Source organism: Phragmites australis, chromosome 8, assembly GCF_958298935.1.
Source record: "Phragmites australis chromosome 8, lpPhrAust1.1, whole genome shotgun sequence".
NCBI lineage: Eukaryota > Viridiplantae > Streptophyta > Magnoliopsida > Poales > Poaceae > Phragmites > Phragmites australis.
The window spans coordinates 5378362-5450450 of NC_084928.1; the positions used below are offsets into that span (position 1 = coordinate 5378362).

Below are 72089 nucleotides of genomic sequence, written 5' to 3' on the forward strand. Positions count from 1 at the left end.
CTGAGCTGAAAACGAATTTGCTCAAATGTGTGGTGGTCCCTATTAGCTGCTCTGATGAAGACATAGCAGTTCTCCAGGATTCACTTCCTTGTGGGCTAAGTTCATTCCTCATTCAGTATCTTGGTGTTCCTCTGTCAACAGGCAGACTACACAAGTCTCATCTCCAACCTTTAATGGACAAAGTTGCTTCTAAGCTTTTGGTGTGGCAAGCTAATCTTATCTCCAAACCGGGCATGGCTACCCTTGTCAAGACGATGCTTTCCTCCACTCCAATACACACTCTCGTCACCATCAAGGTCCAGCCATGGGTGATCAAGGAGATCGACAAACTAAGGAAGGCATTTCTTTGGGCAAATGACAATGCTATGTTTGGGGGTCGTAGCTCGGTTGCTTGGCCTGCTGTGTGTCGGCCGATCGAGTATGAAGGCCTAGGTATTCCGGACCTTCGTTTGGCCGGTGTGGCTCTGTGCTTAAGGTGGCTATGGTGGTAGCGAAGCTAGCCGTCTAAACCCTGGGCCGCTCTATCGATGAGACATGAGAAAGAGGTTATTGATTTTTTTTTTATGATTCCACTTCCTTTGTGGTTGGCAACGGCAAATCAACCATGTTATAGACTGATGCTTGGCTTGAGGGCCGATCAATCAAATTCATCACCCCACAGCTCTTTGGTTGTGTCACCCCTTCGGTTTACAAGAGCAGAATAGTTTATGATGCCATGAGCAATCAGAAATGGATCAAGGATATTACTGGACCCTTATCCATCCCGGCTATAGCCCGATATTTGCACTTATGGGAACAACTTGATTCTGTCAACCTGTGTGCTGATGAAGACCGAGTCATTTGGAAATGGTCTTCTTCCGGCATCTACTCTTCACGCTAAGCTTATCGTCTTATGTTTGAAGGGAGTATCCGCTTTGAAGGGGCCAATCTGATTTGGAGGTCTTGGGCACCTGCTAAAGTCAGGTTCTTTGCCTAGCTGATGCTTCGAGGTCAGCTCTGGACGGCTGTCAAAAGGCGCCGACATGGTCCCCAGGATGAAGACTTATGCACACATTGCTCTCAACTGCCAAAAATGATGGATCACCTTCTGCTGCACTGCAATTTCGCAAGACAGGCGTGGTGGCATGTGTTGGGGGTTCAGACGCCCCAGATAGACTCTTCAATCCTTCAATGGTGGCTTCACCTTCGTGAAAGGGTGGGCTCAATCTTCAGAAAAGGATTAGACTCGATGATTCTACTTAGCTGCTGGAGGATTTGGTTGTCGAGGAACAGCATCATATTCGACAATAACTGTATCTCCATCGACTCCTTGGTCTCCATAATTTGGGATGACGCTTATCGATGGTGTGAAGCAGGCGCAAGACAACTTAGCGTACTAATGGAACGGCTGCGCTCCTTCAGCACTGTTGCCTCATCAGCGCCCTATTAACATTTTGTTGTTTAAAGAATTTTGTAATCTTCTTTTAAATTTCTTGCGTATCTTGGCCCGATTAAGGTCGTTGTATCATAAAACATTGAATTCATATTCCATCTTAATACAATGATACACAGCTCTCCTGCATATTTCAGAAAAAAAAATGATGAATCTGCTCAAAGCGGATTTAAATACTAAAACAGTTTAAATCTTTTCTATGGGAATTCAAAAACCTTAGTCTGATTTCTATCAGGTAAAACACTCTATTTCACAACGTTGTTTTCTTCATCAGTGACCGAGTTCATGTGCCCAACTGTTTATACATGTTGAAACTTTTGTTGCTGAAGTTGACTAGGAACAAAAAAAATCTTGCCTATCTAGAACTTCCGACTAGGTTGGTGGCCAAGCGAATGGCTCGCCGTACAGGACCAATCTAGACACTAAAGCTACTCACTATAAACCTTTTTCATTGTCCATTTTGAAGTTATATTATTTGTGACACAAAAAACCAAATATTGATGTAATTATTAAATTCTAATTTTTTACCAGCGCAAGCAGCTAGGTTTCAACCAAAAGTGTGCTTAATGTTTGAACTATGTTTGACCTCTAAGACAGATGCATGATCTTGCAAAATTTCCATCTCCTGAAGGAGTTACCTGCCAGGCTGCCACCAAACTTCAAATTGGATCGAACCATAAAACAGCAGAAGGCCGTGGACCGCAGAGAAGGGGAGAAGCATGAAGCTTGCAGGGCGGAGGTGTTTCTGAATTCCCTAATACCTCCCAATCCTAGTTCTATAAAGTGGTCAACTGCAGTTGCTTCAGATGAACTTGCATAGATGACATAGTATGCTGTATGGAATTGTACATATCTATATATGCTCTTTGCTCAAGCGAGGTTTTTCTGAATTATTGAAACACATCTCTTGCTTCGCCCCTGCTGTTAAGGAACTTGCATCAAGCTTATTTCATAGGAAAAAAATAAACTATAACATGAATGATAATCTCAACCATGACAGAGCCTATTATTAAATTTTCACTCATGTTTGGCAAATAGCTCCATGACAATGACCTCCAATGACAAACCTGCTGCACGGGTTTACTCCTTTCTCATCATGCAGCAATGCACAGAAACGCAGCCAGTAGATTCTCCTGAAAATAGCTTGCATAAAAGTAGTGTGTTTTGCTTTGTAAAAAATAATATCATTTCAATGTAGCCAAATAGACTAACATAGTGTAGCCCCGCCGCCGAACCAAAGTGCATTTTTTCCCAATACCTATAAGCCAATTATTGGGTAGTAAAATAAAAGTAGGGGCTACGTAGACTATTCTGAGGTGGTATGCTAAATCCATGATCAACTGATGTAGCTAGTGTGACTAAAGCTGCAGCTATTGGCTTAACAGGTTCTAAACTCTCCCAGAGGAATTCATCTCTAACCAACCATCACTATCATGCTACTCCCCTTGAGATGAAACCTTTGCACTGCCACATTTCCCGAGGCTTCCTATTCCTACCATGTTAGAACAATCTGTGCGGAAACATACTAAAGCTGTACGACAATATTTCGCCGTGTATATTCGCAATCCCCGTATACGTACATGCATACACATAAAAAAGAAAGAAAGAAAAGGGGCCGCCGGGCTCATTTCTTTGTGGCCGGCCCGGGTCCTCTCCTTCCCCTTCTCCTCTGTCAGCCCAAGCCGGCCCAACCGGCTTTCCTCTTCTCCACCGCCCAAGCCGGCCCAGCCCGTCTCCCCCGGCCACCTTATCCTCTCCTCATCCTCATCCACTCGCCCCCATCTCCTTCCAGAGCACGCCACCGCCTGCTCTTTCTCCCCGTGTCGTCTTGCTCCTCGTGCTCGTTAGCTCGGCTGCGCCCGTGCCCAAGCCGCTCGCTCCCCTCTTTTGCTCTCCCTTCTCCCCTCCTCTTCTCTATTCTCGGGCCCTCACACTAGAGCACATGCATCGGCTATGCCGCCCTGGCGCCTGAGCCGCTCCACTCTCTCCCATGCCGCGCGCGCTCCTCTCCCCCTCTCATCTAGTCGGTGGACCACAGATGCACGTTCATCCTTATCCCCTCTAGATCATATCTTCTCCCTCCCCAAATCCAAACGATGGATCCGAATCCCCCGCGGTGGGAGCCCTCCGCCACCGCTATATAACCCGGACGGGTGCCCCGTGGGGAAGAGGAAGGCGGATCTGCAAGATAGATAGATAGATAGATAGATAGATAGATAGATAGATAGAGATAGAGAGAGAGAGAGAGAGGGAGAGAGAGGGAGAGAGAGGAAAGCTCTTCCCCCTTTCAATCCACCACTTCACCGTCATTTTGCCTCGCCGGAGCGCTATGGCTGCGTTCTTGCTAGTGGGTCACTGCAATAGCTACCCCCCTTTCTTCTTGATGCTACAAGGGTCGTCGGCCCTCGTGCTGTGCGTGTGGTGATGCCGACCGGCGCTTCGACACCACATCTGTACTCTACAGGTGGTCGGCTGGGCTTTGTGCCCATGTCCGTGCATAAGCAGGTGGTCGACCGGCGCTTTGGCACCGCGTCTATGCATAACAAGTGAAGCCGGCCGGCGTTTGTGTCGCATCCGTGTGTGCAGGTGTGTTGAATCCCAGACAGCCTCGTTGCCGCGACCGTGGAGATGGTGTCGTGCTGTGAGTTGGGGTGGCTGGTTGTTCTTTGTTCTTGTGGTGATTTGGCCGGTACCCTCGTGCCGCGGCCGAGGAGGTCGTGCTATGGTTTGGTTCGGCTTTGTTCTTGTGGTAATCCGACCGGTTTTTGTTGTGTTTGTTGCTGTTTTGACTCGCATGGTGTTGTGCTTGATCTGGAAGCCCGGTCGCCATCTTGCTCGTTGTCTGGTTTTGTCATGCGCCGTTGAACCTACTTGTGCCCGGGCGCCCTTGATGTCCCCTCTGTCATTTTCAGTTAGCGTGTGACTTTGCCGCCTTGGTGTTAGTGTCTCCTGACCCGTGGTTGTGTTGATTAAGTAATTTGCCGAGTGCACCGCCGGCCGGGTGAGCTACGCCGCCATTGGTTGGGTGAGCTGTGCCGCTAGTGTGCGCACGATGACCGTGGAGGCTCCGAGTGAGGTATCTCCTGGGTGTTTTGTTGTCATCCAGATGTCTTTTGCTGGCCCGCTATGCTGTTGTGGCTATGCCTTGGTTCTGGTTTGCTCGCTGTAGGAGTTGGTCTGATCCTGGTGATGTTGTCGAGCTGAAGTAGTGAAGTTTGGCCGTTTTAGGGGCTTCCATGGTTATCTTCCCTTGTCATGTAACTAGATGCTACCTGATGCCTTTATGCGATAAGCATGCATGTGTGTCTGGTCTTCCTGCTATTTTGGTGCTGAGTAGCAGTTGATTAATGTCCTGAGTGTTGATGTTATGGTTGTGGGTGACTTGAGGCCTGCTACTGCATGTTAAGTGATATTAACCCTCCCTTTATGATGGCTATGTGCTTTTGTGCTACTTCCTGTGATGGATGGCAAGGTTGGCATTTTGTTTTTGGCCGGCTGTTGGTGAGCTTGAGCCCCTGGTGCTGCCTCTTCTGTGATCAGGTGTTTGTGGTGCTACTGCTGCTATGTGGTATGGCGATGTGGCCATCATCCCCTATGCTAATCATGCTGTGAGCTCAGTCGTCTTTCGCTAGTTTGAAGTTCTGGAGCCCCTGTGAGCTTGTTTGAATGGTAGTGATGCCTTATGCTCCTGAGCTGATGATGATGTCTTTGTGATTATCTCTGTGGCTTGACTTTGCTCTATTGCCGGTCCTGCCCTGCTGATGTGACTACCATTTTGCCTGTATGGCTTTACCACCTTTGTGGTGGTAGCCTTTGTGGCTGGTTGCTGGCGAATTTGGCCGATGACGCTGATATGGTTGCCTATGAGATGCTGTTGTGGCCAGGAGGTCATAGATAGGAGTCTAGATGTTATGCAGTTCGTCGGGCTCCCATTAAGTTGTAGCTGGTGAACTGTTGTGCGCCTAGGCTCTCTCTCCCTCCACTTTTTTTATATTACGAGGTTGTTTAGCCGATAATGATCTGTGATGCATAAACAGTCCATAAAACTCATGCTAGAACATTATCCCGTCTTTCCTATTTTATTCCTAAAGCGATAACTTTGCTTTGTCCATGTTGCTTGTGACTACAACCTTGTAGATTCGGAGACGACCTGGCGACGACCAGTAAAGCAGCTTAATCAGAGGTTATCCGGGAAACTAGATGTAAATAACCGGCAGCCTTGCGAGGCCACGGGAACCAGGAAGACACGATCGCCAAGAAGTTTCATCAAATAGCGTGTGCGTTTATACGTACGTGTGAACAAATTGTAATAAATGAAACTATATTTTATGATTTTGATAATGAATGAATAAAGTTACGTGTTTCAATTATATTTTGTCTCTTGTTTTTTTCATATACGATAGTATATTGGCACGTCCGCAATATATATACAGTTATGCAATATAACAATTCGAACACACTTGACATGTTTCGAATCCGCGAAACAAAAGCATCCTGACTTGGTGCAAAACTAGTGTAAGAAACATTAAGATATATGAACCGCTACCTCTTCTAGCTCCTTGCTTCGTGGCTCCCCTATAAGTCAGGCTGGCTTCTCTGAGGTCCTTCTCCTCCATCTCTCTTCCCACACTCTTAAATAGGAAGATCAACGTGTGGACCTTTGTGACTCGGATATGTTGAAAGTACAGCCGTCCAGGACTTCAAGTCTGCAGTCATACACTACCGGAAACGATGTGTATGCCGAGTGCCTACGTGTATGCCGAGTGCATTATATCGGGCACTCGGCAAACAACCACCTACGTCGAGTGCCCGACTAATGCACTCGGCAAACAATTAAGCACTCGGTAAATACCTCAACAAACACTCGGCAAACAACAGCACTCGGCAAAATAGAGAAAAAACACTCGGCGAATTCGGGCACTCGGCAAACAACGCGCCACGTGTCCCTCCGTTCGGCGGCTGACGGCGAGTCGCCCCTTTGCCGAGTGTCAAACATAAATGTTTGCCGAGTGCCCGATATGAAGCACTCGGCAAAAGATTTTTTTTTCTTTGTTTTCTTTTTGGTTTCCTTTTGTTCTCTTTTCTTTCTCGTAATAACAACCAACCAAAGGCCGCCACACATCGATTTCGGTACTACTACAGTATGGTTTAAGGATGATATTGTTATGAACTTGGAGTTAGAATTCCGTCGTGCTTCAAGATTGAGATGCAGCAGATGTGGACTCCTGGGAGCGGCCCTTGGAATCAGTTGTGCTCTGAAGGAGAATGACAATTCTTCTTCCTTGCCTTAAAAAAGGAATTTCTCTGCTATATACTATCATTCCAGCTGTCATCCAGACAAAGAAAGAATTTTCAATGCTTACCAAGTGGAAGAAGCAAAAGCATATCAGCTTGACACACCAAGCTGCCCTTCTGATCTATGGGTTTTGCTTGGTTCATCGTTAAGAGCATCAGAGAAGGTAGCTGGTAGCATAGTGAGAAGTGGTGGAACAAAAAAGCGACTTCATTTGGCGATTCTTGGATGGATAACATGTTTGCTATGTTCCATCGAAATCTAACTTTATGGACAACTCTTTTTCATAAGAAATTATTTGATGGATATAAGTCAAATTTGATCTGCAAGTACATAAAATAACAAACAAAAATGGGTAGAAAAACATGAGACTTGCCATGGTGTCATGATATGATACGTAGAGGCTGTGGTAAAAATTTGAGAAGGTTTCGCAAAAGCTGTCACGTACGATGCTTAGAAACCGAAGCATCTCCGAGAAAAAATCGTGGTTTAGAGAGGGAACGGATCAGGTTTGAAAATGAAGTGACGGTTGAATCATCGTTTGACCTTGAAACTTTTTCTACACTCAACATACAATATAGCATATTCGATGTTAAAATTTGGCATTTTTCTGGGTCCGTTTGCTATTTCTAATTCATTAAGTGCATTTCTAGGCTTTTAATGGATATAAGTCAAATTTGATCTGCAAGTACATGAAATAATGAACAAAAATGGGTAGAAAAATCATATTCATGTTGTTGAGTCTATTTTTAGGCCTTACCAAAGAAATGAAAAGAAATTTGAAACATCTGGGCGGCAACACTCGACCAGCAACATGTGGCTTATTGGTTTTTTAATTCTAAAAAAAACAAACGAAGTCTGAAAAACATGAGACTTGCCATAGTGTCATGATATGATACGTAGAGGCTAAGATAAAAAATTGAGAAGGTTTCGCAAAAGTTGTCACGTACGATGCTTAGAAACCGAAGCATCTCCGAGGAAGAATTGTGGTTTCGAGAGGGAACGGATCAGGTTTGAAGCTGAAGTGACGTTTGAATCGTTGTTTGACCTTGAAACTTTTTCTACACTCAACATACAACATAGCATATTCGATGTTAAAATTTGGCATTTTTCTGGATCCGTTTGCTATTTTTAATTCATTAAGTGCATTTGTAGCCAAAAATAAAATTCAGGTGTTTGCCGAGTGTTCTTGCTTTCACACTCGGCAAACAAGTGCTTTGCCGAGTGTTCTTGCTTTCACACTCGGCAAACCTGGGCTTTGTCGAGTGTTCTAGATTTGAAACTCGGCAAAAAAACGACACTCGGCAATTTACCGAATATAGGGCGCGCGGGGACAGATCTAAAACTATCCCGCGCACCTCTCCCCTCCTGCCTTCTCCCCGGCCGCCACCGCCACCGCCGCCTCCCGCACCCCCCTCCGTCGCCGCCACCAGCGCCCCCTCCCCCTCCTCCCAACTCCCCCTCCGCCGCCGCCCGGATCCAGACGCCGCCCCGTGTCACCCGACGCCGCCTTGCCCCATGCCGGCCCGCTCCGACGCCGCCCCGCGCCGGCCCCCTCCGACGCCGCCTCACCCCACGCCGCCCCGCTCCGACGCCGCCCCGCGCTGCCCGACGCCGCCTCGCCCCGTGCCGGCCCGCTCCGACGCCGCCCCGTGCCGGCCAGCGCCGCCCCCCTCCGATGCCGCCTCGCCCCGCGCCGGCCCGCTCCGACGCCGCCCCGCGCTGCCCGACGCCGCCTCGCCCCACGCCGGCCAGCGCCGCCCCGCGCCGTCCCCCTCCGACGCCCGGGGTACAAGGTACCGCCACACGCCATGCGCCGTTGAAGCCATGTGCTCCTCCCTCCTCCGGCCACCCCCCTCCTCCGGACAGTATTGCCATGAGGACTTCATATGTGACTCATGTCATTGTGAGCACGTGTTGCTGGTAGCACATGAAGTAGATCATATGGAGTCCTCGTGGCAATACTATTCGGGGAATGGGTTATGAAAGTTGATTCATATTTCAGTCTGGGTTGTCCTCTAATTAGTCTTTAGATGATTGTATCATCCATATTTGTCATGCCTGTGTTGTTGTGTTGTTATGCCTGTGTTGTTATGCCAGTTTTGCTATTTATTACAAAGGAGGTGCCGCCGAAATTTTGAATTTTGGCTAATTTAGGCTTTAGGATGTGCATGTCGCGTAACCTATGCGTCTCCCGTTTGAAAGAGTTATGGTTATAAATATGCAAGTCTTTGCATATCTATAACCGTAACTGTTTCGAATTGTCCACGTTTTTTGGGCAGCCCGAGGATGTGTAGATTGGGTTCGTTTCCATGCTCTACTCCGATCCGAGACAGAGTTTCGGCAGCGTCTCCCTGTTGTTCTCCGGATACACATTCTCTTGGCTTGTTGCCGAGACGTGTATTTGGAGAACAGCGGGGAGGTGCTGCCGAAATTCTGTCTCGGATCGGAGTAGAGCATGGAAACGGCCCAATCTACACATCGTCGGGTGGGATTAGGACCTATCTTTACCTATTAGATAGTTTGATGCATGCCGATCTTTACATGCTTTGCATTGGAACGATGATGAGATTGCGATGACATCTGTAGGCCCAGCTGGATGAAGAAAGGAGGCTCCGGCACGAATTAGAGAGATCGTTCGAGGAGAGGATGGCGGCAGAACGATCCCAGTGGTATGCGATGATGACGCCCCTTTATGCTGCAATGGGCCAAACTCCGCCACCGATGCCAACCCCTTCTCGTCCACTTTCTCCACAGGCTCCACACACTCCTGCGAGTTAGTTTATAACCTTGTAATCACCATTATTGCCATTCCTACAACCATAGAGTGTTGTGCTAACTATCTCCTCCTTTGTGCAGTATCCATCAGAGGGATCGAATACGTCTGGAGCTGGAGGTTCGCACTTTGGTACTCCACCTCACTTTGGTTTGTTCTCCTCACTTTGAAAACTTACTTTTGTAACCCCATATCCATACTTACCATTTCTGTTTATTTTCAAATGCATACTTCTTAATTAGCGTTTCTGCTCCTTAATTGATGCAGGTTAAGGTGATAATCAAGTGTTGAGTCCGTTACGGTCTGCTACATTTTCTTTTTGTTTGGACTATGTTTTGCTATCTTGTCACGACAATTTGTCATGTTTGTGTCACTTGCGATAGTTAATGCGCTGTTTGTGGCATATGTGATGTTTATGCGACGGTTTATGTGATGTTTGTGTAATATGCGATGTTTATGTAATATGCGATGTTTATGTGAAGGTGGTAATCTGTGAAATATATATATATATTGTTTTGAATTGCAGCGACATATTTGAATCTGGTATGGATCAATTGTCGATCTGGTAAATAACAATTTGCCGAGTGTAACACTCGGCAAACACGGCTATGCCGGCAAACACGGCTATGCCGAGTGTTACACTCGGCAAACCGGACATGTGTCGCAAGGCTGTTCAATCTGGCATTTTGGATGCCAGTTTGCCGAGTGTGCTCCAATACACTCGGCAAAGAGTGCCACGTGTCGCCAAACTATGCTATCTGGGCGCTATTCTGTGCTCACTTTGCCGAGTGCCCTCCAATACACTCGGCAAACGTGCCGTGATTTGCCGAGTGTATTCGACGGACACTCGGTAAAGTCGGCAAACTGCCCAAAAAAAGAGACGATGTGCGAGCGCCACGTGTCCTCTTTTTGCCGAGTGTATCCCTTAGACACTCGGCAAAGAGAACGTTAAATCCCTGCCGCCATTAGGTCGCTTTTTTTTGCTGAGTGCGCAATATAAAACACTCGGCAAAAATCTGTTTGCCGGCACTATGTATGCCGACAGTGCTTTGCCGAGTGTTACACTCAGCAAACACGTTGCCGAGTGTTCTTATGCCTTTACCGTGTGCCCTAGGCACATGGCAAAGTCTCGAAATCCGGTAGTGATATAGTGCAGTGTTGTCTTGAGAAGCCACATTGTATTATTGTACTAAGAGAGCAGTGCCCACTGAACTAGCTCCAAGAGGGAGGTTTATTCGATTTCACAAATTAAAGTTGATAATATGTATTAACAAAGCCACCATGGTGATGCAAGTACTGTACTGTGCACCCATGCATAACTAAATTTGTTTAATTATTTGTAGTCCCAAATGGATTTGTGCGCTCAAGCATGTTCATATTTTGTTACTGGAGTTTAGGGACCCCGGGCCATTAGAACTTAGAAGCTGCTGCTTGCTGCACTCTCAAATTTGCTCCCCTCCAACTCGTAGTCTCCGAGCATCAAACTGTCTCGATGGAGCTGGAGCATGAGTGACGTTGCTGCTCTGCAGATCCTACAGAGGGAAATAAGGAGAGTAATCAAGCAAAACATCATCTTAGGGAACATCCTAATTCTTCGGCACATGCAATGAAATGTGAGCAAAGAAAAATCAGTGGTATCCAATTGTCTGAACAGAGGCATATGACAGAGCTTACTGTTTGAAAAGGCATCTCTTCTAGTTGAGCACACTCTTACAATTGAGCATACACTACCATCCAAGAGGTGTGCAGGAAAAGGCATCTGGAGCACCGTTGCATAGAATTTTTTCCTCCTACCCAACAAATTTTGCCAACGAAATCAAAACAAGACTATCGAAAAGCGCCGCCTATCACCTACTTGCCAGACATATAGCAAATTTAAGAGAGGTATTGAAAACAATACGAAACTACATTCACCTGCCCACTAGAGGAGAACATTGTCCCCACCCCGAAGCTCACTGTTGCAAGGCAAATCCTTCTTGCGATACAGTTGCTGCATTTCCAAATGCCTCCCAGTCCTACTCCTGCGATGTGCATTACTAACTAAACTGGCCATGCGGTACCATTTGCATTTTTTTACCAAAGAAACGTCAGATTAAGTTGCATATATGGTATGCTGTGTTGATATGTATCTTTCTCTCGGCACCTCCTTCCTCACGTCAAGTAAGTCTATTTCTTTAACATCTTGAAGTACTTCTCCTCTATCCTGCAATGCGCAGATAGTCCTCCTACCCTCGTTGCAGATGAATCAAGGAAGTTGGTTGCTCTGAATTCTTTTTCCTCTCTTCGTTCCTGCTACTTATATAGAAGAGGGACATCTTTTTTTTGAATTGGTGCAATGCAACAACTGTAAAGGCTGCCGCCAAGCCACTTAAGTGAGTTGGTCATTTATGAGCTACATTGCCACAATGCCTTCTGACGAACTCTTTTATGAATTATGGATTATTTCACTAAATATATTTAAAAATCATATTTAGACTTTTTCTTTAATTTCTTTACACTGCTACATTTAAAAAAATTTGACACTCATATTACTAGATTTTGTTAGGGAACAATATTACTACATTTTACTAGCTGGTCTAGCAGGTATAAAAGATATTTCTTATCCAACCAATTTATATTGTGTTTGGCCTCAGGATAACCTTGAACACAAAAACTTCTCCTAGTATGCACAATTATCCAAGGATCATAAGACATAAGAACAAAAAATTCTTGTTAATATAAAATCACCTAGTTTCCTAGAATTTCTTTTTTCTAAAAAGAATAGGTATAAATACATGGATTTACACATTTTTAGCCAAAAAAGAGATACACGAAGTAGTGATCTAGAGACGACTACTTGCTGTACATATAAAACCCTCCCTAACCTAACTAAGTTTGCCCGGCACCAACAACATAGTCATGTCACGAGGCGAATGGTGGAAGACGAATTGGTCCGCAACCAGCCATCACTATCATATTAGCATAATTAGCTCTAACATCCTGACATTTGATGTTTCATGACCTGAAAAAGAAAGAATCCCAACTTAGTGGTTAGTATACATGACGCGGAAGCAACCTTAGTTATGATCGTGTCTCCATCTCTTCTAGATACTTGCTGCCCTCAGTACAGTAGTGATTCGGTGTTTTGACAGTGCAACAACTGCAACAACCATGAAATGTAACTAGTGTTTCATGCCTGCAATCGGTCATCTCTCGATGCTGTGTTTTAAGTAGACCTTCAATTGATTCAGGTGTTGGTCTATAGCCGAGTCACCCAATGAATTAGACACAGTAAAAGAATGAGATGGGAACATGAAAATGAAATCTCACATAATTACACAGCACAGGATGCAGTTGCCTCCCAGCAAGAGGTGTGAGTGTCTTGTCTCTTGCTACATTTCCCAATGCCTTCTAATCCAACTACAAGAAACATGCACTGCCGTCTGCCATATTGTGGCATAGATGGCGAAGTATACTGACAAATATCTGTGTACCTACACTCTCTTCCTCCTCTGGGCTGTGCCATATATTGGTCATGAAATACTCTTCTCTCCTCCCACTTTTAAGAAGGGAAACCATGAATTGCACTGAACATTATTCACCAACTTTAACCAGTCATGAATGCTGCCACATATCTAAGCAGCATGAGCTAGTATCCAAGACACTGACATGTGGGTCCGAACTTCGAAGTCCACAACTTTAACCGGTAAAGGTCATGATCCATAGGATATGTTTACTTGGGCAACGTAGTTTCAACTTTTTCTCAGCCAACTCATGGAGATTCCAGTTTGCAAAGCTCATTCAGTTGCAGGCATGTTCACGGAAAGGTCACATCATATAATCCTCCCCTTCAATTTGATTCTGCAATGTTCCATCAGATGAAAATTTGGTTCTGTAATGTGACGAATACTAGACTCCATCAGAACATTCTTACAAAATATTCCCAACAATCCACTCACTTCGGTTATACACTGTCACTCATGAAGAAACAATACCTTCAGGACTGTCAATTTTGCTGAACGAGCACAAATGTGATGCAAGTCTTCATATGAACTAGTAATGTATAACTCAAATTATTTAATCTTTTAATGACCCTGGATTTGTGCGCTCATGCATGTTAAGATTTTAGTTGCAGAGGGTTCAGGGATCCGGGGTCCTTAGGGCCTGTACAACGTGTGTACGTGGACAAGCGCTTCTGGACAGCTACTGTAAAATCCTTCCACGGTGGAGGTCAGGGAGGGCTTTCGCGGGCGCTCGGGACAGCGTCGCCTCTTGACTATGCGTTCGACGCTTGGAGAGGTTTTTAGCATTCAAACTAGCACCACTGATTTGCCGAGATCGCAATATAGTCATCCATTCAAACTAGCACCGAGACTATGCGTTCGACACTTGGAGAGGTTTTTACCATGTGAATTTATTTAAGTGAATGGACATTGTATCGTGGTGTGTGTATATATATACATATATATATGAAGGACGGGAACGACGATCAGAGAGGATGAATAGGAACCTTTAAAAAAATTTCGATAAGAATAAGGTCTATAGTCAATTTGAACTTAACGCACCTCAAGAACGAATCATAACTAAGCGTAATACTATGCACAGCAAAAACAACACGAAAGTGCGCTCATAGTGAACAGCAAAAGTTCTCCGACCAGTACTGATAAACAATACTCTGATCAGTACTGATGAACAGTACCTCCGACCAGTACTGATGAACCGTACTCCAACCGGTACTAATGAACAGTAACTCGAATCAGTACTAATAGACAGTAACTCCGACCAGATGAATAGAGCTCGACTAGTGCACCGATCTACAAGAAAGTCTGAAAAAGATCTAGTTGCTGAAAACACTATTCACGGATATTCAGGATATGACTGAAAGTTCCGAACTGATAGTAGAACTGAAAAATAGCAGCATAGAACTTAAAATCTAAACTAGAAAATCAACCAAACATGGTCCAAATCTAGCGAAATATTAGCAAGAACTTCTCACATACATGGTGAATCTTTATCCAAAAGATCTTGTCAAAGAGATCAAGAATTCACCCAAGATTTCGTGGATTTGACCAAAATCAGACAAAGAGTGAAATTTTAGAGAAAAACAATTAAAAGGTACTCGTGTGAGGAAATTGTCTTGGAATCACTCTAGATGTTCTCGCACATGTCCTAGCAATCTTTTGCCCCAACAAAATCACTCGAAATCGCTACCAAAAGCGAAGAGTGAAAAATCAACCAAATCTTCAAGAATGAGATATTAAAAGAAGGGAGATCAATAGCATCACAAATATGCTAAATAATTGATAAATAGGAAAAAGGACATAGCAAGATTCATAGATACATGGCTTGGAAGCCGCCCTTTATCCTCCCACTTTTGATGAGATTAAGTTTAGAGCTATGAACCCTAACTTCTCTCTTTGAAACACTAACCAAGACTAAGAAATATCTTTAAAAAATTGGTCCTGGAGAGGTCAGTTTGCACCAGCCCTCTCCCATATATATAGACAAATGGATAATTTCACAAATGCCCCTAAAGACTAATACATAGATATTATCCCCGAAGGGAAAAATGGTCTAACTCTTTTGTTGTCCATCGGATGGACCCAACGCATTTACGACTCTACTTCATCTCCACACAAGCTTTGTGATGATACCACGCATCCTTCGACTCCACCTCCGTTTTTGAGGAGAATCCGGAACAACCACCTTGCATGCTTCTCCAAGCATGACTCCTCGATGTTGACGCATGTCCGACCTCCGCCATGACATTTGACGCCTTCTGAGGTACGAACTATGTTTGAAGTGGTCAACTTCGATTGAGGTGGTTTATGTCAAGAATGTTAATTCTTGAGGTTGTTTAATTTCAGCATTTTCTTTAACTTTTATTAAATGTTCTTATCAAATTTTGTCTTTATGCAAATTAGCCCATGTAAGCCTTATTATTGTGAATGCATTCATATTTTACCACAATTTACAGAGTATGAGACGTACTCACACTTGTTGTAATCATACTGCTTAGTCGAGGAAAATTCCAAAGATTACTCTAAGGATGGAGAATTCTAAGGTGGTGCTCTACATCGACTCCTATGGGAGATGTAGAATAAGTATATTGTGCTAATTGTAGAGTTTATTTGCTTTTTGACCCTCGAATGTCCTCTCTGTAAGAATGACTTTCCACGTAAAGTTATGACATTATTTTTTTTATATCTATGAATTCTATGTATATTGAGATTGATTCCTAGCTTAATGTATAGTATGGGTATTGGTCTATCCTTAGACTAGTCCTGACAGCGTAGAAGAAGTTGGTGTTGATGGACTCCTCCAACGTCGGTGGGGTGAGGCGCAGTAAAGGGATGGTGGTGGCAATGTTGGGTTGGCGGTCGAATCTGAGGCGTGGTGTTGGTGCTAGGCTAGCAGATGGGTGGTCAGGTACTTGGGTGGATAAGGAGACCGGGGAAGTGGGAACTAAGAGAGGGGATTAGGGTTTGGAGGATTAGGCCCGCTTGTTAGAGATAATATAAAGGTAAACGGGTGTCACGGGTACGAATATGCCTTACCCACCCGTATACCCATCAAGTAGTGTTTTTCGCCCACAAATGTACCCACAGGTACTAAATTCGAACCATACCCGACCCTATTAGGGTATATACCCACTGTTTGAGTTAAATTGTCATCCCTAGTCTTGGCACTATAGTTCTCACTACAGGTTTTATCTTGTCCAAACATGTTTACCATTAGAACTACCAAATTAAAGTAGGGCAAAGCTATCAGTGGTTTCTCCTTGCTCTGTCCTAAATAAACTACCAAATTATAAAGAGGAAGAGACTTTCTTTGTGCAATTGCTTGGAGCTTTGAAAAATTTCTACTACAAGACAGTTCCCTTAGTACCTCACATGGGCATGTAATGATTATACACTTATATGGTTGAGGGTAGTAGTGTGACTATCACAATTACACATCTTCTTATTTAATCTCTCTCATATTCTATGAGGTGTGGAACAACAAGATGTGTAATTGTGACAGTCCATGTGTTGTTGCTGTTATGACTTGCACTCCTGAGCTGAGACCCTTTTTTACTTTCAGTTTCTTTTCCTCCTTGCTTTAGGTACTTGCGCCAATGTTACCATCAAGGGGTCTTAGTGTAACCTATCTAAGGCAATACTTTGCTACATTAATGGCTGCTAATATAAGGTCACATATTGGCAAATAAATTATTTTGCTACTTTGTTGTTTTTGTCCATTTCCAGTGATAGATAGTGATTATGTTGTTGGCTTATAATGATGAGATAAAGGGTGGGCTAGGATAATGTGGCTGTTTTTCATCAATATCATCAATTTGTGCCTTCCTTTTTTAATCATTGGATTATGAATTCATTGGGATAATAAAAAAAAAGTGCACAGTGTTGATAGCAGGTTTTTTTTCTTGTGTCACTTCTAAGTCTACATATATATGATAGCTATGATGGTTTGTTCCCTAATATGATACCATAGGAAAATTTAAGCATAGTTTAGGGTCTAAAGTGATACATGCTTCTCTCTTTTCACATATTGGCAAATGGTGATGTTGGATAGCTAGATGTAATTTGTTTTTCTAGATATTGCATGTAGATACTATGATGCTTATTGTTTCTATCATCAAGTATATTAGAGAGATATATGTGTACCCCTGCTATTATCAAGCTAGTTTATCAGTTATTGTTCATGATTTATACTACCTCCATTCTTAAAAGGATGTCGTTTTAGCTTCCAACACGTAGAACAAGATGACATCAATTCTTCCACCTTTGACATATCTCCCTCTTGATTGCTCACACTTCCAACACTTCTAATTAATTAGCATCCATTTCACTACACTCATTCACTATCAACTCCAACTTCTAATTAATTAGAACCCAATCCACCACACTCATTAACTCTCAACTCTAACTTCCAATGGCTTTTAATAGGGGCTCTTTAGGGAAATGCCACCTCGTAAACCTAAAACATCATGTACTTAAGAATAAAACTAACTTCTTAAAACAACATCTATTTTAGAATGGAGGTAGTATAAGGATTAAATTAAACATAAAAGTGTAGAAGTTGGTTAAACTGGTTGGCATGCAGTTAACAGACTGTAGTCACTTTAGGTATGTGCCATGTTTGTTGAACTTTATAGGAGATTGGTATGCTCGACCTCTCTTGCTGCAAAGTAGGTGCACTTGCGGTGATGTTAGTTGAAACAAAAAAAATTGTGGCGAGTGATATGACTTACGAGCAATTTATAGTGCATTGTTCAAATTCTCACTTTGACCCACGTTCAAGAGGGAAAAAAAAAATCAAAATTTGAAAATTTGGAGATTATGCATGCAAGAACAGAACTGGACAAGGGTGCCAAAAGAGCTTCATTTTGGAGTTGTTAGGTGTAAGAAGATTCTGGATCACTGGATGTCATGTCCATATTTGAAATTTTGTTACAGCGCATCCTTCTCAAAGTAACTTTCGGCACCACTAACACCAAGTGTCGGTTGCACATCAAGCCATCTACGTGGACAAGAGTTTGATAGGTGTGTAGAAGCACCGAAAAATATGAGATATCATCTAAAGCCTTAAACATTTCCCGAATGGAGTAGTTTGCATTTACATGGACTTATCCAAATTAGTATTGCATGCCAGTACAATTACATGAAGAACTAGTCACTGAAATTTCTATCGGACGATAGTTGTCGAAGGTTTTTAGCCATATTTGGGACATCTGGTAAGCTAAATCTACCGATAGCCAGTTCAAGTTTTGGTCAAATTTGGAGTGTTTGCCAAATTTCAATCAAATTTCATTCAAAGATTCAAATTCACTGGCCAATAGATTTATGATAACCTCTGATAACTAGCCTTCTCGATGTATCAGCATAGTTTGGTTTTTTCTTTTAACCGACAGGGTTACACCCTGTTTGTTTCAGCTGTGGATTTTGAAAAACAGCTTGCATATTCTGAATTATAGAAAGTTGAATTGTAGAAAGTTGAGGATCCAAAAGCTTATGCTTGTTTGTTTACCTGGATTCTGGCTGGGTTGGATTGTTGTTTGTGCATGTCAAATGTCTGTAATGCCCTTAATTTTTTAGGTGCCATGTTTACCATTTTGTAACACATTTCTCATTCGATTGAATTTGTAGCATATTTCTAAAATACGAATAATGCATAACCAAATAGCAAAATATACATCATTCATACAAACTTGAATTTTCGTCCATACAAATATTCTCCCATAAATAATCTATTCTCTCATAGCAAACAAAACATTAGTAAGGTTATCACGGAAGGCATTCATATCTCCCTCTTCATCTCCTAATTCACCATTGCCACCACTCCCTTGAGATGAAGATGCTTTGGGTATTGACATGTAGTTTTTATATTGATCACACATGTTGAAATCTTCATCACTCATAGCACTATCTTGAATGAAGTTATGAAAAGTCATACATGCTAGTATTATTCTTGTTTGTTTTAGCATAGGATAACTTGGTAAGTCTAATAAAATTTATCACTTCATCTTCAAAACATCAAATGAACGCTCAATCACATTGCGAAGAGATGAATACAAATGGTTGAATACCTCCTTCTTGCAACTAGGACGTGGGCCTTATCGAAACTCTGGTAAATGGTACTTCGTCCTTTTGTATGGAGCTAGAAAACCCACTTGATTAGGATAGGCTGAATCAATAAGATAAAATTTTCCTAGGAAAACAACGTACAACATGAGAAATAGTTCGATATTGGAATAAGTGAGATAACATCAAGGGAATATGTAACTATACCATGTGGAGGAAATGGAAACTTAAAGCATCATTGAGCACCCTCATGTCATGAACCGACCCAGGCCATCCCGCAACAACGAAAGTGAACCACATGTCAAAGTCACATATGGCCAACACATTTTGAGTGGAATATCCATGGCATCCCACATGTTGAACCAACTTTGCCAAAGGCACAATGACAGGAATATGAATACCATCTATTGCACCTATATAGTTATTAAAATGTGGTGCAAAACGAGCACTTGAAGTCTTGGATGCACCGTCGTAAATTCTGGATCGCTTGGTTTGACAAGATCTTTTGAGAGGAGATATATAATATCTAACACTTTGTTGAATTTCCTACTAATTGTTTCTTTTGACCTCTCAAACTGGTTTGCAATTTGCTTAAATGACTAAAGAGCACCAATAGTCCATCAAAATATACCTAAAGCTTCAATAGAGCTCATCTTGCAAGTTGACTCCAAGCTATAAGAGTACACCAACAAGTTATGTAGCCTATCAAAAAGTGGTCTACTCATTCTAAACAAGTCAAAGCAAGATGATGGGACATTAAGGGTATTCATAACCCATTCATGACTGGATACAATAAGTTCTCTTCTCTTAGACTTGTTCAAAAAAGTGTTAGCATTGTACATACCAAATGCACATGATATTGCTTCATATTGTTCAAGCACATTAAGTTGGTTGCATGCAACCTCAAATGTTTCATCCTCATCATCACTTCCATATGTGTTCATCTACAAACAAACTAGCAATAGGTTACACATAATGTCAACCTCAAATGCTTCTAAGCTATGTTCTTGTAGCCTCTAGTAGTCATAACTCTAATAGACCTATTACCAGCTCTTATTTTCTCAACAAATATTTTATAGAACGCTATATTGTTGAAGGTATTTCAATCAGCTTTGTCAAACACATACATCTATTCGGTATAAAAATAATAGAGGTAATGGTTGCTGAGATTTTCCAATACCAAAATCTGAGATATATGTGTTCATGCTATCATAGATCTGTTGCCATAAATTAATTCCTAAATGAAAATAGCACTCGGCCTACTTCAATATATGAGAGCACAATAAGAATATTTTTGGTATCCACATTTTTCATAAAGCAGAGCTAAAACTTTTGTAATAACAAACAACACTAGGGATGGCATAGACACAAGAACACTTCTGAACTATTAGACAAAAAAATGAAACCTAAAATGAATCAACACTATAGGAGTACAGTATAGTCACATAGTCTTTAATTGAAGCATTCACCTCCATTCCTTGTTAATCAATTGAAGCATTCACCACCAGTGAGAAATACCAAACTTTTACCACTAATTCAGCTCAATTCCACCTAAAGAAGCTCAATTAACTGAAAAAGATCAAGCCTTTCATTGAATCATTGAGCTTACCGCACCTGGGAGAGTATCTACACCGATCGTCGTGCCTGGAAGGGGAGCAATGCCACGCGGGAGGGCTGAGGCTAGCTGACGCACCGGGGACATCAGGCCGTGCAAGAGCACCGGGGATCGTTGTTGCGCCTCATCGGAGAAGTAGGCCGCTGGCCACCTGCGAAGAAGCTTGCGCCATCACTGGGGAATGAGGACGGCGCCGCCCCTGGGTACTGTGCTACGATTTGCTCCGGTCGAGGGAGAGCTGATGTCGCTAGGGAAGTAGCTCGTTGCGCCGTCGCTAGGGAATGAGTTGCGCGCTGCCGCAGTGCCCTTTGCGCCGCAAGATGCTATGAGCGAGAGAGATGCTGGCAGGTCATCCCAGTAGGAGAGGGCAACGTTGAGCTCATCAGTGGCGTCGTAATCCTCCATTGCGGCAACACTAGGTTTGGCGCGTGGGAACTGGGAAGGCTAGAGCGAGATCTGTTCGAGAGGAGGGGGCTTCCAAGGGCGTGTGGGTACCGAGGTAAAGGAGGGGTAGTGGTGGGTAATTCCACCTTAAGTCTGACGGGCAATTTGCTCTTTTAGCAAATCAAACCTAGTGACATCTCATTGAAGAGGGGTGTGGGAGTATAAATTGGATCAGGCCGTCGGTTTCCCAGGGTTATCTTAGATTTTTTTCATTGAAGGAAAAAAACTCATCAAACGCAACATCTCATTCCTAACGTGACCTGCATCTGAGCTAGTGACGGCGCAGCGGACCAAAGAGCTGGACGACAGCACAACATGCTGATTAGCACAGCGGTGGCGTGAGTAGCCAGTAGTCTGCGGAAGCAAATTTTAAAGATCCTCGTAAGATCTCATCCACGTTATCCATCTCGTGATCCAATGATTAGGCTGAAAAGGAGAGAGGGAGTGGATATATGTTATTACAGAAGAGAGTCTTTCGTAGGACAGAGTCCTATAAAATTTATGCCCGGCAGCGTAGGAGTGGATGGGATAGATGCATGCAACCGATCTTTTTGCATGAGTATCATATTTATTTCTTTTTCCCGGATATGAGACATGGTACCGCGAGTCCCTTGGCTAATTTGCAACCTTGTCATTGCTGCCTGATCCTCTCCTCTCCATGCTTTTGTTGGTATGATGCCATAGTTGTTAACACTAATGCAACTACATCGTTCTCTCCAGATTTGTATAGGTGTTCACGTCGCCTCCGGTACTCACCAGAAAGCCGGATGTTGCGGCCAAAATTGGATTAGGGACGGAATAAATTGTTCGATTTCCCGTGCTTTACCTTCTATATGCATGCGAGATTTTACCATCTTGCCCCTTGGCGAATTCTATACTCCCTTCTTTTAACAGGTGGAGTAGATGAAAATCTTAGCCATTCTACGCCATTGGACTAAAATAAATCATTTGATCAGGGCATCCTAAAAGAGCTAGAAATTTCTGCACGATCTTTTCCTTCTTCCTCCCCTCAGTGTTCCTTTCCCTTCTACAATGTGTTAAAATATCCAAGTATCCCTCCTCTTCTCTACTTCCACTTTTATACAAGAGTGTGTAGCGTCTTTATAGGCAACAGCAACGTGGTCAGCATCAGCACTCAGTAACGTGGTCAGCATCAGCACTCAGTATAATGAGCCAATAGCGTCACTAGCTCAGCTGCATCCTGAAGCCTGGCGTGGTCCTACCAAATTCACTACTATAAAAATAATCATCATTATCGGTTAAAAAATACTATCAGTGACGATTTTTAAACTGATACTGATTACCCGGCACTAATAGTTTATAATTTTTAGTACCGATTTATGAACCGACATTGATAATAAGTATCAGTATCGGTCTATAGTTATCAATCGACACTAAAAAAAATTTCCTAGAAGCTTAATGTTGGTCTATGATTACAAGACGGTACTGAAAAGATTCTCGGCAGAAAAGAATAAATGAGTCGGCTCAGACTGCCGCAACCATCGCACCCCCTAGGCCCCGTGCCTGCTCCCCCTGCTCGGCTCGACCTTGATCTGCCATGCACAAAGTAGTCTGGCGTCGCGGCCACAGAACATGAAGTAGTCCATGGCGTCACAGCCGGCGCTGTAGTAGAGGCAACTGCCCTCGGCAAGTAGCAGCACAGAGTCGAACATGCAGTACACGCGAGAGGACGGATGGTGTACGGACAGCACCACTGTGCGGCCCTTGCGGGCTAGCGCCAAGAGTGTGGCTACGAGGCGCACAACGGCGGTTGAGTAGAGCCCCGATGTGGGCTCGTTGAGGATGATCAGGCTCGAGTTCACGAGCATCTCGTGTCTGATGCTTACCCACTTCCGCTCGTCGCTGGACACGCTGCGCACGAACGCTTTGCCCACGATGGTGTCAACGCATGCGGCGAAGCCCAGCTCGGCGATGACGACCTGCGCGGCCATCGCCTTGACCGCGGCCAGCGTGCAGGTGGCGAAGGGTAGGTACGGCGCGCGAGGCAGCCCGGCGTCCCACCCTCAACCACTGCGTTGGCTCTGGCGTGTTGACGAGCGGTGGCAAGGAAAGGGGAAAGGAGATGGAGCTCAGGCGTTGGGGCCAACAGGGGAGGGAGGTGGAGCATTAGGGTGGGCAGGAGGTCGGGCAGTGGGTGGGGGAGAGAGCTCAAGGTCCAACACCGAGAGATGGGAGATTTGGGGATGGAGCTCCAGTGCTGAGAGAGAAAGGCGAAGAAATAAGAGAGAGGTTGTTGTGGCGAAGAGATAAGATAGAGAACGAGTGGCTGAGAGAGAGAATGAGCCAGACATAAGCCCACGAGCCAAAACTAGGATTTATCAAAAATTCGGGTTCGTTCAAGATTCACTGCTGATTCATATTAATAACTGACAGTAAAAATAGTAGTGTTAGTTTGTTAAGAGTAGACACTGATACTAAGTATCAGTATCGATTTAATCTAACTTAATCATTAATCGAGCATAAAATGTTACGAATTGACATTAATACTTTATTAAAGTCGGCTCCAGCACTGAATACTCAACGTGGATGACCAATTCTATTATAGTGATAGGTAATCTAAGTATCCTGACGGCCTGGCGTGTGCAGCCTACGCACATGGCAGCCATAAACCCACAACCACGATTACATGATCAACCAACTGCTATGGAAATGGAATGTCGTGCTTTGTTTTAGATCGAATTGGCACTTAAGTTATTAATGGCCCATTCGAAATGACAATTAACGCCTACCTGGCTCTGAACTTGGGAAGTCCAGCACAAATTTGATGGGTAAAGAATGAGGTCAATGACAATAAAAAAAACCTCATTTCAAATAAGTAATTTCAAGAATGAGCTCACCGAAAAAGTTTCAACTGAAAATATCGATAGCTTAATATTTGAGTAATTAATAACAGCGATACTACTGACTTATCCAAGAACTAAGCACTGCATACAGTAATTATATGGGATAGCAACAACGTACTGCATGCAACATTCAAATGACTGAATGAGTCCGTCAAGGCTAGGAACAACAAGTGACTTTGAAGAATTTGGTGTCGCTATCTTTCTCGATGTCTCCCAGTCCCAGAGTCCTACAATATCCACTAGGTATTCATACTACGTCGTGCTGAGATATTGGTAGTATTTTATGATGCTTTAAACGACCGACTTATTCCGAGCTACAGAGTTGTAAGCCATTTAACGTGTTCATATCATTTTACTATCCTTTTACTATGGATTTCTTTTTCAGTTTTCACATTATTTTTCATGAAAATAGAAACTAACCTAACTGTGGTGATATTTACCCCAATTTACCTGGTACCCCATCTCATGGAGATCACAAATACAGTTCTGAAAAAAATGCAGATCACAAATATGTCAATATTGTTGATCAGAAGTTCGAAGCCATCTGGCTGATGGGTCATTACTCATTAGTGGAAGGCGAGTTTACCTGTAATTCATAAATGCCCGCCGGCCGCTAACTACCAACATTTTAACACATCCCCTTATATATACAGAGCATGAGGATCTTAAAAAAAAAGTCTCAACAAGTCATTAGGAGCCAATCAGCAACAGAAGGCTACAAGGCACATGAAGCCGTTCAGCTATATTAGATCTATTTAGACTAGCCACCCTCTCTATTATAACAACTCAAGAGATCAATAAAAATAGAGCTCTTTTACGGTGGTCCATACTACCTGTAGGTAGGAAGTAGTATAAATGTAATCTGACCGTCCAGATGATTGGATATTTTAGTAATTACGATAATAATTTTAATATTTACCCACCATGCCATCGAAGGGTATTGTAGTCTTTTTTCTTTTACCTGATGATGGAATAATTGGTTCGTTCAACCGATAATCGGATCACGCAGATCTCGCGAGAGAAGGCAGCGGCACGCAGACATCAGCGAGAGCGGCTACGGCTTCTGCGACGGCGCTCGCGAGAGAAGGTGGCGGCGCGGGAGAGGGCGGCTACGGCTTCTGCGTCGGCGCTCGCGAGAGAAGGTGGCGGCGCGGGAGAGGGCGGCTACGGCTTCTGCGGCGGCGCTCGCGAGAGAAGGTGGTGGCGCGGGAGAGGGCGGCGGCGCGCGCTTGCACGTCGTCGGCGAGGGCTGCTACAACATCTGCGCAGCGGGCGCGATAGAAGGTGGCGGCACGTGAAAGGGGCGGCGGCATCGTCTACCGCGACGTCTTCACCGATGGCTACCAAGTTGGGCTCACTTGCAGGTTTCTTTTTTTCCTTCCTTCCGTGCGGGTTTGATAAAAGGATTGGGGGTTTGCCGTTGAGCATTTTACCCCCTTTCTTAGTTTCGGATTGATCAAGGAGAAGTGGTTTTTTGGTATGGTCCTTTGATGAGGGATTTTGGAGGAGACCGATCCAACACTTGAGCTCGCGTGTGGAGAGATGATTTTTGTCGGCAGACGGCGGCCGGAGATTGAGCCGGTGGAGCGCCCCATAGTGGAGCCGTGGTGCGATTCCCCAGCGTTTCTTGCCCTAAAAATGAATGTTTTTCTTGCAATCTGTTGGGGTACAAGAGGAATCTTCCGCTGGAAGGAACCAGAGGAGGGTTTTGTTTGTCGAAGACTGATCAATCCTACGGTGTTGCCCGATCTCCAGCTTATTTGACATCAGGCTCCATTTGTTTCCCAGCGCTTGTTGCCATGAAAATGCAGGGCTTTTGCAATCTGTTGGTTTGTTTGTGGCGGAACAAAACTGAAAAGTGCAGTTCAGGTGGAGTGAGAAGTGGTAGATCGCAAAGCTCGTTTCTTTCTCTTTGGTGGGCACTGCCGGTGGCATTATTCTTTGCTTGCTCGATCGTAACGGGACATGATGTGGCAATGATTTAGGGAAGTAAGCAGCTCCAACGTAGCATGTCACTGGGGTCTGGATGTCCCTAGGTTAAATCTTTGGATGTTGAGATAAACAGCCGTTAGATAGTTGACGAGCTCATTCGTACCATTTATATATGAGCAAATGTAGAGAACATGGCACTAATTTTCAGTGACGGTTAACTGTCAAATTTGTCTTTTACTTGGCATTAAGATGTGGTGTTAACTTGGTTCAAAAAAAGAAAAGATGTGTTGAAACAGTTAGTGTCCTATGATTGTACCTAGCAGTTCACATTGAGTTTCAAATATACCAAAGGTTTCCTTATTAAAGTGTTAGGAGTAGATTGTTCCTGAGATCAGTAGTATTTTCTAACATTGATAATAGTGATTTGCATCGAGCTGGGATCTGTTTACTTCTTAAAATCTTGTGTTGAGCGACTAATAATCTGCTTGCATTTTTTACTAAATAACAGTGCGGCGTAATGGGTGGCAAAGAGCACGTTAGCCTGGAGGAAGTGGAAGAATATAGCATGGTGGTAAACAAAACTTTTAGCAGCGAGGAGGATGGCTATGAGTTTTATAATTCATATGCAAAAGTGAAAGGGTTTGGTGTTAGAAGGGGCAAGACGAGGAAGAAAGGAGTCAAGGTGATATGGAGGAGATTATTGTGCTCGTGTGAAGGATACAGGTCCACTGAACACTTTGAAAAGTCTGTTCAAGTAAGGGAGCCACGGGCGCTCACCCGTTGTGGATGCGAGGCTAGGCTTGACATTCAGCTAAATGAAGAGAGTGGCATGTGGTTCATTACGGATTTTAAGGATTCACATTCTCATGCACTTGCTAAGCCTGGTGAGGCTTTTGTGTTGCGGTCTCATCGGTGCCTAAGTGAAGCACAGAAAGCAGAGGACATTGAGCTGGGAATCGGCGGCCTTCGTACCTGTCAGATAATGGATGTCATGGAGAAGAACCACGGTGATGCGAAAGCTTCGTTGTCCATCCCATTCACTAGGATAACTGCGGACATATATGAGAAAAGGGCTGCTCGTATCTACACGCCGACAATGTTCAGGAAGGTTAGGGTGCAGATTAGGAAGCTACCTGAATGGGAGGTTAAAAAGGTGACGATGGTAGACGGAGTTGTGAGTTATCAAGTCGCATCCATAGGTAACAGTGAGAACCACTTTGATGTCAGTTGTACTTTTGATGGCTCAATGATGATGACAGCTAGGTGCCCTTGCCGGATGATAGAGTGCGAAGCCATTCCATGCCCACACATATTTGCTGTTATGCGTTCTGTGGGTCTGGACACCATTCCTACTTGTTGTGTTCAAAAAAGGTGGACTACAGCTCTTTTTCCCAATCAATATCCCCCATACCCATTGGTACTTGTGCATTATCAACGCCAGGCTACGTACCATTCAGATATTGGACTCATTGGGGCCTAGCAACAATGATCGACTGGAACTGAAACAAACGGTGAGTTACTACAACTTCTTCACCCATCCTTTGCCCTTGATGGAATTACGCCACTCCCCTCATACTTCGTATTTGCAACTGACCAGATCCGCGGTCTGGAGCATTATTTAGACATGGCAGCACATGATATGGGCCCGCAAGAAACTAAGTGGAAAGACTATAGGGTCACAACTTGGCCATGGTCAAAAGAAGTCAAGTCGGCAATCCAGAAAGACACGTACATTAGACAACCTCGCTTCATAAATTATAACATCCCGTTACTTACTAAAAGTCCCGCTAACTGTTTCGCAATGATATAGAGGCTCATGCGGGCTATTCACGCTCAAATTTATGGAATGCTGGACAGGATTTGCGCTACGCCCCAAATTTGCACAGGTATTCCTCTATGTTTAGTTTATTACCCATAATTTTCTAGCATGCCAAATGATTTCTCCTGAAAATTTATTCTTATCTAACCTTCACAGCAAGACATAGACCATTTCAGACTTAAGCTAGCGGTCATTTTGGTCAACTCTCACCTCAACAAGATCAAGGAAAGTTCTGGTTCTAGATCTAAGGAAGACGACGCTCGGCCTGACAACCTAGGAGAGGACCAACATGTTGACATTGATTCTGATGGAATTACACCTACTCTATAGCTTCATGTTGACATTGACTTTTACGTGCTTCTACAGTTTTTATTCAATCAGGTATTGTGATTAGCACTCAACCAAGTAGAATCACGAATTTCAACTAAGAAAAGACACGATGTTCAGCAAAAATAATTAATTGCAGATCAGTTTCAGATGAACTAGATGGACACAACTTGATTAATAGCATAAAAACCAAAGAAAAAGATGAACAACGGAAATTACATCGATTATTTCAAGCTTAGCACAAGGAGTGAATATAGTAATGTATTTGTTTCTTTAAATTAGTTCGGGATTTAGAATAGCCACCATGTAAGGAAGGATGTCAACCTAGTACAACTTGACGCAGACATTAACTCTACGTGCAATCATGTTATTAAAAATTCATAGAAACAATGCTAAAACTGAAAGCTAATATTGGCATTCGTCTTATGTACAAATCAAGATAGAAGATAACATACCACAAAACATTCCCATTTTGAACCATGCCACATGGGGTCTGCCTCTCTGCTTCCAATTATTATCCCAGTGCACCTGACAAAATGATTTCGAACGCACTATTATGAGAGAAATCACAATGACCTTATTGCACGGCAAACCCATTCACAAAAGATAAATATAACTATTGCACCATAGTAACCTTCTTTTATAAGCATCTTCACTTTCATATCTCATTCTGCATCCCATTCCAACTGAAAATGGTTGGTTCAAGCTTCTCATGAACTTCCAATAGGGTATAACGAGTTCATTTGACTTAACCTGTGAGTTCAAGTCATTTGTTAAATTCAGGAACTGGGATCACGACATGCTCCAACAAGAAGAGAGATGCATAGGAAAAAGTATATCTAAAATTATGTTCACACTTCTAACTATGAACACATTTAAATCCTCGCACACAAAAGAACTAAGAAGTAGAACAAAAGGAATCCATATTATTTGGCATTAATAACATCATTACTTATCAACATTTTGAAACATAAAAACCAAAAAACACCTTGAAATCTAAATGGCAACCTCAAATGAACACTGTGTCATCATTTCTGATGATCACGTGCCATAGTCAAACTTGCATGTATGGAGACACAAGATAATGTGCAGCTCATATACTAATGAAGAAACTCTCTTGCCGTACGTCGATAGATATGTCGGAACTTCCACTCCGTGCTGTGCAAATCTTCGGCAACGAGCTCCTGACACAGCCTCTGCAGGCTGTAGTTCTGAACGCGCCAAACCAATCAGAGTCAGTAACCAAGCAACCTACTAAATCCTAATCACCATGAGATGGGACCTCGTCAACGTTAATGGATGTACCAGCGCTGGGAAGCAGTCCTCGACGGCACGGCACCGCACGGAGAAGCCGCCGTGCGTGCTGGTGTCGGAGCCCGTCAGCGTCTTGCAGAACATGTGCGGTGTCCGCGAGTCGAGCACCTACTGTCGCGAATAGAGTTGCCGCCGCCGTGAATCGACCTGCCGCCGCCGCCGCCAGTAATCGAGCAGCCTCGAGCCGCCGCGCCGCCGCCGCCGCGGGTCGAGCCACCACAGCCGTGAATCAAGCCGCCGCCATCGTGAATCGAGGAACCTCACCGCCTCCGCCTCTCTGCCACCGGCTTCACCCGCTCCTGACGCCAGGCGGCTACTGGCGCCGCGCCTTCCCCCGCGAATCGAGATGCCATCGCCAGTCGTCATCACCGTAACTCACCGTGGATGGGCCGACCTCAAGCAACCCTAGTCGCCGTCGAATGGATGGGCCGGACTGGTACCATATAACATTCGGCCAGACTAAACATTGAACATATACATTTACACCATATAACTAACATGCCATTTCTTTTTTTCCAGAAATACCCTTATACTACGTATACTCTTCTAATATACTACTCATACTACCTTTAGACAATAAACAATACTCTAATTAATTTGAACCATCCGATCTAAAAAATAGATGACCCACGTCTCTGTGAGACCACCGTAAAATTGCTCTAGAAATAAACAAGACGTAGTATTATTATCCTGAGAGATGTCTGAAACTATCTAAAACCCATCTATGTATTCTTTTAATTCGTCTACTCGAGATATTCCCTATCTATTATGCAAATTTCTAAGATCGACGGTTCACTAATCGTTGAAAATAAGAGTATGCAATCCCGGTGTGAAGTTACATGACAACTTAGGTGGAAGAAAAAGCAGGCTCAACCGGCCGGTGGAGCATCCACAGGATAGTATGAATGAACATATATTTCCTAACGCTTCCCCAACTGAGATGTGATTTAAGATGGCGGCCTTGCAAATATATTGGGTTTTTTTGTTGTTGAACCTTTTGATAAAATTGATCGAAGTTTGATTGATGATGATTGTGGATCGATGATCGAGATATAATAACAAGATACACACATGTTTCATTTTAATGACTTTGGTCCAACCTTCGTTGATGAATTATCAAAGACAGTAACAGTCTGAATTTTACATTGCAACCTTAAAGATAACACTACGAATTGCAGTTTATTTGAGACAGCTTATGAATCTAGTAAGGAGCGACGATACTATTGACTTCAACTTCAGTCTTGTAATGCCATGCTGCAAAGTTCCACAACATTGTGCCTTTTAGCTGGCTGAACTTTAGGCGCAGTAGTTCCCAAAATGCAATATTTTGATACCAACTGATCACATGTAGATGAGATCCCCAAACGGAACATGGCCATGAAACAACATCCAAAGTGAATAGCGGAAGAGCGAACCATCTACAGCTGGAGAAGTTGGAGCGGTACGTGCTAGATGAGAGAGGTATTGATGCATTCCCCAACGTCGCCCATTCCTACCCCTGAAAGTGAAATGTGCTAAAACACTACCGTACATTAGTTGCCAGGCCTGATGACCTGAGAAACTTCTAAATAGCTTGCACAGATGCTATTGCACTATTGTTATATATCTTTATCTCAAGTGAGTTCATATATTTGAGATGTGCTTGCAGAATATCCTTTCTTTCCTCCAACATTAAGTAAGAAGAGTAATGTCATTGATTTGAGAAGATGCTAAAATCAAGCAAAGGCCGCAACAATGTGAATGGCAGACATGTTCTCAACTCGTACCTAAATGGCTGGTTAATAGTCAATGTGGATCTTCAGCATTTGATCTGAGTCGTTCTTCTCCAAATCCGACACCTCCTGCATGCAACCATCACACTTGTGTCTATGCAAATGTTTGTCGTAATCATTGGGAACTAACCTTTTTCGTTAGAGACAGAGAGAGCATATGTCATGTGATGCTAATTAATGGTGGGTTACAACGTTATGAGTGGCTTATTAGAGTTGTCTTCATCACTTTTCAGTTTTACCTTTGAAGAAAACCGGTTACATTGCTATGTTTGACTTCATGCTATTTGCTACGTGTTTAGAGCACGATAATGCTATTATTATGTAGTCATTTTGTCAGGCTTCGGTGTGGAGCTAGAGGGGCAATTAAACAGCTTTTGGGTGTCTTACAACCTTTATAACGACTTGTAATTTTGTGTGCACTCATACACATTTAAAATTTTGTTAGAGTTGATGTCATAGGTTCCAACCTTCTCAAGTAATTCCTTGGCACCACTAAGGACCAACCTTATCTACCTGACAGTCCTGCTACCGCTTAGCTAGGTGCTTACACACTTAATATGGAAATGGAGGTTTGCATAGTGGTATTGCCACAGTTACAGCTAGTAACCAAGTGCCTCCTATCCGACCATTTCCTTCTACCAAAATCCAAAATCATCCAAATGTGCATCAACTATATGCCAAGAAGGTGCAGCTGTGCGCATGAGAAAAGTATGAAATAACAGCAAGAAATTGCATGCCAAGTGATCTAAGGAAGAGGAGGCTACCAAAGTCCACTTGGAAATCCTAGAATAATTATAGCGAGGTCTCAAACTGACATGGTAGACAAGAGGGCAAATGAGATATTAATGTTGATGCAGAATCCCGTACACCCATCATGCCACCGATGTGCCTTCATTTCTGATACCTCCCAATCCTACTCCCACAGTGTGCTTCACTATGCAGTGGCCATTAGGCTACATTTATGCTCCCAAATAAACATGAGGTTAACTTGTGCAGTACTAATCTACTCTATGTTTATATGTACCCTTGTGCTCTCTTAAACTCCTTCCTCCCCATGAAATAAGCTGGTTTCTCTGAAATCTTGAAGTCTCTGATCTCTTCCCTCATATATAAAGAAGAGCGAGTGGCATCTTCAATTCAGTTGGTGCTACTACTGTGCAAAGGCTTATAGCCTTGTACTGAGCCAAGAGCTGCAGTAAACTTCAGACCAAGTTTGTCCTGAAGCTGTCCTACCATGTCGCTAAGCTAGTGGATTAACTGCCTGACGTGTGTTCTTTGATCTTTGAATTTCACTTTACATGCACTGGCAGTTTCTGTTAAACGATCATGTCTATGACAGCAACTTTCATAACAAAAACACAACCATAAGGTAACCAGGTTGAAACATATACCAGAAGAAAATATCAAGATCATTGAGTGAAGACTGAGGCAACAAAACATTGCATTGAATTCTGGAAGATAAATACCACAAATGGGCGTTTTATTTGAGGCAACAAATGCAGCTAGTAGCCTGGCAGATACCAGCAAAAGTGCTGCCCAAAACCTCACAAAAAAAAGTACCAAGTGCTTAGGGATCAAGTACACATCCATGAAAGACATGACTGACAAAATGCAAACTGCGGTGAACAATCGTAATGCAGTCGATAGTTCTCCCACCTGAGGTTCTTCCTTCCAACACTAATCGAAGGACAGTGGAACCGCACTCGCCTGGATTCAAGAAAGAGATGTATTAGTTAATCCGATTATTTAAGATTGCTGGAATGAACATCCATTGCTATACATATGCTCTTTAACAGAAACAACTTACCAGGCTACGGTATTTCAGAGCGTAGAACATCTCAAGGTAGCGGCGAGTTTCACGCCTCTCAAGGTTGCTCACATACTTCCAGAATCCGTATACACCAGTCAGGGTCATCAGCCTCTCAGAGTACAGCTTCCAGGTGTACCTGTCCAAAGCTTATAGTATCAGGATTTGCACGTAGCTAGTGATGAGCCACACAAATATCTGAGTGTTGGCATCATGGAATATTTGAGTGTTCACATCACTGAACAAGCATATATCATTCTATATAGTATCTGAATATGAGCACTAGACAAGCATATGATGCGGCTTTCAATTAAAACGAGAATTTCTTCAGTATATGTCCATTTATAAATGTTAGTATATTGCAGGAGAGAAAATTGTGTACTTCTCATAGATTCTCTGCAGGCCTCCTTGTGACATCTTCTCCCAGTAGGTTGGATCCTCCTTGCACTTCTCAAAGAAGTTGACCAAGATATCTGCAGCCTTGTCACTGTGGTAAGGATCAATGTGCAAACCAGACACCCCGTCCACAATGATTTCAGCAGGGCCACCATGGCATGTCGCAATTGTCGGCAAACCGCATGTCATGGACTCAATGACAGTCAGGCCAAATGCTTCATAGAATGCAGGCTACAAAAAAAAGAAATGGTGTGATACAAGAATTTAGTCCTGCACAAGCTATGTGGCTGTTCTTGTCTGAAAGTTGATTGCGCTATTGTTGGACGTTGGAACTTGGAAATCACTTAGATTAAGTGCGTATATATACCTGCACAAATGCTCCCTTTGTGTCACAAATGTAGCGGTACAACTCCCCATTGCGGACACGGTTCATCTGAGCCGAGATCCACCGGATATGGCCCTCCAAGTTGTACTCCTCAATGAGACTGTACATCTTCTTGAACTCTGCCTGCTCCTCCCTGTCCTTGGACTCCTTGCCATGGTCACCAGCAACAATCACAAGGTTTGCTAATTCCCTCAGGCGTGCATTCTTACCATACATCTCAACCAAGCCTGTCATGTTCTTCACACGGTCAAGACGAGCCATTGAGAAGATGATCGGCTTGTTCTTGTCCTTCAACACAAACCTGCAGAGCATTTGAAAGAAGCACTTAAACATCAGGTGTTCAGATGACAAGCTTAATTATTGTCAATGGGAATAACAGCTCTGCGTATCTTAATAGGTAGAAAGACCTAGGTCAGACATGCAGATGAGTGTTGAAATATTTCCAAGCTGATTGAGTACAATGAGACATGTCATCAGCTCAATACTCACTTGTGCTCAGAGTTTTCAACTTCGCTGTAAATTAGCTCCTCAATTTCAGGGTAGAAGGCAGTGAGTCTCTTGTCAGTTTCAGTGTACGGGTAGTAAACACTCATGTCTGCTCCAGGAGAGACAATGTTGAACTTGGGATCAAAAACATCAATGCCATGAACAACACGGTAGAGCCCAGGAAGGGTGAACGCAATGTGAGACTCATATTGCCCCACACTGTCCTTGCTGCAGAAACAACACAGCAAACATTAGATACTCTTTGTTTAGTTACTGCCACAACACAGGGATGGTCTACTGTTAACATACAAAATTTACCTTCCAGCGATTTCTTGGAATGTACTGGTGATGATGAAATCGGTGTGATTCATGGCAATAACATCAGCTGTGAACTGGCATGAGAAGTGATACTGGCTGTCAAATTTGTCCAAGTATATGTCTGAGTTGGGGTATTTGGTTTTCTCCAAGGCGTGGGCAATGGTACACTGCAAGTATATACAAAATGAAATCATAAGCATTTGGCTAACTTAAGAATTTTAATATACTCATGTACAACCAAACATACCTGAGTAACTCCTAACTTGTGCGCCAGCAGAGTGGCCACTAAGTTGCCATCACTGTAGTTGCCAATGATAAGGTCAGGCTTAGCCTGCATTTCTTTCATGATTTCACTGGCAACATCCTGTAACACAGAATGCATGACTTCAGTATTAATAGAACATGGGCTGTGTAGGACATTCAGTCAGATAATCCGTATACCTCAGTGTATGTCTCCAGGTATGGCCATACATCAAAACGCGAGATCCACTTGCGGAGAATACCATTCTCATTTCTAAATGGAACACGAATAATGTCTGTGTGCTCAGTTCCAATGACCTTCTCCAGCCGCTGGCCGCATGTAGTCCCAACAGCATCAGGCAACAGCCTGGTAACCTGCGACAAAATAAATCATGTAGGCACATTTACTCATTTACTCACAAGTCACAACACAATGAGAAGGGCTCAGAAGCTGGAACATAATCTCAAACGTACAATGAGGATCTTAGGGGTGATGTCAAGGCCTTGCTGCTTAATCCTCAGAAGCATCTCATTCTCCAAAGCTCGGACTTGATCCAAAATGTACACAACCTGCGAAACAATAGCATTGCAAATCAGAAACAAGAAAACCTAAAAGCTATACTAGCTAAAATGAAAATTATCATTAAGTTTCTGTACCTGACCACCGGTATCAGGGTATCCAAGCACATTGGATTGGGCAAAGTAGCCATGCGGAGACAGGATAACAACATTGAACATCGTCGGCATAGTTCCAAGGAACTTCTCCAAGTTGGCAGGATCAGGGGCCTCAAGAAGGTCAAGAAGCAAGTGGAGTGTGTCAAGTACACGCTTTGCAGTGTCACCCCAACCCTTCTCCAAGCCAAGCTCTTGGAACCTAATGCAGATCATGATGCACATTGTAAGCAGTTCATCCATTTGCCGTATTTCAACCAGCGCAAAATGGAAGGACAATTCATTTAGCAATCACCTGTGGTTGAACTCTGAGTAGGGCGTGTCTTTAGGAACACTCAGTAGATACTCCTCTGCCTTTCTGAGGGATGATTGGAGCCCACGAAGACTCTGAATTCTGTCGTTCAACATCATTGTCTGTAACAGAAAACAGCATTTACAAATGAGGGAGTTGGATCACATCATTTAGTGGCGTTTTCTTATAATGTCAAGTTCCTAAGGGATTAAGAAAATTGGTACAAGATGAATCCTGAGGTGTGCGCTTGGCAGATTCTGAACTTTGGAAGCTTACCGTGCCCTTGTAGTTATGGACTTTGAGGAAGTTCAGTAGGGGGTACAGGCTCTCCTTGTCCTGGAACAACTTGGAAGACAGGTGTCGGTTAAGGAACTGTACTCCGTTTCCAATGGACTTTGACATGGAAGGACGAGGGAAGGAGGCATTGAAGGGCTCAAAATCAAGCTCGAGCACAAAGTTACTGTTGGTGCTGGTGTAAAAAAGAAGGTACTGAATTAGTATATGGCTAAGTTTCTATAACTAGAATGTACCGATTAGTTTAGAACTACTAAGAATTCATCTTAGAACTTACTGTCCATCCACCAGCTGTTCCTTGAATGCCAAGTACTCAGAAACACTCATTTCCTCCACAGCCAACTCACTTACATTCACCCGTATGTAGTCCCAGACACCAGGCCTTGGCCTGATAGCAAGTGCAACCCAGGGGGGAAGCACAATCGCTTCCTACATGAGAGAAGTAAGGGATTTAGAATGACTAGATGATTTTCAATTGGCAAGCACTCAAGGAGGCATATTGGAAATGCTACCTGAGCAGCACGAAGAATGTCTTCAAAGGGTGCATACTTCTCCTTGTCACCATCAAACAGGGCATCAAACTCAGCAAGCAGTTGATGGCGCTGAAGCATTCCCTTGCCCTGGTTCACATACCTGTAAAGAGTAGTATTTCACAAATAAAACCAATGTTATATCTCATATCCATCTATAGCTGAAGGATGTAAATGGCACTGTCTCATTTGCAGGATTGTACAGGTTTCAGCTTAAGACAAACAATGTGCCAAATGATGTAATTTGAACCGCTCTGTCTTATCAACTAGACTGTACTATCATCATTATGAGTCTGAGGACGAAAATTGACATCCTTAGCACGCATGACAGTGTCAAAAAAAGAAACTATGTAAGAATGTGTCACATATTCTCGTATTTACATCTGGATGTGCTGAAAACTAATCAAAGACAAGGACAAAGTGAATACCAAATTAACAATTTTTTCAGTACCACAAATGAAATGCAAGTTAAACATATTTTGATATCCTCACCTGGAAAAGAGTGCAATCAGTTCATTGGGATGAGAGGAGAAGGTGGCACTAAGGCGCTCACGAAGACTGTGGAGGCGAGTTAGCTTGGCAGCCATGGCTCAATGATACTCAATACTGCAACGCGAGGTACACAGTTAAAACTTAGCAGCATTACTTGTACAAGAACAAGACATCAATACCTAACACTAAGCGTTACAAGACTATCTAAACAAGTAGATCGTGCTAAAGCATTCCACTACACCACAAACAAGTAATAAAATTTCGAAACATAAGTACGATGTAGCTATGTTATATGGATATATCACAGGTGAACCATTTAACAAGATATAGAGGTTGTTTGGCAGAGCTCCAAATTTGCTCCACGGATCCACAGTGGAGTAATCCATAAGTGGAGCTAGAGCTATCAGTGTAGGTGTTTGGCTAGCGAGTTGGCTCCAAATCTATGAACGAAGAGGTTTAGGGTGAATTGTCCATGCTACCCTGATTGCGAAGTTCATCCATTCCCCAACTCCACCACAAGCACACGATAGCCTCGGCAGAGGCCGAGACCTCGCCGCCGTCCACGCCCACCACCACGGCCTCCTGCCCCACCCCGCGCCTGCTGACCACCTCGCCGACCAAAGAGCTCCGGGCGGCGCGCGATTCATGAAGGCGCTCCTCGCGGACCTGTCCGCCCCCGACCTCGAGGTCGTCGCCACGGCCGGAAGGAACACGCTCCTCCACGCGGCCTCCACGGGAGGGCACGGCGGAGCTCGCATCGCTCCTCCTCCGCCGCGCCCCGGATAAAGCAGGCACTTATCCAACATCAAACGAAAGCAAATACTGATTCTGCTCCAACAACTCGTTCTCTGATAATGTTTTCGAAGAAAAAAGGAGCCAGATAGATTATATTAATTGGCTTGTTTAGTGTATTGATGCCATTTAGATCCTAAACTCACAAAGAAGAGGATTTTGGCTACCAAATAAGCACAAGCGACCGCAAATATCAATATCAGGAATCCCTCCAGTAGGAGATCAAAGAGAGGAATATGGCAAGATCGTAACTCCATGGATGAATTCAACAAAACAAAAACGACTTTTCGTAGTAAAAAATATACAAAACAAAGTTTTTTTTTTTCACGCTAATCATCCACCAGAAGGAACCAATATATTCGTCAGACAGCAAAAGAGGTGAACGGAGCAAGCAGTCAAAGCAAGATCTCAAGCAAAACCACAGAGCCAAGAACTTCTACTGTAGCCATGTGATTCCAAGTTTACAACAGCCTCAAGTCAAAATCTTTTTGGGGAAAAATGTTTCCGCTCATAAACCCACGGAAGGACAGCCGAAAGCTCTCTGCGCAATCTAAGAACGATTTAGATCAGAGAAAGCCGTGAAACCAAGAATATGTCAGCAAAACCCCGGCAAGATTCGGCCGAATACCCACACAAAGAATCACGAGAACGCAGGAAAACCGAAGAAATGGCGGAGCAAGGAGACGATCAAGGTGACCTCTCGCGGTCACAAAGCCAAGATTTTCTACCGCGGCCGGATTAGCTCAAAACCCCACCAGAATTAACACAGAGATTATCACAGGATTAGCACAGAGACAATCAAAAGAGCAAACATACCCAGTGATCAAAGAGAGCAGCCCAGGAGTGTTTCTCCGAGGCCGTGACGGGACAATAAATAGGCAGCTGCAAAAACCAAGAGAGCTGTGACTGTGGGTGAGAACACCGAAAAGTGGACGCGCATGCTTTAATATTGCTTCACAAAATCATCCGAATATACAGTAAAATAAGTCTCGTGAACAGCACCTTAATATTATTCTACTGCAGTACTTTACTGTGACTAAATACTGTATTAATTTTACTGTTTATAAAGTCATTGTAACAGTTAGTCTGATGCATCCATTCTAATCTAACTGTTAAAAAAAATCCAATATTACAATATTGTTCATCGAGGAGTCAGAGGATACAATTACCTCTGAAATGGTAGCTGGCTTGGGTAGCAAATACTATTTGGCAGCATGGATAATACCAAATTATTATGCAGATAATTTTTCAATTCTGACGGCGTCACTAATTACGTCATGGTGCGGCCAAGTATCCAATTAGCATCTGCTGGCCTACCCAATGGCACATTTGGAAAAAGTTTATTCCTTTTTACCTGCAGAATACTAGACTGCAGAGGTGACCTGTGCAGGTGCAGTGGATGCAAGGACTGGTTGGGAGAGAAAGGTGAGGAAGGAAAGAAAGGAATAAAAAAAAGTTCCTTTTTATTTTTCTTTTCCCATTTTTACCACCGGAAATCTCGCAATTGATTTGGTGCGGAACGGAAAGCTGGTGATTTCAACAACTAAGATCGGCTCACATTGCAACCATCAACAGATGCAGTGAGATTGTCCGGATAAAAAGGCAAAAAGATTTCTTCCCTTGCTAATGCCCAATTGCCGCCCTCCTTCAAGAAGCTTGGCCTTCGATTAAACATGGGTCTCTCAGAAGAAAGCAGAAAGCTCATGACCGGAAACAATGGAGAAATACCAAGAACATGCTGTCATCTCCCTCCCCAAGGCAATTCTTTAAAAAAACAAACATAATTATCCCTAAATATGACAACAAACTCCAGAGCTGCATCCAGTCAGCAGCACAAGGGACAAGCAGAAACAAGAAAGTTGCACAGATATTGTTTCAAGAACAGAAAGCATCGGTTCTTGCAAAATGCAGCTACGAGCCTAATGAGCCGCCGGGGCGGTTAGCTGCGAGGGACTGAGATTCGCGAACAGTTCAGATATGTTACTACAGTATTTAATATTAATAAGCAGTGAAATCGTGCTATTGTGAACAGTACGAATAGTACTCACGGAAAAGGAAAAGGAAAATGAAGCACACGTGTCACAGCATATTGGAATGCTTTGCTCCAACGCTACGCCATGTTTTGGGTGTGAAATTAAAGATCAAAGAAAGCAACCTTGCATCGCACCAGCCAAGAATGTGGTCACTGCGTGGCGTATATATAATGTAATATCTTGGGATTTAGTATCATCTAGATAGTTTATATAGCTTATGTCTAATCTATAAGATTTAATCTGTCTAAATATAGTATTTTCGGATTAATTCTTCTTACACAAGCCGATGATATAAGTGTAAAAAAATATGATGACTAGGTTAGAAATGGATTTTTGACGATGATGTTAAGATGGTATCAAAACATCAATTCTCACTACATGAGCGTATGAGTGTAGGCTCGTAAATATGTAGAGTGGATATGATACAGCTGTTGCACTGAGAACACTAACAAGGGTTGTTAACCCTTAAGAGAAGGGAGATACTAGTGTCTGAACATCCGATCCATTTGACACTCCAATAATCCGTTGCAACATCTAAAATAACATTTGCAATATCTGAAGTCAACGTTTGCAACATCGAAAAAATGCACCAAAATAGCTCGTTATATGCATCCGATTCTGAAGGAAAAAATTTCACCGTAACATCCCATCATGTTGCACGTAATATTTCATGCAAAATCTATGTGGTGTAGAATTGGATGTAACATACGAAAATAACTATAGTAATAATTTTTATAACGTCTGAAATATTAAATTTGCACATCTGAAACATTTAAGATGTGAAAAAATAAAAATTAACTCAAATACATAATTTTTTCGAGTCCGAATCTGTAAACAAGAGATTTCGAAATGTAACATATGAAATAACTATTACAATAAATTTTTGTAACCTATAAAATATTAAACTTGAACGTATGAAATATTAAAGACGGCCGCCCGAGTTACAGTATTATCATTAAGAGAAAGGTGTGTTATATGTATGTAGATCCACCTTACAAGTGAGCTGATCTAAAGATTGATTCTGAACACGGGATGTTAAATCTGTTTTCTCCGCTCGAAAAACATTTCAGTTTTTCAGTACTTGGGAGGTAAAGGGCAAGAAATTCAGCAACCAATCCGAACTAAATAAATAAAAACTCACCAACCGGCATTGCATTAAACTGATGGCACAAGAGAAAGCCGTTACCTTTGCAAGGGCCGAGACGGCAGGGCCAAGAAACGCCACGAAACAAGGCGGCGGCCTGGAAGTGAAAATGAACAATGGCGTCTACACAACTGAATCAGATGCAGAGGTAGATGCAGGAGGGGTGCAATTTATAGTGGCAAGGGAACCAGAGAAGTTTTTTCCTTGTGCCTGTGAAACAAGCCATGGCGTCAGGCTTCTTCTTCTTCCCCGAAAGGACGTGGCGTCTGGTTTCTTTTCTTTTTTTTTCTTCCGAAATGACATGGCGTCAGGTTTCTTCGATTCGATGGGCGCTGACCCACGGTAGGCGAAGGAAAGGTAGAAAAGAATGAGATGGCATCTCGGCATCTTCTTCCATTTCTGCTCCGGTTCCAAATCCAGTTCCAAAACCAGGTAATGGCTACTAGTTTTGCGCGATCACGTTCGGATTTCTTCCTTTCTTATTTGCGCCACCGCGTGTGGTTTGATATTTTTGTACCGGGGTGTAGGTTATCCATCGTCTCCAGGTAAAAGGAAAGGAAACAGGACGCCCCGTGTGGATGTGTTTGAAAGGGACTTCTTTTTACAAGCAGGGAACCAAATACATAATTTAAAATAAATTAGTCTTAAATTTAATTTATCATGATATATATATAGTCAAAATAAGACAATTACTACTAAAATTTTAATTTACTCTAGTGCCAATACACTAGGGTATCTCTAGCTAGCTTCGTCCCTGTTTCCAAGAGTGTTTTTTAGTTAAGGAACTTGCTACATTATGCGAAGGTGTTTCATGTCTACAAAAGTGGAGATCATGCACGTAATGCCTTTTGCAAATGCTTTCTAGGATAAACAACTTATATTCTGCGAAAAAGTTGTGTTTTGTATGTCACTTCACGTTTGAGTGATTTGTGGGTCTAAGATTCATATGTCGATGAGATATCAGAGTGAAAAACATTGAATTTGACTACAGTAAAACAATCTTTTTCATATACACCATTTCAAAGTCGCAAACAACGTCAAAGTCATCGCTGGGAATAGAAAATAAGATTTTAAACGGGATTGACCTATTTTCTTCTGTCAAAGGAACCAGAAGGCCAAATTCCCTAAGGTCTAGTGGCCCACATGACACACATCACGAAAAAGAAATCCACGTCAACAGCGAAAGCCAATTTTCTGTTCTAAAACAGAATTAGAAACCAATTAACACAGGAGCCAAATGAAAATTTGGTTCAATAACTTCAAGGTACCAAAAATTAATATTTTTTTCTGATTCATGCCAAAGCTTCTCTGGTGCTTCACATCAGGAGTTCGCTTCATTTCGAGAGAGAAAACGCAAACAAACCCTATTTTTCACGGAGTCAGGGATTGAATCATCACGAATTCAACAGGGATGGCATCTAGATGTGTGTACTCTCGGTGAAAATGACTCTTTTTGTTTAATGGAAAACAGTGAGGAAGCCCCTACTGTATAATTTTTTGAACGGAAAATGACTCTGTAGCAAATAGTCAAACATAGACTATGTCCAATAATTTTTTTTTTTGAATCATATTCCTTTTATAAAGGGATTTTTTTTCATCGCTCTAACGATTTTCTTTCATGATTCTATTTATAAAATAATTCTCTCTTCTTTCCTTTCGCGAATCCTTTTGAAGATGTAAGAAAAAAATAAATAGAATGAGAAAAAAAATTAGAAAAAAAATGAAATAAAGAAAAAATAGTTGGAGCTAGCGTAAGGACACCTCGGCTAGCAATTCGTAGTTGTTTTCTCTTTTGCTTCTTTTATATTCATTCCACAAGCAATGGTTGACACTTGCATGGGATGACAGTTTCATGTTTGAAGCATCAACGTCTGGGTTGTAAAAGAATCTAGTCAAATAAAGGATGGGATCGCTAAAATGCAAGCAGTTAACACTAGAGTTTGAAAAAAAAATACAACTTAATTTATGGCATTTAGAATTTGCAAACATCAAGCCATCTCAATCTACAAAATCCCTCATGCCATTTTTCTTCTTTTCTCTATTTCTAATGAAGAAAACATTAAAGAAATTTACAAATACCCACAGGCAGCGTAGCTAAAATGTTAAGGACCATAAAATTTATTTTTTCCACTTATATTCTATCGGCTCTCTCTTTGTGTTGGTGCGGGATTTGGCAACCCCATATAGCACGAATCCATCCTGAATAACTATCGCTTTTCGCAGCGACACACGGCTTATTTACAAGCACACAAGCAAAGAATTTTAACTGGCAACCTTGAGGATTGTGTCCGAACGATTTACAAGCAAATCGATAAAAAAACTATCACCCAAATCGTGGAGATTCAAAGTAGCAATGAAGAACTACCCTAAAGTATAGGGAAGTAAAGTAGAATAAAAGTATATGCAATGTTGCGATTGATTGAGTTGTTGTCATCGGCCTCCACCCCTTTAACTATTTATGGGGTGCTTGAACTTTGCCTTATGAAAATATAACTTTCCACCCTAAAACCTATGCAAACACGCCCGATTCAGCCAAAATCACGAAAAGAATTCGAGCAGATCTACAAATCCGCTTTGACTCGAACTCGGACTGAACTTCAGATGGTCCGACGAGGACAAATCTCTAAGCGCCGAAATATCCAGCGAGTTCAACTCGACTATACCTCGAATTCTTTATTAATATACACGGATAGTCTAACGTTGAAAATGAACTCACTGGAGAATTCGTCGGACTAATATTTTTAGAGAGCAAACTCTCTACTAGAAAACCCACTTGTTCACACCAGATAGTCCGACGTTTGCGAATGAACTCATCGGAATATTCATTGGACTAAATTTTTCATAAAGCAAATTCTACTGCAAGATTTGAAATACATGGATCGGATGATTTGGCGTTGACACCGGAACCCTCGCTAGACTAATTCTTGTAGAGGGCAATTTTTCCCTCAAGAAATCATTCTTAACTCATCAGATGGTCCAACGTTCAATTGAGTGTATCGCTGGAGCAATTTATCAGAGAGCATGTCACCTTGCAAGAAAAAAATCCTTGTGTTCACCGGATGGTCTGGCAACCGTAAGACACCCCCGTCGGACTATTTTTTTTTCAGAAAGCATGTTTTCGGCACAAATCAATCCTATAAGTACCAGGTAGTCCGATGACTAGACGGCTCCTTCACCGAACTATCCAGCATTAAAAAAAAATCTAAATCATGTCATTTTTTGCTATCAACACATGTCCCCTGTTTTTTTTTAAGTTTGCGTACTGAAAAACATTTTCATATAGTACAATCATGAATAACCCATTATCTATTTCGGTTACCACTAGGACGATATACATAACATACTGGCCATGTGTGCATGTTATAAGGGCGATGGTAAATACATCGGCCATGTATAACTTTATATCTTAGGACGATGGTAAATTACATCAGCCATGTATGCTTATATCTCTTCTCAAGTGTCTTGCCAAACACTTGGATAATATTTCTTCAAGTATTTCTCATTGAGAGCTCTAGGCAACTTGTCTCCTTATAAATACTACAGCATATACAAATTTCCAGTACAATCCTTGAAATCTTAAAAGGACCTTCCCAAGTAGGAGAATATTTTTCAAACTTATTATCCCTAGACCCAATAGGTAAAATTGTTTTTCCAAACTAAATCTCCCACTTGAAATGATTTTACCTTCACTCTCTTATTGTATGCTTTAACTACTGTCGATGTATCAGGAACCGGGGGTCCCCGAATCCCGAGGCCAGGCCAGCCATCCGCCACATGGCGCCATCCCGCGGAGTCTCTCCCGCGAGGTGAGAAAGATCGAGTCCCAGGAGAGGGCGCTCGGGGCCACAGTCGGTGGCCCCTGAGTACCCCAGTTCCCTGATGATCCACGAAATCTAAGTACCGGGAAGAAAGTGCTCGGGAAGGTGTACAGTGACCCCCGAGCACCCTAGTCCCCCGACGACCAGGAGAGCTAAGTACTGGGAGAAACGTGCCCGGGGCCGCCGGCGGTGGCCCCTGGGCACCCAAGTATCCCGATGACCCACCAAAGGAAGTTCCGGGAGAGAGTGCTCGGGGCTGCGTGCAGTAGCCTCCGAGCACTCGGTTCCCCGAGGATCCGTACAAGTGTGCCCGGGAGAGAGTGCTCGGGGAGGTGAACAGTACCCTCGAGCACTCGGTTCCCCGAGAACAAGAAAGGGCATTCTCGGGAGAGAGTGCACGGGGAGGTGAGCAGTGACCCCCGAGCACCTAATTCCCCGACGGCATAGAAAGCCCCCTGGCAGAGGTCCCCGAGGGGCCCACCGATGAGGTGTTAGCCAGTCAAAGGCCCGAGGCCGCATTTAAAGAGCGTGCATGGCCTGTCACCTCCAACTACTCCCGCCGTGCTCAGCGTCAGTTCCTGCCACGTTCTGGCAGAAAGGCGTGGGGTTATTAATTGCACGGGTCCCGTCCCGTGCCATCCGGCTCGTCTCAGGGTAACGTCGTAAGGGCCGAGGCGTTCCGTCTGCCGCGCTGCTGTGGCAGGGGAACAAGATAGGGCAGGCATGCCGGGCCGCTCTGCGGCTGCCCGGTGGGCCCTCTCCAAGGCGCCCGTTGCCAGGGCATTTATGGTGACGGATGACCGGCCGTGTGCCTCATTTTCCACCCCCGGTCACTTCACCTAGAGGAAATAATGACGCCCTTTCCATTTATGGTGTCTCAGAACTCGTGCCCCCCCTCCCGTTCGGGGCACGTTGCTGCCAGCGGGTATTTAAAGTAGCCGGCGGTATAGAAGGAGAGGATGGTATGGAAAAAAGAGAGGACACACAAGCACAGGCAAGAACACAGCACAAGAGAAACACGGCTGAGAAGTGAGCAGCACGAGACAGGCCGAAGAACAAGGAGCCTTAGGCTCTAAGATAGACCAACATTCTTGTAACCAGCAACATCCTTGAGGGACTTCCTCAGGGTATTTATAGTATCCATACAGGAGTAGGGTGTTACGCTCCCGTGCGGCCCGAATCTGTCTAAATCTCGGTGTATTTACTCCTTTTTGCACTAGGTCATCCCACCACCACCGGCAGTTGCATTCATTCCTATTTATTTCTCCGACGAACATACTTAGGATCATCCCCCCGGCCGAATCTCTAAAAAGGGGTCTCTCGGGATCCCTGCGACTGGAGTTAATCCTCCGGCAGCTGGCGCGCCAGGTAGGGGGGAAGCATCCCTGAATCTGTTTCTTTGTTTTCTTCCGCAGAAAAAAAATGGCCGGTGGTCATCGCCTCCTGCGTTCCGGTTCCAGTTCCAGCGGGGAAATGCAGCCCCTCGCACAGGAGGCCCCAGTCGCTGCCGCGTCCCAGCAACAGCCGCGATCTGCACACGTGGCGTTCCCCTCCCAAGGGGACCAGGGCGCTGGGCCCAGCAGGGCCACCGCCACCGTCGCCGGTGCACCATCCGACCCCCAACAGGTGGTCGAAACTCCTGCCGCCAGGTCCACGTCTGGACAGCGTCGGGCGCCTCTCCGGCGTAGGCTCGCCTTCGGCGAGGCCAGCCCCGGGAGCGCGCTGCTTGCAGCGCACGCTCTCCTCAGGCATCTGCTAGTCCAGGCGACGGGGGAAACTCCGGAGGGCCGCTGGATCCAGGAAGTCGCTACCCTGGTCGGCACTGCCCGCCGCCAGGTGCTGGCCGAGAGTTCTCGCACCACGACCCAGCGTGGCGCCGCTGGGACCAGCCCATCGTCAGGTGGCGTTCGCGCTGGCCGGGGAGCCTCCAGGCGGAGCGCCGCCCCCCTGGCCGCTTCCGGAGCCCACGACCTCCGCTTGCACCTCAATGAGCGGAGGAGCATCGAAGACGTACGTGACACTCTCGGGCGCTAGCGGGAGACCCGGCAGGAGGCCGAAGCAGAGGACCAGGCTTCCTCTTTGCCGGCCTATGATCGCCGGGGCTCCCCGGCTTGCCGGTGTTCACCGCCCAAGGGTGCTGCCCGCGCCATAGGGTACGGCACCGGCTGTCGTGCCTTCACTAGTGAGCTCCGTCGGGTCAAATGGCCCACCAAGTTTCACCCCGAGCTACCAGATAAGTATGACTGGTCCATCGACCCCATCGAGTTCCTCCAGATATACACCACCGCTGTCCAGGTGGCTGGTGGCAGCGAAAAGGTGATGGCCAACTACTTTCATGTTGCCTTGAGGAGCTCTGCCCGCTCTTGGCTTATGAACTTACCCCCAGGATCTATCAGCTCCTGGGATGATCTTTGCCACTAGTTCGTGGCTAATTTTTAGGGCACATTCACACGCCCCGGCCTGGAGTGCGACCTCCATGCCGTCAAGCAGCAGGAGGGGGAGACGCTGCAGCGCTTTATTCAGCGCTTCAGCTAGGTCCGCAACACTATCCCGCGGATAACCCCCTACACTGTCATCATCGCTTTTCGGCAGGGCGTCCGCGACGAGCGGATGCTCGAGAAGCTAGGCACACACGAGGTCGAAACCACTGCGGAACTTTTCGCGCTGGCCGACAAGTGCGCTAAGGCGGCGGAAGCTCGGGCTTGGCACGTTCCGCGCCCTGAGCACCCCGCCGCCGATCAACCAGGTCCTTCCCGCTCCGACAGGCGGGAAAAGAAAAAGAGAAGGAGGCGTGAGGCCGTCCCTGTCGAGCCGGCCCAGGGCCCCGTCCGTAGGCCGGCCCAAGAGCCCGACCGCCGGTAAGCACGCCAGGCGGCCGCCGACAGACGGCCTGCGCCCGCGAGAGCCCCGGCCCCCGCCCGGGCTCCCTCTCCAGCAAGGGCCCCCGCTCCTGCGGGGCCTGAGCCAGGCAAGTGGTGCCCGATCCACCAGACCCGATGGCATGACCTCACGGAGTGCCACACGGTCAAGGGCCTCGTTGAGCAGCGCCAAAGAGACCGCGACGAGCTCCGCGGGGGTGGCGACGATGAAGCCGACCCCAACAACACAGAATTCGGCTTCCAGGAGCCTGAGCACACCGTTGCCTTCATCGACGGAGGCACGTACACACCCTCCTCCCGCCTCAGTGTCAAAACCATGCGGCGTGAGGTGTGCTCGGTGACCCCGAGCGAAGAGGCCATAAGGCCCCTGAAGTGGTCGGATGCTCCGATCACGTTCAGCTTGGCCGACCACCCCGCCAGTACTGCAAGCGTGGGGCGACTACCCCTGGTAGTGTCCCCTACCATCTGCAATGTGAAGGTCAGTAGAGTGCTGATCGACGGGGGAGCGGGCCTTAACCTCCTCTCCAAGGAAGCTTTCGAGAAGCTACAGGTGCCCTCTAGGCGCCTAAAGCCATCGCTCCCGTTTTACGGGGTGACGCCCGGGCATTCCCTGCCCCTCGGGCAGGTCGAGTTGCCCGTGACATTCGGGAGCCGGGACAACTTTCGGACGGAGAACGTCATCTTCGACGTTGTGGAGCTCCCCCTCCCCTACAATGCCATCCTCGGGCGCCCGGCGCTCCCTTGATTCATGATGGTCACGCACTACGCGTACCTCACGGCCAAAATGTTGGGCCCAGCGGGCCCCATCTCCGTGTTCGCCGAGACCAGCAGCACCGCCTCCTGCATCGAGCAGTTATACTTGGCCTTGGTCTCAGCCCGAGCCGAGGTCGAAGGTCGTCCAGGGGGCCCGGGACCCTCTACATCCAAACCCCGATTCGCTGTCGACGCCTCCGTTCCTACGAAGGAGGTCGTGGTGGGCGAAGGCGCCTCCCAGGTCGTCCGAATCGGCGGTGACTTGGGCGGCAAATAGGAAAGCCCGCTCGTCGCCTTCCTCCGGGCTAACGTCGACGTGTTTGCATGGCAGCCGTCCGATATGCCCGGGATCCCTAGGGAGGTGATCGAGCACCACCTGGCTGTGCGTCTGGACGCACGCTCGGTGAAGCAGAAGGTCCGGCGGCAGGCGCCTGAGCGCCAGGAGTTCATCTGGGAGCAGGTCAGCAAGCTCCTTGACGCCGGATTTATCCGAGAGGTCCTCCACCCCGAAGTGGTTGGCAAACCCAGTTATCGTCCCGAAGGCCAACGGCAAGCTCCGCATGTGCGTGGACTACACCGATCTAAATAAGGCTTGCCCCAAAGATCCTTTTCCTTTGCCCCGCATAGATCAAATTGTAGATGCAACCGCGAGATGTGATCTTTTGTGTTTTTTAGATGTAAACTCTGGTTATCACCAGATTCACATGGCCGTAGAGGATGAAGAAAAAACTGCTTTTACCACTCCGGTGGGGACATATTGCTATGTGTTGATGCCTTTTGGTTTGCGCAACGCTGGGTCTTCTTTCCAGCGCGCTATCCGCATCACCCTTGATTCGCAGGTTGGCTGCAACGTCGAAGCCCACATCGATGATCTCGTGGTCAAGTCCCGAGACTGCGCCACCCTGCTCGAAGATCTTGCCAAGACTTTCAACAGTCTTCGCACCACCCGCCTGAAGCTCAACCCCGAGAAGTGTGTCTTTGGGGTACCTGCGGGCAAGCTCCTCGGCTTCTTGGTTTCCAGCCGAGGGATCGAGGCCAATCCAGAGAAGATCTGGGCCATCGAGCAGATGCGACCCCCGGCTCGACTCAAGGAGGTTCAGCGTCTCGCCGGCTGCATGGCGGCCCTCGGGTGCTTCATCTCCAAACTTGGGGAGCGGGGGCTCCCCCTCTTCAAGCTTCTGAAGAAGACCGGTCTTTTCGACTGGACGCCGGAGGCCGAGCAGGCCTTCCGCGATCTGAAGAAGTATCTCACCTCACCACCCGTGCTGGTGGCCCTGTCCGATGGCGAGCCACTGCTACTCTACGTATCGGCCACCCCTCAGGTCGTAAGCATGGTGCTGGTGGTGGAGCGCAATGAGTGCACGGGGTCAGGTGCTGGGTCCCAGCTCCCGGCCGCCCCCGGGTACTCTCCCGTCCTCGCGGCTCCCCCCGAGCAGGGCGTCGAGCCCGAGCACTTGGCTCCTCCCGAGCAGGGGGTCGAGCCCGAGCACTTGACTCCCCCTAAGCAGCGAGTTGAGTCCGAGCACTTGGCTCTTCCCGACCAGGGAGTAGAGCCCGAGCACCCGTTCAGCCCCGACCACGTCACTGAGCCTGGGGGCTGTAGCAGGCCCTCGGGTGAGGCCGCATCTGGGCCTGCCGGGTACAGCGACCGGTGCACTTCATCAGCGAAATCCTCCGGGAGGCCAAAATAAGGTACCCCTAGGCTCAGGAAGCTGGAGAAGCGCTTCGACGGCCTGGAGCTGCGGTACATCCCTCACCGCGACAACACTCTGGCTGACGACCTCTCTTGCCTGGCCTCCTCCCGTGCGCGCGTCCCTGCCGGAGTCTTTGAAGAAAGACTCACACGGCCTTCCGTCCTGCCTGCCGAACAGGGTGAAGGGGAAACCTCGAACTCAATTCAGGGGACCCCGGCGGCGCCCTAAGTGGGAAGCCCCGTCAGGGTGCCGCCGTCCAGCGAGTGCGCTGCACTTGCTGATTGTTCTCAAGATGCCTCGTGGATGAACGAGATCCGAGGGTACTTGTCAGGACCCCGAACCCGGGTTCCCCTGTGCCTCCTGTATCAGTCCCTGGATCAAGTAGCTGATACGCATAGAATTCAACAGAATGATATCAAATACATACTTCGAATACAAATAAGTAAAATAAATACCTGAAAAGAGAAAAGATGATCTGGTGGACAAGAATCCACAGCAGACCAGCCAGGCAGAAGAGCCTACAGCGCAGCGGAGCGAAACGACGATGCAACCCAATGCCACAGGCAACTCGGGTGCGGACGCGACCTTAGACTTCTTCTCTTCGACTTCATCTGGGTTGAGGTTGATCTCCAACTCAACAATCTGAAAGCAACAAGACTGAGTACGGAAGGTACTCAACAAGTCCTATACTACTTCAAAGGGGTTGATAGATGCATAATGAATATTTCAAGGATAAGGCTTTACGGCATAGTTTTAAGCGTAAAGCAGGTTTTATGCAGGTATCCAGTTATATTCTCCATTGCTAACCTTTTTGAAATAAATGTAACAAAGCTTTTGAAAACAAAGGCAGGCATCTTCTGTTGGTACTGAGTATCACCTCAAGTCCCCAACGCATTAGAAGGTAACCTGATAACGAAGCTTTCAAAACGGTTTAGAAGTAAAACGGTTCAGGCATCTTCTGTTGGTACTGAGTATCACCTCAAGTCCCCAACGCATTAGAAGGCAACCTGATAACAAAGCTTTTAAAATGGTTTAGAAGTAAAACGGTTCAGGCATCTTCTGTTGGTACTGAGTATCACCTCAAGTCCCTAACGCATTAGAAGGTGACCTGATAGCAAAGCTGTCGAAATAGTTTTAAAATCAAAACCAGGGTAACAAGTTGTATCACGGGGTTTTCAGTCCTGGGAGGGGCTATACCTCACTCCGCAGTCCCTTTTATCACATCTGGTGTACCTCTAGTACCACACAGCTTCTGGCGGATCGAGCCAGGAGCCACATCACACGGACATCTAGTCCACACACTCACTCATCAAGACACACGCACCCGGAGTCTATTCAAGTGAGGTCAATGCTTTGCATGTCCATGACCGTGGACACGGCTATTCGAATAGGTTTACACTCTGCAGAGGTTGTACAGCTTTACCCATACGATATGCTCAGCCTCCAACCAATGAACACCAAAACAAAACCAATGAAATACCAAAGCGGAAGGAGAACAACGGAGAAAACGACAAAAGCTAAACCTAGCGGAAGACGATCAGCAACTCTAACCAATACGAAACTAGTACACAGAGAAAAACAGGATAATCTAGCGAAGCTAGGATAAGCTGTTAACCTAGTTGTTTTATCAACTTAAGAGAAAACCTGAACAAATCACGATTAACTAGGTAAACTCTTATTAGATTAACTGTCGAAGGACGACAGCTAGAGATTCTACGTGTAGGTGAGTGCACGTATATCGACATAACATATGTGTAATACTTACGTTTATATGTATGTGAACATGTATACATATATACATAAGTATAACTCTAGACAATTATAAGTGCTTAAGGGTAAAGATTAAACATTCTAATCTATAGCACTAAAACATGGTCGTTTAGCAACTAACCTTAATTATCTAGTGTTGTTTAATTGCCACACTAATTATGTTATACTCTAATGCTATCATAAAAGCATACAAGCAATTAATTAATTAGATTAATCTATCCTTTGAATCTAATTAATTAATTATCAAAAGGTTATTCAATTAATTAATTACCAATGTTAAATTATTCTATCACATTCTAATGACTAATATTTATTTATCTATCATTTAAACGGGTTAATTGATTACCTTAATTGAGCTAAGATTAATTGTAAGCCATCACATGAAATATCACATGAAATAACAATACATTGCAACATTGATTAAAAGATTAATCTAAAACTATCCTTAAACTTATATGGTTATTAATCTACACTTAAATGAGATTAATATAAGCAACTTAAACATGATTATATCTCAAACACATTTATGGAATTATCTAAACTTGACTTTATTTGTTAAAGGAGAAAATCTAAATCTAGATCAAATACCGCAATACAAATAATTACCAAACGAGAAAATTAAACGAACTCCAAAATTTACAAGATTTGGCATGGAGGTAGATTATGATTTTAGAGGAACATTGGCGAAAGAATCGCCGAAATCGGAGTTGAATTGGAGAAGATATGGCTATCGGAAGATTTACCGAAAAGATAAATCTGGAAATTAAAAAGGACTACTGTTTCGCGAACTCGGTCTACGGAATTTGTGGACCAGAGTGGGTGTGAGGTGGGTGCACCGTGGACCGGACTTGGATGGACTCGGTTCATGGTCCGTGGACCGGTGTGGGCTGCGGGTGTGCGGTCCACCGCGGACCAGGCCGGTGGACTGGCTCGTGGGGCCCACATACCGGTGAGAGGGGGGGCACCAAAGGATAAGGCCGGCCGGCCTTTGGCTTGTGCGGGCGTGAGACTCAGAGAACAGAGAGAGACCGGCGAAAGGAGAGAGAGCGCGGCGGCGGAATAAAGGGGCCGGCGACGGCGAGAGAGGAGGAGGCCGGAGGAAGAGCTCGACGGAGAGAAGACCGACGGCGGTAGCCTCTCGGGACGGCGCAGAGGGCGGTGGCTGTGTGCAGCGTGGCGCGGCTGGGCGCGGCGAGGCAACGCGCGCGGCGCGCGGACGGCAGCCGAGCGGCGCGGCAACGCGGAGGGGGAGGAGAGGCACCGGAGTGAGGGGCGGCGCGCCTGGAAAAGAGGAGGTTGGCCGGGGCGGTGAAGCGCCGGCGGGCCAGCACACACGACGGCAGCACGTGCGGCGACGCTGCGCGGCCAGAGAGGCGGCGACGCTGCGCGGCAGATGTGGTCTCGGTCGGGCGGAGCTTGGCCCAGCTGCGCGGAAGAACGAGCAGAGGGGGAGGCTCACCATGGGCTGTCGGCGATGGGAAACGGCGCGGGACGATGCAGAGGGGTGCGACCGAGCGGCGACGCGGGCGCCACGGCGACGGTGCGAGCGACGATGGGCGCAGTACGGCAACACGAAGGCGGCGCAGGGCAGCTCGGCGCGACAGCGGGAGGACGTGTGGATGCGGCGACGCGGTGCTGCTGCTGTGCTTGTATGCATGTGTGTGTTTGAGCTCCTGCAGGTGTGTATGTATGCTTGTGTGTGAGGAAGAGGAGGCTTGCAGGTGAAGGCAGAGGTTAGAGGGGAGGTGATGGCCGGTATGGGAGCACGGCATGGGTGCTGTGATTTGGTCGGTGCTCAGAGAGAGAGAGAAGAGTAGGCATGGGAGAAGGAAGGAGAGCAGGGCATGGGCTGGAGAGAAGGAGAGATGAGAGAGAGACAACAGTGAGATGAGAGAAAGAGATATTTGTGTATTTGAGTTTGTAATGATTCAATTTGAATAGGTTAAATTGAATCGAATTGGCATAATTCAAATGAGTTCGAATTAGAAACTGATAAGACTTTGTAATGAGGATTCGAATTGCATGTGGGTACGAAATCGATAATGATTGATGAATCTGGATTTGAGATTGATTCAAAAAGAGTAATCGAATTTGGATTTGAAATGGAGTTAGGCATAATTCAAATAAGGGTATTTGAATTAGGAATAATATTTGAACTGGAAGCATCGGGGTTTGGAAGACGTTTGAATTCAGAGAATTGAATTCAATTTGAATGTGGATTTGGGAAATTGCCGAGAAGAATTAAAATGTATTCGAATTGAGAAGTATTCAATTCGAATCACCACGCAAAGAACCATAAGAACCAATAAACCAAAATGCATATGATCAATTCATTGCAACGATTAATTTAGAACTAACTTGGTGCTTTCTGGAATACTTAGCCAAAATAATATATTTGAATATATACATACAAGTATATATATATCAAATATATACTTCCTCGGTTTTATACTAGTTTAATAATTAGAAATTTTTTTAATTTGGAGCAAATTTTTGCTATATTTTTATATGCTGAAATTCAGGGTGTTACAGTATTTGAAGGAAAAGTTCCTCCCCGGGGATGAGGCTTCTGCCGAAAGAGTTGCTCGACAGTCCAAACGCTATGCCATAGTAGATGGGGATCTCTACCGGCGTAGCGCAGGCGGCATTCTCCTGAAATGCATCACCCGGGCAGAAGGCGACGAGCTTCTCGCTGAGATCCACTAGGGCGAGTGCGGTGGCCATGCATCGTTCCGCACGTTGGTCGGGAAGGCCTTCTGGTAAGGTTTCTACTGGCCTACAGCTCTCCAGGATGCTTCTGAGCTGGTTCGGCGCTGCAGGGTATGCCAGTTCCACGCAAAGCAGATTCACCAGCCAGCTCAGGCTCTTCACACCATCCCCCTGTCATGGCCTTTCGCGGTCTGGGGGCTGGACATTCTGGGTCCATTCCCCCGAGCAGTCGGGGGCTATAAGTACCTCTACGTCGCCATCGACAAGTTCACCAAATGGGCGGAGGCGGACCCAGTCGTCAAGGTGACCAAGAACACGGCGCTCCAGTTTATCCGCGGCATCACCAGTCGATTCGGTGTCCCGAAACAAATCATCACCGACAACGGCACTCAGTTCACAAGTGCCCTGTTCGGGGACTACTGCGAAGACCTCGGCATCAAGCTCTGCTTCGCCTCTGTCGCTCATCCTCGGAGCAATGGGCAGGTCGAGCGCGCCAACGCAGAGATACTGAAGGGGCTCAAAACCCAAACCTACAACGTGCTCGCAAAGCACGGGAAAGGGTGGATCGACGAGCTGCCTGCCGTGCTATGGGCCAACCGGACCACGCCAAGTCGCGCTACCGGGGAGACTCCTTTCTTCCTCATGTACGGCGCTGAGGTGGTCCTCCCCTCCGAGCTCACTCTAGGCTCCCCTCGGGTGCATGCCTACTCTGAAGGCGAACAGGAGCAGCAGAGGCGCGACGACGTCGACTATTTGGAAGAGCGCCGGTGGCGTGCCGCCGTCCGAGCAGCCCGCTACCAGCAAAGCCTGCGGCGCTACCATCAGCGCCACGTCCGGGCCTGGTCTCTTGAAGTGGGGGATATAGTTCTCCGACGCGTCCAATCACGCGAAGGAAGGAATAAGCTGTCCCCTATGTGGGAAGGCCCCTTTACCGTGATCGGTGTCCCGCGAGAAGGCTCCTTCCGGCTGGCTGCAGAAGATGGGCAACCGCTCCCCAACCTGTGGAACTTCGAGCACCTGCGCAAGTTCTTCCCGTAGATGGCCATGTTTGCAGGCTCAGGTCAACCAGGCCGGGGGCTTCCCCCCGTCCAAGTTGACCGGGGGCTACCACTAACTGGGTAAGTCACCCAACCTTGTAAAAAAAATTGTCAATACAATATGTATATCAATGTGAAATCCTTATGTCAAATTTCATTTTCTGGATTCCATATGTTTAATCTGTCTGGTGAGATGCTCGATTGTGCGAGAAAAATTCGCTCTGTCATTTTTCCCGCTGATAAAAGAATCCCGATCGGTATGCGCGCGGGCAGTTGCCGCTGGCTTACGTCTGTTGTGGTAGGCTGTGGTGTTCGATGTCATGACAGTCCCCCGGGCACTACCGAGCCCCTGGGGTTCTCGGGTAATCCTATCGCTCGAGAAGCTCGAGTAGTCCGGAGCCTAGGCCCCAGGGGCGAGCTGTCGGTGCTCGGTCTGGTCTGTCATACCCAGGCGCCACCGAACCATAGGACCTCTGGGTTATGCCTCTGCCTACTCTTGTCTGCCGGTCTGGGTATTCGAGAGGTCTCGGGTCGAAAACGAGAGCAGTCTATAATGAGTACCGCACTAACAGAGCACACCAAGTAAAGAATTTCTCTATTTTTTTCTCAAGTCACAGATCGACAATCAAAAGCAAAAGCAGCTCGACCGCGAGGGCCTCAGTGCCCAGGTCGCTGCTCGACCCTAAGGGCCCTCGGGTGGTCCTACCGCTCAGGCGTGAGTGGTCGGGATCGCCTGATCCCGGGCTCCTCATGCGCCCCCTGGTGCTCGGGCGCCCCGGCCGTGGGAACCAAGTTCCCGGGCACCCCGAGCTCGGAGCGCATGCCCCTCCTGGATCGGTTGGCCAAAAAACTGACAGCTGTCCGGTGAGTAGTTAAATTCAGACGAATTTACATTCAGTAATATTTTGTTCCCAAGTCGTCCTCGGGGGCCCTCGTACTCTAATCTGCTCGGTGAGATGGTCTCCTCGCGCACAAAACCCTGCCACGTGTCCACTTTTTCCTAGAACGACAGAACGGTCCGTAGAAAGGTGTACCGTACGTACGGTAATGTCCGATCGAAGTCTTTCATGGTGGTCGTGGTGTTTGGTCCGCTTATAGGACCCCGAGCACTACCGAGTCCCTGGGTTCTCGGGTAATCCTATCGCTCGAGCCGCTCGAGTAGTCCGGAGCCTAGGCCCCAGGGACGGGCTGTCAGTGCTCGGTCCGGTCCGTCCTAAGCCCGGGCACCACCGAACCGTGGGGACTCTTGGTCGCATTCCCATCCGCGTGTGTCTCCAGTCTACTTGCTGAGTGGTCGCAAAGTGGAGAAGTGTTCACCGGTCATGGCGTGCTCCGTGCTGGATCGATCTATCTCCCGAGCAAGGAAGTTCATGCCTTTGTCTTTTGACTTAGCTGTTGCGGACTCACGAGGGCTCGGGGGCTGAACGCGCCGAGAAGGACGGTTGGGGCAATTTCGTTCTCAGGGAAGGAAAGGTCGGGGTCGGTCCGACTAAGTACTCCTCGGGGCATCAAGTGAAAACAGCAGAAACTTCATCAAGCACTCAGAAGAATACTGGAGTTGCGACCCCAAAGAAAGGCTTCCATTATATTCACAAAAAAGGACAGCTATTCTGAGGGAACACTCCCATATTTACATCAAGACAAAGAAGAAGAAAAAACTACTACAAAAGCCTAGTCGGAGTCGGAGCCTTCGCTGCTACTCCTCGGGACTGGGGTCGGCGGCGCCTCCCGCATGATGTCGGCCGCCACCGCGGCGGCGGTGCTCCGAACTGCCTCCCGGGCGGCCTCCTCCTCGGCTTCGACCACCCCTTCCTGAGCTGGTTCCAGCAAGAAGTTCGGGTACCAGCTCCGATAGCAAGCCAGGACGTGTTCGGCCACTGCCTGGGCCAAGCCACGCCCCTCCCGGGCGGCGAGTTCCTGGACGGCCTGGGGTAGCGCCTCGAGGCGCTCGCTGACCTTCTGGAAGCCTAGGGCGAACCGGCCGGGGCCTGCCCCCTTCTCCTCTACGAGAAGTAGCCCGAGCCCGGCCACCCTCACGGACCGCTGCATCCGCCGGAGGATGTCCTGTAGCATCAGCTGCAGGCCGGCCTATTCGGCCGAGGCGGCCTCGAGCTCCTCCGTCACGGTCTGCAGCCGCTCCTCGAGGCCCTGCCCCCCAGCCGCACCAGCAGAGCCAGTGCCGAGCGCCTGGGCCTCAGCCAGCTTCACCTGCCCCGCCAAGACGGACAGTGCCTGCTCGCGGGCAGCCAGCTCTACCTCGAACTTGGCAGCCCGCTCCTCCCTAGCAGCAGCGGCCACCGCCGCCTCGACAGCCTCCGCCTCACAGCGGGCCAGCAGATCCTCCCATGTGCCCAAGTTCACCGCCGTTATCTTGACGTCGGTCTCCCGGATCGCGACGTCCTCCTCCCGGCGTTGGAGCTCCCCCTCGACGTGCTGGAGCTCCTCTCCCCAGTATTGGAGCTCGGCGTGGGTCCGGTCGACCTCATCCTTCTGGCGGGCTAGGTCAGCCTGGAAGGCCTCTGCTGCCCTCTCGCGGTTCACGGCTGCCTCCTCCCGCTCCTGCGCCTGCCTCTCCCTGGCGAGAGCCCCGGCAGCCTGCTGCCGCGATGCCTAGGCCAGGCGGGCGGCGTCTTCCCGCTCCTGCGCGACCTCCGCGCGGGCGTCCTCCAGAGCCTTCCGCTCCCGCGCGACCTCTGCGCGGGCCTCCTCCAAGGCCTTCCGCTCTTCCTCCATAGCGCGCCGTTGGTCCTCATTGGCGACGCGCGCCGTGGCGAGGCGGGAGTCAAAAATGCGCCAAGCCGCGGTAAGCTGCGCTCTCTCCTTGGCCAGAGCGGCGCGCTCCGCCTCCCGCTACTCCATCTCCCCCGCCACGGCCGCCTCCAGCCGCCCGATCACCTCCTGGGCGCTCCCAAGCATGACCGGGAGAGGGTTGGCGGGCTGGCTGGGCGCTTGGTCCCCTGCGAGCCTCCTCCGGGGGGCTCGGGGTCCCCGAAAACTGCCACGCGGTCATCCGCCCCGCGCTCGGTGCGCTAGGGACAGACTCGGACGGCGCCGGACGCTCGGGCACGACCGCTGTTGTCGGCTCGGAGTAGGGCGGCGGCTGCATTTCTGTCTCGGCCGCCACGTTCGCCGGCCCTGGCTCCGCCGCCGCGCCCGCCGGCCCCGGCTCCGCCACCGCGCTAGGCGGCCCCGGTTCCGCCGCTGTGATCGATGGCCCTGGCTCCGCCGCCGCTGTGATCGACGGCCCCGCGCTGGACGACTGGCCGCCCCGGTTTCCCCCCTCGCCTGGCGACAGTGACGGCGGGGACTCCGGCACAGGAATAAAGAGCTGGGGGCGCTTTCCCCAGTCCTCCGGCGCCGTCACCGCCCCGCTGCCGGCGGTACCTCCTCCTCCGGTGCGGCGCCTGCTGCCTGCAGCAGCCCCGCCACTAGCCTGCGACCCGTCGCTCATGGTGCCTGCGTCGCCGGTTCGCGCTGGGCCACTTTCGGCCCTCTCGCCGGCCGCCTCATCCACCCCGGGGATCTGGATAGTCCTGGGGTTCTGGCGCCCCGGCCGGTCGACCAGCCCCTGGGCGTCGAACTCCGGCAGCTTCGCCTGCAGCGCCACCCGGTCAGGATTGGCGCAGAGCGCCATCTCCTTCCACGGGAGCTCCGCCCGGCTCAGGTCATCCACCCCGATCACCACCCGGAGCAGGCCCCTCAGCGCCGGCCTGCCCAGGTCCCACTCCTTGCCGATCTGGGTCCGGGTGATGTCCTGGGGGCCAGTGTAAAACCAGCAGGGCCGGGCCCGCTCCCGTAGGGGCGCCAGGCGACGGCACAGGTAGTCCGCCACCACCATCACCGAAGTAAGCCCGGCCTGGCGCAGGAAGTCGATGCGCTCCAGGACCCGTGCCATCCGCGCGTCCATCTGCGGCGGCACCTCCCAGGTCGCCTTCTTGGATTCCGCCGCCATCTCCAGCAGAGTCAGACGATCGTGGGGGCTGACGTCAACGTAGAACCAGAGCGCCGCCAGTCCTCCCACTTGCTTCACAGCACCTGGGGAATGTATTGCTCCCCCAGGCCGTCCCGCAGCCGGAAGTTGCAGCAGCCGGCGACGTCCGTAGTGGAGAGGCCCCTCTTCTTCCCGGCCGACCGCAGCACGAAGAAGTGCCGGAAGAGCGTCACCGACGGCGGCACCCCCACGAACATCTCGCAGAGGTGGGCGAAGACCGCCAGGATGACGACGGAGTTGGGGCTGAGATGCACCAACTGGATCCCGTAGGTGTCGAGGGTCTGGAGGAAGAATGTTGAGAATGGCGGCACCAGCACGGCCGCCACGAAGGAAGTGAAGAGGACGATGCGCCCCGGACGGTTTGTCGCCGACGGGAAGCTCGCCGGTGTCACCACCGAGGCCCCCCGCTAGCCCTCGGGGACCATCAGCTTCCGAACCCTGTCCGCTGCCTCCTCGTTCGACAGGCGGGACTCTGGCAACACGCCGTCGGAAGTCCTATAGCGGCGGCTTCCTCCTGCTCTTGACATCTCGTCGGGGTGGGGGATGATCTGGACGGTGGGGAAAGGAAGGTGCTCTGATTGCCTAAGGAAAGTCTAGGGCTCAGGAGTGCAAAAAGGGCAAGAGCTTGATCGCAAGATGGCGTAAAGAGGGGGGCGGTTCGCTCCCCTCCTCCTTTTATACCCCAGGGGAATTCAAACGTCGCCTACCACAGCGCACTCGGTGGGACGGTTTCCTCGATCAACGCAACCGCCAGGCGAATCTCCCACAGGTCATGCGGTGTCAGCAGTTGTCAGGCGTATTTTCCTCGATTTGCGCGGCTGCCACGCGTGTCGCTTGCCCCGTTATCGCGTGCCGCCTGCCCCGTTATCACGCGCCGCCCGTCCCGTTGTCACACGTCTCGGGAGTCGTTTGGACGCGCGTCCGTTCGGCTCCTCGTTGGGCCGTACCAAAGTCCCGAACCAGAGGGATCCATCATCTAAAAGCTCACCACGTGGCGTCAGTACCGGCATCGGCCTCGTTGGCGACGAAGGGCCCATCCGCAGTCTCTGGGCCATTGCCTGCCAATGGGCCCGGGGGCTGCTGTTAGTGTATCAGGAACCGGGGATCCCCGAATCCCGAGGCCAGGCCAGCCATCCTCCACATGGCGCCATCCCGCGGAGTCTCTCCCGCGAGGTGAGAAAGATCGAGTTCCGGGAGAGGGCGCTCAGGGCCACAGTCTGTGGCCCCCGAGTACCCCAGTTCCCCGATGATCAACGAAATCTAAGTACCGGGAAGAAAGTGCTCGGGAAGGTGTACGGTAACCCCCGAGCACCCTAGTCCCCTGACGACCAGGAGAGCTAAGTACTGGGAGAAACGTGCCCGGGGCCGCCGACGGTGGCCCCTGGGCACTCAAGTATCCCGAGGACCCACCGAAGGAAGTTCCGGGAGAGAGTGCTCGGGGCTGCGTGCAGCAGCCTCCGAGCACTCGGTTCCCCGAGGATTCGTACAAGTGTGCCCGAGAGAGAGTGCTCGGGGAGGTGAACAGTACCCCCGAGCACTCGGTTCCCCGAGGACAAGAAAGGGTATTTTTGGGAGAGAGTGCTCGGGGAGGTGAGCAGTGACCCCCGAGCACCCGGTTCCCCGACGGTATAGAAAGCCCCCTGGCAGAGGCCCCCGAGGGGCCCACCGATGAGGTGTCAGCCAGTCAAAGGCCCGAGGCCGTATTCAAAGAGCGTGCGTGGCCTGTCACCTCCAACTGCTCCCGCCGCGCTCAGCGTCAGTTCCTGCCACGTTCTGGCAGAGAGGCGTGGGGTTATTAATTGCACGGGTCCCGTCCCGTGCCATCCGGCTCATCTCAGGATAACGTCGTAAGGGCCGAGGCGTTCCGTCTGCCGTGCTGCTGTGGCAGGGGAACAAGACAGGACAGGCACGTCGGGCCGCTCTGCGGCTGCTCGGTGGGCCCTCTCCACGGCGCCCATTGCCAGGGCATTTATGGTGACGGATGACCGGGCGTGTGTCGCATTTTCCACCCCCGGTCACTTCACCCAAAGGAAATGATGATGCCCTTTCCATTTATGGTGTCTCAGAACTCGTGCCCCCTCCCGTTCGGGGCACGTTGCTGCCAGCGGGTATTTAAAGCAGCCGGCGGCACAGAAGGAGAGGATGGTATGGAAAAAAGAGAGGACACACAAGCACAGGCAAGAACACAGCACAAGAGAAATACGGCTGAGAAGTGAGCAGCACGAGACAGACCGAAGAACAAGGAGCCCCAGGCTCTAAGATAGACCAACATTCTTGTAACCAGCAACATCCTTGAGGGACTTCCTCAGGGCATTTATAGTATCCATACAGGAGTAGGGTGTTACGCCCCCGTGCGGCCCGAACCTATCTAAATTCCGGTGCATTTACTCCTTTTTGCACTAGGTCATCCCACCACCACCGGCAGTTGCATTGATTCCTATTTATTTCTCCGACGAACATACTCAGGATCATCCCCCGGTCGAATCTCTAAAAAGGGGTCTCTCGGGATCCCTGCGACTGGAGTTAATCCTCCGACAACTACCCTTAGTTTACTTTTTCAATCTCTCTTAAAACTTTAAGTCTTTCATCATTAAGATCATCTATCTTATCTATCATAGCATTATAATAATTCATGGCTGACAAGTTTTTTTTATTGTGCCACTCTCAACGCGCCAAGATTTACCTCAACAGGCAAAATGACCTATCATCCGTACACTAACTCATAAGGAGTAACTTTGGTAGCATTATGCTTAGATATACGATAAGCCCACAATGTTTCACTCAAAATCTCATGCCATCTTTTTGGATGTTCTTGTATTTTCTTTTTTATGATCTTAATAAAAGTTTTATTGCTTGACTCGGCATGTCCATTGACCTGAACATAATATGGTAAGGAATTGAGAAGCTTAATTATAAATAATTTGGCAAATTTACGTACTTGATGAGAAATAAAAGAAGAACCTTAATTGGTAGTTAAAGTTTGCATGATACCGAATCTATAAATAATATGCTCCAAAATAAACTTGATTATCTTCTTATGTGTCATGTTCTTCAATGGAACGGGCTCGGTCCACTTTGTAAAATAATCCGTCACAACTAAAATAAAGCGATGACCTTTGAAAGATGAAGGATAAATTTGACCGATGAAATCTAGAGCCCTTCCATGAAACGACCATAGTTTGATAATAAGATATAACATAGAAGCATGAGCTAATTGTATATCACCAAACTTTTGACATGCTTCATATCCTTTGTAATATCTAGAGCAATCATCAAATATAGTCAGCCAATAAAAACCAACACTTCTTAACAACCATATCATTTTGTGAACTGACTGATGTATACCACAAATACCTTCATGTACTTCACCCATAGCAATTTTACTTTGCTCCAAACCCAAACACTTTAAAATCAACCTATCTATGGTTTAACGATACAATTCATCATTGAACATCACATATTTTAAAGTTTGTCACCTAATCTTTCTATCTACCATTGAACTAGAATTTTCTAAATACTCAATCATTGGCTTTCTCCAATCACTAGGTGTAGGCAAATCTGATTTTCAGGGCAAAACCGAACTCTGTTCTTGTTGTTCGGCCAAATGAGCACTAGCACAAGCCAACAACGGTTTTTCTAACACAAAGAGCATATCTTTACTTACTCTATAACCAGATACTTGCTACGTTAAATCATTTACCCTCATATTCTCTTCTCTAGATATGTGAGTGATGGTGAAATCATCCAAATTTGCTATGATATCTAAACACCTATCTAAATAGCTATTTAGTGACCAATCAAAGCAATGAAAAACTTTAGAAATCTTCTGCACTACTAATAATGAATCACTAAATGCTTCTATATGTTTCGCACCCATAGATTCTAAAATTTGCATACCTAATAGAGCTTCATACTTAGCTTGATTGTTGGTACAAAAGTACTCTACATGAACCGATGTTTCAAAAATAACACCTTTAGGTGAAATTAAAACAATACCAACACCTTGACCTTCTCTACAAGCCGAGCCATCAAAGTATAGTTTTCACGGACACACACTAATAATACTAATCGATATATCATTATCAATATGATGATCAACCATAAAATCAGCAATAATTTAGCCTTTTATAGATCTTAACAGTTCATAAGCTAAATCGTATTCAATTAACGTATATGCCTACTTTCTGATTCTACCACTCAAAATAGAGTTTTGCAATATGTATTTAATAATATCAGTTTGGCATGCAACCACACAAATGCTAAAAAGCAAATAATGCCTAAATTTGATGCATGCATAATACAAGGACAAACATAATTTTTCAATAAACATGTACCTTATTTCTGCATCCAAGAGATGTTGGCTTAAATAAGTGATCATATTTTCTTTCCCTTTACTTTCTTGTGACAACACATATCACCATCACTTGTGCAGCAACAGAGGGTGATGATAAATATTTTTTGATATCAAAAAAGGCTTTTTGTTGTTCTGCCCCCAAGTAAAATCGGCTTCTTTTTTAACTGCACTATAGGAGTAAAGGCATCAATCTTGCCTGATAAGTTAGATATGAACCACCTCAAGTAATTGACTTTTCCTAGCAATTTTTAAATATCTCTCTTCCATTGTGGCACCCCTAATTTGTCTATAGCTGTTATCTTATTAGTATCTATCTTTATGCCCCTCTCATGTAATATGAAACCCAAAAACTTGCCCATCGATGCACCAAAAGTACACTTAAGTGGGTTCATCTTTAAACCATACTAACACATCCTTTCAAAAGCTAAACGCAAATCAGCTACATGACTATCCATAGCGTCCAATTTAACCACAATGTCATCAATGTATATATCTAATATAACCCCCAGCAAATCATGAAAGATTAAATTCATAGCTCTTTGATAAGTAGCACTGGCATTCTTTAACCCAAATATCATGAAAACTCACTCAAATAATCTAACAAAACCCGGACAACAAAAAATCATTTTAGACATATCTTCTCCGGCCATGAAAATTTGATTATAACTCGCATTACCATAAAAAAAACTAATGACTTTATGACCTGAAGCATCATTAATCAACATATCAACGATAGGCATATGATATTCATATTTAGGAGTAGCTTTATTTAAATCTCTAAAATCAATGCATATTCTTAACTTACTGGTGTTTTTCTTCTCAACTAGGACAATATTGGATATCCATTCAGCATACCTATAAGGACGAATAAACCCCGCAGTAAGCAACCAACTTATTTCTTCTTTGATTCGTCCATATATGTTAGGATTAAACTTTCTAGCTGATGCTCCACAAGCTCACAACTAAGTTCCTACATCTCATGATATTCCCAAGCGAAACAATTGATATATTCCTTAAGCAATGCAACTATTTTGCCTTTTTGAACATCATGCATCTTTTTGTTCACAAATATTGATCTAGTAACAATACCATCTCCTATATCTACCTCTTCTAATGGATCAGTAGATGAAAAACATTGTCCTAGCTTTTCTACCTCATCAAAATCATCAATACTTTCATAAATATCATTTTTTTTTTACTGATATTGCTCCACATGCTGCTACAACCAATCTAAATTACTTTGTTTATCCATTTATAACATTACATTGCTAAGCAGAGATGAAGAAATTGGATATATAGACACGGTACAAAACCATCTCTAGTAACACTAAGAAAAGCATAGCTCGAAAGGTCTTAATCGGATAAACATTGTACATTTTCATGTTGCCAATCTACTGAAACATCGACTAAAGCAACAAAAGCCGATGTATCCATATAGACAATTTCTAATTCATCATCTACCCATTGAATCAAGAATTGGTGCAAACTAGAAGGTACACAATAATTTGCATGAATCTAATCACGTCCTAATAATACGTTGAATTACCTTAAACATCAGTGACGAAGAAAGCCGTAGGCACCATCTTGCTCCAAATGGTAAGCTCCATAGAGATCATACCCTTAGCCTCTATAGGATCGCCAGTGAAGCCATTAAGCGCCAAATTCATCTTCATGAGTTCATTGTCTTCTTTTCCTAGCTTCTTGAAAACTAAATATGACATTAATTCGCGGTAGCTTCACCATCCACTAGCATTCTAGAAATCGACCTTCCATCAATATGTGTCTTGATATACAATGGTCTCAAATGTTAGCTTGATTCTTTAGGCTTCTCAAATATGGCTTCCTTCGGATCAAGATTTAGTTAAGCAACCTGTTCATCAACGGCTCGAAACTCCAAAGGCAAAACAAAAACCATATTGACATCCATACTATCATGTGGCGGAGTGTCATTTCTAATCACTGGAGAGTCATCTAACATATCATCTTAATCATCACTAAGTGTCATGATAGGTGCTACAACTTACTTCACCCTCAATTCTTGCCGAATAGGCAACATCAACTTGATTTCATTAAACACTTGATATCTCACCTTTTTGGCTTGAGCTCCTCCCAAATCTTGCTTGCATAGTTTTTGCAGCCTTCTCTTTTGGGAGTGTGAGAGACCTCTAGGACACCATCGGGGTTGTGGTTTAGTTCCGGACAGCAAAGACATCTTTCTTTGAACTTTCCAATCGTCAAACTATCGACGGGCTTAGCACTAGAAATGACTCCTTTAACACTTGACGCCATGGGTTGTAGTGCTGCTGTAGGAGATGTCAATTTAACCTCGAAAATCAGTGCCAACCACTTCTACAACCCCTTCTATGTTGCCATCAACCAAACTGTCATTAGTCGATTGTTTTTACACTTTTTTCATCAACAATAAGTTATTTTTCCTTCTATTCTGGACCTTATTTTTCATTAGAAATACTTGTATCCTTCACACGCTATACCTTCTTAACTTCCTTTCCATCCCTCCGATCATTTGACCAATTGTCTGAACAAAACTGGTCTTATCTATAATGGGATAGCATATCGAATGCCGATTGTTTTGGTGTTGTTCACCCCAGATGGAATGGTGCAAACGGCATAGGAGGCGGCATGCAAGGTCCATACCAACCACATGGCGTACACGGCGAACACATTCATAGAAGGAGGTCCCCACATCATAGACATTGGTGGCTCAAAAAGAGGAAACGGAGCTACTGCAATATTACTCTCTCATTTCCTCTTCCTCCCCTCAAACTCATATTTTGGAGGTGATCTTAGACGTTTAATAGTATTTATCTGGTTTCTCCCCTTTTGGCCGGTCTCGCCACTCTCATATTTAGCCAAAAGTGCATTAAATATAGGTTTTGGCTTTTCAAGCTTCTTAGTGGCTTTGCTCTTACTTTCATTGATCTTCCAATGACCAACATCTGGACTTTTAGGTTTGATCATTTTTTGTTTCACATTATCCCCACCAATGATCACATCATTGCCCTTTAGTCGATTTGGCTTGAGATGGTCGAACCAAGACCTTCTTTCCCTCAAAGTTCACCATATTGACAACAAATGGATCACTATCAAGCTTCATCTTAGAACTTTCGACTGATTTCAATCGTCCTTCATTAATGTCCAATTGAACCTATTGACAGAAGACATTGTTTTCATTAGTAGCATGAGAATATGAACTATGCCACTTAAAATATGATTATGAGACAAGCTAATTTGTTTTTCTTATAGTAAAAGATCAGATATCCTATCATACTTAGTAATATCAAATGTGAATTTTATCTCTTCTTGCCGATTCTTTTGTGGAGCCGGCTTTAAAGCGAGGCATACAAATTGTTTAGATTTGGATTTCTATACCCACTCAGCTACACGCATAGCAACACTATCATCGTCCGATGAATCGTCCTCATATTACACTATATTAACACTGTGACGATCCATTTTGTGCTTTTCACTAAATTTTTGAACTTTTCTATGCTCTTTGGCACGACTTTCTTGAGCCAGAGCCTACTGCAAAACTTGGTTTTTTTTTCTCATATCTGAAAATTCTTGCCCATCTAACCTTTGTCTTATGTGTGCATGCAAACCAGCAAAACCTAACTCAACAAGATCCCTGTCAGATAGTGATACATTAAAATATCGGTTGTTAGTATCTCTAAACCTCCTAATATATTTAGAAACAGACTCATTATACTTCTGTGTAACCAATGTTAAGTGAATTAACATCAATTTTGAATCTCCGGTATAACAGTACTCATGAAACCTTTGCTCAAGTTGTGCCCAATTATGAATAGAATTATGTGCAAGCAAAGTATATGCATTACCAGAAAATAACAAAGGAAATAAATACAATCTTAAAGCATCACTACTACCGGCTTCACCACATTGCGCTAAAAATTGTCATATGTGCTCCATTGTGGTTCTATCATCCTCTCCATTGAATTTAACAAAAATCAGGAACCTTAAACCCATGAGCATATGGAATTGTATCATAATAATCAGGGTATGACTTTTGATAAATACGTGATTTACCCTTTAGTGCTAATCCAAAATGTTCCCTCAAATACTAGTCATTTGCCCTTTAATGCTTTTGAGCCCCAGAAGTGTTTCGGCCATGGGCCGATTGGATGACACATTAGCTTATGGTTGCGGCCTAAAAGGTTATGGTTACGGTGTATCATGAGAGTGTGAAACCATGTGCTGCATATATGGAGTATTTGGCGAAGGCACATTAAAATAAGTATCAAGCAATGGACCATAGGGTGTGTCGGTACCTTATGAGGGTATAGGAGGTGTGCTATATGCCACGGTGTTGTAGAGAACTAGTGACATGCTTGCTAAAATTTTATTAGCTCGGCTATTAGCTACATGCGGAACCGAACTAGTCATGCTAGATGTAGTGCTTGGTACTGGAAAAACAAATGAGGATACCTCCGGCTTGCTAGTATTCAACGTGTTAAACGGAAGTGTCACCATGTTGGCCAAACCCACATTGGATCGGTTATGGGTTTGTTGCATCGGCATATTTTATTATGTAGATAAAGGTGACATAAAGTATGCCGATGAACCTAAGGGTGTTTGCTGAAGTTTGCTATCATCATTGGAGTTTGATGTGCTAGCATCATGCAATTGGGGCTATTTTTTACCTTTTTCATCTTGCAATACAATAACCAAAGCCCTAACTCGACTAGTTAGCACATGATCTAGACTTTTAACCAACGTTTCAGAATTATTAAACATAGCAGCACCAACAGATTGATCAACCATATGTGCAATTTGCTTTTGTAAATCGTGAGTAAAATCACTTACATCGGTCTTTACCTCATGTTTGCATGAATGATCGATATTGGATTTCTCTTCTTGATGACGCCTTGTCGTGTCTTCTGATAGCACGCGAGCATCAATTCTCCACCTTCCTCTTTTGAGCTTCAATGGCTTGGCAATCCTCCTCGGGAAGCTCCTCAAACGACAGTGCGATGATGTTGTCGGGGTTGATTTCGGTTCCCTCTTGAGACATGGCGCAGCAGTAGATTGCAGAGGCTGAAGTTGTCGAAACCCTAGGTGAAGATGTGGATGGAGAACCGCCATTCCCTAGCGGAGTCGCCAATTTGTGTTGGCGTGGGATTTGGCTACCCCATACAACACAAATCTATTCTAGATTACTATCACTTTTTTAGCGACACACGACTTGTTTACGAGCAAACAAGCAAAGAATTTCGGTCAGCAACCTTGAGGATTGCCATCTAGACAATTTACAAGCAAATCGATAAAGAATTATTACCCAAATCGTGGGGATTCAAAGTAGCAAAGAAGAACTATCCTAAAACTACCCTAAAGTGCAGGAAAGTAAAGTAGAACAAAAGTAGATGCAATTGTTGCGATTGACTAAGTTGTTGTCATTGGCCTTCACCCCTTCAAATGTTTATAGGGGGCTTGGACTTTGCCTTGTGGAAATAGGACTCTCTACCCTAAAACATAAGCAAACACGTCATGTTTGGCTAAAAACATGAAAAGAATCCGAACAAATCTACGAATCCACTTCAACTCGGACTCGGACTAAATGCTGGATGGTCCGACGAGGATAAATTTCTAAGCGCCGAAACATCCAGTAAGTTCAACTCAGCTAGACTACAAATTCTTTCCTAATATACACTAGATAGTCCAACGTTGAAAATGAACTCACCAGAGTATTCACCGGACTAATATCTCCAAAGAGCAAACTCTCTACGAGAAAATCCACTTGTTCACACCAGATAGTCTGGCGTTTGCAAATGAACACACCGGAGTATTCACCAGACTAAATTTTCCAAAGAGCAAATTCTACTGCAAGATTTAAAATACATGCACCGGATGATCCGGCGTTGATACCGGAACCCTCGCCGACTAATTCTTGCAAAGGGTAATTTTTTTTCCTTAGGAAATCAGTCTTAACTCATCGAATGGTCCAGCGTTCAGCCGAGTATATCGTCGGAGCAATTTTTCGAGCATGTAACCTTGAAAGAAGAAAAAAAAATCCTTGCGTTCACCGGATGGTCCGGCAACCATAAGACATTCCGCCGGACTATTTTTTTAGAAAGCATATTTTCAACATGAATCAATCCTATAAGCACCGGATAGTCCAACGACTATAGGGCTCCTTAGCCGAACTATCCAACATCAAAAAAATCTGAGTCGTGTTATTTTTTACTATCAACACTTGGTAATGCACGCCACAATCATCCCTACAAGTACAGACACAGCCAAATGTCATTCTAAACACATTACACTCAATTTGAAATTCAGGTCACATTCAATTGATAGCTCATTTTACAATGGTTAGTTTGCCATAAGAACTAGAATGGATCAAAGGGTCGTTTGGCATAATCCACTTGTACATACACGCCAACAGAAGACCTTATTCGGCACGCGGGAAAAATGGATCAACTTTCTCTTTGCTCACGTGAGCAAACCCTCCATTTGAGTTCAAGCAGCAGGTGTGATGATCTAGGTGCCAAATTACCTACCTAGCACATTAACTAGTTAACTAATCGACACTCAACCCTGCTCTAATCCTTATCCTTTTGCAGTCATCCTTTCACAGAATAATCTTTCGTGATTGGTGTGACCCACCCCAATTTTTCTACTGTCCACATGTTTGCATTCTTTGATATGTTGCTTTCTAGCGCTATCCATAGGACCACCCTGCATTCTGTTTGCTGACAATCTGATACCATGGTTTCCCTTAGATGACTGTCATTGCACTCATCTAGGATAGAATGAAAGATTGCATCGAAGAAGCGCGAACGAATGCTTGAAGAAGAGTAAATGTCACAGGCCACAAGCTCACAAACCTTTTGCGTAAACCATCGGAAAATCATGTGCCTTTTACCTTCTGTTTCACGTTTTGCTCCGAATTTTCACAAAACTGAACCATTCGATGTACGGCTACATATCAGAAACCACTAGTGTGAGATTTGGTGGAAAATGGATGGTCCAAACGAGTGGAGACAGTCTCATCAATCACATGAGGGCTGGAAAAGCCATCGACATGGACAATTGGTCCAGTGTAATTGACCACAAGCACATGCTTGAGCTTGATCTCTCGGGCAGCGTGTCTGCACGTGTCTGCCTAGGCCACGGATCCTGTGCAGTAGATGAGCCATCGGTTTCACGATGGATGGATGAGATCAATTGCTACTGTAAAACACTACAGTACCCCATCTACATTAATCGCCATTAAGGCAGAGCATCCGCATCCGTTTGCCTGGTGATCAGTACAGGGGTCTCTTCAGGTAGCGGCTGGCCAGCAGCATTTCAAGCAAGTTATGCAACTATGCATGTGTTTTTCTACTTCCTACTACAGCAGAACTCATCGGATCTGACGCTGGGAAAAAGAAGAGAGTTGCATGAAAAGTTTGGCGACAAAACAGACATCTGACATACATCAACAATCTACAATTTCACAAGAGCTGTTTTTTTTTTGGGACAGGGGGGCTTGGTACACTGGAAATCACACAATAGTGTATCTCCTGTTGAAACGAAAAATAGATGTACATGATGTTTCGAAAGATCCCATCCAAAAAGGTTGAAGGAAAAATGGTACTTTCATGTCCACCTCAACCCTCACGGGAAAAAAAGGGGTAAACACTTCGGACATATATATTTACACAATGGAGATGCCTGAACAATGGTACAGCTTCAAAAGAATAATATACTACCTATCTTCTTTCTTTCCTTCCAGAAAAATAAGAACAATGCCCTATCTACTCGCCCCTAGAAACAACTGGTGAGCAAGCTTTAACAAATGAATAGAATGGTATACTTCCCTAGAGAACTCTTCGGACGGTGTGATTGTGAGCCCATATATCACAAGGAGAATGCTGATGATTGATAAACAATCTCAAGTGGTGATGATGCCTCCTTGCGGTAGTCTCATAAGACGCTTTGCAACGAAGTTGGGGCTGCCATGGATGTACATGATAAGTCATCTTGCAATATCAGTACCAAAATGCCTCTCCCAGATTAACCCACTGCACAAAATGC

General features: G+C 45.9%; 3 protein-coding genes and 1 long non-coding RNA gene across 5 annotated transcripts in view; all 4 read right to left on the reverse strand.

Annotated features, from left to right (window-relative positions):
- Nucleotides 1-22396: 22396 nt before the first annotated feature.
- Nucleotides 22397-23469, reverse strand: LOC133925795 (ABC transporter G family member 25-like). Its single transcript, XM_062371545.1, has one exon. It carries the CDS (start codon nucleotides 23070-23072, stop codon nucleotides 22632-22634), a length of 441 nt encoding a protein of 146 aa, XP_062227529.1. The 5' UTR covers nucleotides 23073-23469; the 3' UTR covers nucleotides 22397-22631.
- A 3827-nt stretch (nucleotides 23470-27296) lies between these two features.
- LOC133926416 (uncharacterized) lies at nucleotides 27297-29709 on the reverse strand. Its single transcript, XR_009911092.1, has 4 exons — nucleotides 29368-29709; nucleotides 29189-29273; nucleotides 28697-28815; nucleotides 27297-28590 (listed from the first exon to the last, which is right to left on the reverse strand). It is a non-coding gene; the product is annotated as an uncharacterized LOC133926416 (long non-coding RNA).
- Nucleotides 29710-32572: 2863 nt separating this feature from the next.
- On the reverse strand, nucleotides 32573-38820 carry LOC133926415 (sucrose synthase 1-like). 2 transcript variants are annotated; one of them, XM_062372350.1, is made up of 16 exons: nucleotides 38669-38820; nucleotides 37061-37174; nucleotides 36551-36671; nucleotides 36316-36467; nucleotides 36021-36213; nucleotides 35748-35866; nucleotides 35438-35654; nucleotides 35255-35350; nucleotides 34982-35155; nucleotides 34788-34904; nucleotides 34541-34707; nucleotides 34226-34450; nucleotides 33719-34037; nucleotides 33338-33582; nucleotides 32956-33094; nucleotides 32573-32855 (listed from the first exon to the last, which is right to left on the reverse strand). In XM_062372350.1, the coding sequence occupies exons 2-16, from the start codon at nucleotides 37153-37155 to the stop codon at nucleotides 32826-32828; spliced, it is 2409 nt and encodes an 802-aa protein (XP_062228334.1). In that variant the 5' UTR covers nucleotides 37156-37174; nucleotides 38669-38820; the 3' UTR covers nucleotides 32573-32825. The 2 variants fall into 2 exon arrangements, with proteins under 2 accessions (XP_062228334.1, XP_062228335.1); XM_062372351.1 differs by lacking the exon at nucleotides 38669-38820 and adding an exon at nucleotides 37540-37656.
- Nucleotides 38821-71541: 32721 nt separating this feature from the next.
- LOC133926417 (phosphoinositide phosphatase SAC2-like) overlaps nucleotides 71542-72089 on the reverse strand; it is a 9943-nt gene continuing 9395 nt past the window's right edge. Inside the window, exon 16 of the mRNA XM_062372352.1 lies at nucleotides 71542-72089. This exon is cut by the window's right edge and continues 41 nt beyond it. Coding sequence (XP_062228336.1) covers nucleotides 72044-72089 — 46 coding nt within the window. The 3' untranslated portion in view covers nucleotides 71542-72043.

Coding starts and splice junctions, on each gene's coding strand:
- LOC133925795 (XM_062371545.1), bottom strand. CDS start 23,072: ATGGCCGCGCAGGTCGTCATCGCCGAGCTGGGCTTCGCCGCATGCGTT.
- LOC133926415 (XM_062372350.1), bottom strand. CDS start 37,155: ATGGCTGCCAAGCTAACTCGCCTCCACAGTCTTCGTGAGCGCCTTAGT. Junction 36,468..36,550: donor ACATTCTTCGTGCTGCTCAG/GTAGCATTTCCA, acceptor TCTCTCATGTAG/GAAGCGATTGTGCTTCCCCC. Junction 35,351..35,437: donor ACCCTGATACCGGTGGTCAG/GTACAGAAACTT, acceptor ATTGTTTCGCAG/GTTGTGTACATTTTGGATCA.